The 72,089-nt window shown below is 44.9% G+C and overlaps 2 protein-coding genes and 2 pseudogenes across 6 annotated transcripts in view; 3 read left to right on the top strand and 1 right to left on the bottom strand.

Moving 5' to 3' along the window:
• Positions 1-980: 980 nt before the first annotated feature.
• Positions 981-31,406, bottom strand: WARS2 (tryptophanyl tRNA synthetase 2, mitochondrial). Of its 5 annotated transcripts, XM_085856036.1 has the most exons (10): positions 31,269-31,379; positions 23,668-24,165; positions 18,931-19,320; positions 18,191-18,263; positions 17,889-17,977; positions 17,592-17,662; positions 17,070-17,188; positions 16,679-16,803; positions 11,304-11,453; positions 981-1,573 (listed from the first exon to the last, which is right to left on the bottom strand). In XM_085856036.1, the coding sequence occupies exons 3-10, from the start codon at positions 19,300-19,302 to the stop codon at positions 1,400-1,402; spliced, it is 1,173 nt and encodes a 390-aa protein (XP_085712162.1). In that variant the 5' UTR covers positions 19,303-19,320; positions 23,668-24,165; positions 31,269-31,379; the 3' UTR covers positions 981-1,399. The 5 variants fall into 5 exon arrangements, 4 of the variants coding, with proteins under 4 accessions (XP_085712162.1, XP_085712161.1, XP_085712163.1 ...); XM_085856035.1 differs by lacking the exon at positions 23,668-24,165 and having other exon boundaries at positions 31,269-31,405; XR_015051514.1 differs by lacking the exons at positions 981-1,573; positions 23,668-24,165 and adding an exon at positions 12,506-12,638 and having other exon boundaries at positions 31,269-31,406.
• Positions 6,495-8,737, top strand: LOC147012205 (uncharacterized; annotated as a pseudogene).
• A 4,526-nt stretch (positions 31,407-35,932) lies between the features above and the next one.
• On the top strand, positions 35,933-37,209 carry LOC147012206 (uncharacterized; annotated as a pseudogene).
• Positions 37,210-61,492: 24,283 nt separating this feature from the next.
• LOC147012207 (galactoside alpha-(1,2)-fucosyltransferase 2-like) overlaps positions 61,493-72,089 on the top strand; it is a 50,704-nt gene continuing 40,107 nt past the window's right edge. Inside the window, exon 1 of the mRNA XM_085856044.1 lies at positions 61,493-61,513. The gene's annotated coding sequence lies outside the window, so the exon portion shown is untranslated. The remainder of the gene's footprint in view (positions 61,514-72,089) is intronic.

The following is a 72,089-nucleotide window of genomic DNA, read 5'->3' on the forward strand; positions in this document are numbered from 1 at the left end:
ATAAATTCAGTATTAATTCACTGTGATTCGATTGATGGTGCTCATAATGATGGAATAAGAACAAATACAATATTTTCATTCAGCGCATACTCAACCCCAATTGGTTACAAATTCAATTTGGAACCCAAAAATCTGGTTTCTCTAGCTTTGTCAGAAAAAAAAACCATTTGCAGAGTAACGTTTCGGATAACCAACCAAGATAATCGCATTATTTCTTTTAATGGAGAAATTAGATCCATCAGAATTCATCTACGTGAAGTATTCCAATAAATAAATACGATGGTTATTGTGAGGAAACACGAGTTGGGAAAATATAAAATAATTACAGGGGATGGGATGTTCCTTTCCCCATACTACAACGGTGAAGGTATGTATCTTGGTGGAGGATACTAAAAACCTAAGAGACAAAGGGGTGTAGGACATCAATTTAGAAAAAAAGGAGATGGGATAATTGATACTCTCATGGGTATAGGTTCAACTATTCTTAAACATAAAGACCGAATTGGTTCAACTGCTTCTGCTGTGGGAAATGTATTCCCACAGGTTATTAAGAATTGAGGTTAAATGAAAAGGCATTAAGAGGTTAAAATTAAATAACGACGCAAGTGGTTTTAAAAATTTAATTCACTAACTCGAGATGACGGAATCTCGCGACATGTGATGTACATGCAAATATAGATTACATTTTGAGTTAATTAGTTAATGATCTCATCACGTGGATGTACATAAAAAAAGGGCTTCATTAGTTTTTGTGCATGACATCATGAATCATTATGCCGAGTTACAAGACGATCCGTTGAGCCGCCTCGGAGTAGGAAAAAACCACAAGAGATCATGGACCCACTAACTGACTGACAGACATCGTTATGGCCTCAACTGCTCATCTGAACTCCTCGAAGACGAGCTAATTAACCCAGTGGCATTAGTAAATCCAAATTGACAGATACATTTTATACAAGGAAACAGACAAAGGAGACTACTTGGCCCATTGTGTAGTGCTTTATTCACACCCAACTAACGTCAATTTTCATTTCTCATCTTTACCCCATTATTGCCGTCCATTTAATCTAGCTTACCACAAACATGAAGGAACATTGTTCGGGGTACAAGCATATGCAGTGCATCAGAACAGTGCTTTTTAATGTTGAGCTTGTTGGGAATCAAACAAGTCAACTTTGTGGCAAGCACACAACCAACTGGGATAAACCAGCTGCTCCACTTTTGAAGCCTACCCCTCCACCCCTCCCCACCGTCCCACCACCCCTAAAATAAAAACAGCAGAAACTCATGAATACAAGATGTGGAAAATGTAGACGTTCAATTTATTCATAGACAATTTTTTTTATTTTGATGACTGCAACTGAATCATTTGTGGGAAAAATAAAAAGGAGTGAGACAGTCAAATCAAACAGGTTCGAGTTCGGATAAGCTCGGTGGTGGCGTTTGCGATATGCCTTGCTTGGTCCTCACCATCCTGAAGGGTCCGCTCGATTTCTGCAGGTTCTGCCAGCAGCTGGGCCATGCACTCACGTGGCCCACGCACACACTCGAGCACAGCCTCACACACCACTTCCTATAGGATGCGAGGATGTGACAACAAATCACTTCCAGTGGAAGGAGACAGGCCAAATTGTGTGCTTTTAAAGAAATTTTCCTTTGTTTGAAAAATTCTTGACAACTTTAGCTTTGACATTATGGCATAATGATCAATCCCAGCAATGCATTCACCTTACAATTTGAAGAAATGAGACTGTATTAGAAAGAATGTATAAATATTGATAAACAATAATAATACATTTATCTTGCTCCTACGCCTAATTGAACTCAGTTGAAGCTTCAAAAAACCCACCGAAGACCACCGAGGACAAAAACAGGAGCCCATACAAACCCTCTCCCAAAGCAAGAGCACTCCAATGGCCTCGGGGAAAACAATCAAAGGTAGATGCATGGGAGCACCATCCATGCAAATCCATGGCAGTACAGCTACCCTGACATTTACCACCTGCTGATAAATCAGCCTCTCAGTGCATTCCCACCAAGTTAGGGATCCTGTACTATCGGGCAGCCAACACCAACAACATGTTTTTGGCCTGTACCCTTTGGAGTGGTAGATCACTGAATGTCGATCAGCGGTCAGTAGATGGGAAAAATAGAACAGAAACCAAAGCCCCAGAACATGACACAACCACCCCTTTGCACTGAAACAAAACATGAGGATACAGTTTCTTCACAGTGAAGTGCAACGGGAAGGGGTAAACTAGTCTGTCAAAGTAACAAGAGGTGCCTCCACCCTTTTCAGTGGTAGACTGCCAACTAAGGCTCACGAGATCAACCCACCAGGGTTTGAAATCAGAGTTGTCCTTCTCCTCGGCAGACTGCCAGCCAAGACTGACGAGCTCTTCCTGGCCGGGTTTTAAAATCAGACTTGTCCTACTCTTAGGCAAACTGCCAATCAATGCCAAAGAGTGCCACCTACCAGGAGTAAGCCTTGTGCCAGATGCCAGCCTTTCACACCTCTGCATTTGGTTATAAATGGGTTGGCATGAGAAACCATGCAGTTGGAGGTTTATTGGAGGCTATCTGAGATGCAGACATTATGGGATATTTTGTGGATGAGGAGTTGCTCAGTTCTCCACCCCCGTGGGCAGAGAACTGTACCAGTCTTCTTTGTATCAGTCATTAGACAGGTACAAAGAAGAGAAGGTGGCATTACTAATTGAGATGTCAGTACCGAGCAATTTTGGCCTACACAAACAACGCAGTTGGAAATTATCCAGGGCTCAGTGATAATCTTGAAAAGAGTCCTTGGAACAAAACTTTGAGAACAAGAAAACTTCATAACTTGGTCCATGAATTGTGATTCCTAACTGAAATGGAGGTGTAGCAGGGAGGCTCTTTTGATAAAGTGCTGTGAGGAAGAAGGAAAACACCAACAGCAGAGTTGAAGGCCAAGATAGAGGGAGACTTCGACAAACAATGGCTGTGGGGAAGAACGGGGGCAGGAGAGGATACTTCAAGACCTGGGAGGACTCCGTTCCATCTTCTGAAACCACATATGGAGAAAACAACAAACGACATACATAGTATTCGTTAAATTCTCACTGGCACAACTGAACAGTCAGGGAACCCTCACAACACTATTGATTCATTAAGCACCTCTCGATCGATGTAGTTATTAACACCAATTTTCATCTGAACAAGTAAAAACATTTTCCAGGATTTCCCCAAAAATAATTATGTCGTACTGTATTGTAATCACATGAGTGTGTTCATGTATACTTTTTATGATTTTTTTTTTGGTAAATACATGTTATGGCCAGTTGTGCAACAAAACAATTATTACCCTGTGCACATGAAGTAAAAAGCAGGGTTAAGCAATTGGTTCATGTCCGTCCGTTCATCTTATTAGTTTATGATCGAGGAAAAACTTATTTAAATCGAATGTTATATTTTGAATACAAATTGGAACATGAATAGGAAGACAAGTTTGCTGTTTTACCGTACCTTGGCTCAGAATTAGTTGTGATTGCACATGCGCAGAGAGGAGTGAAATAATATTTTTACTCTGTCTGTCTGCCTGTCTGTCAGTCAAACAAAATTGAAAATCATTCCAAACAGGAAACTTACGATATTTAAGTACGTCATAAAGGACACAAACAACAGGTATGAATAACTAATGTAATGTGTTCGATAGGGTTATGTAATAGACTGTAAAATGGGGGTAAAACACGGAATTATTTTTTTTTATACACCTTTAAACCTCTTTAAGCCTATATTACCCTCGCCAGAGGAGAGGGTATTGCATTTGCATCCATTTGTCTCTGTCTGTCTGTCTGTCTCTGTTTGTTATATCCGCACAGAAAGTGAGCATGGTTTTTCTCTGTAACCGCTTGGCGGATCGACACAATTTTTTCACCAGGAGTGACGACTCATGCAGAATGTTTTAATGATAATTATGACGTCATAAGTCACGTGGTGTGGCAGCCATATTGGAAACAAGCTCGAATGAGCTGAAATCCTCATCCTCTTAATGATGACGTCATAAAAACGAATATGACGTCATTGTGATGTATCAGGTTTGCGAAAAATTATCTGTGCTAATGCCCGGCTTGATTCCCGCAAACAAAATTCAAACAGCTTGCCTAGTTTCGGAGATAATGGTATAGGCGATGTCCATTAGCGGCGATATTATGACGTCAACTTTTTTCTAGGAAGAATTTCCAAAATCGGAGATGGTTACTGCCTGCGCGTGGGCTTTCTGCATATACATGGCAAGTTTCACGAAGATCCGATGAAAACTCTGGGTTGTGAAACAAAAAATGTCAAAAAATAGGAATGACGTCATAAAAATTGATATGACGTCATAGTGATGCATCATATGTGTGGTAATTCATCTCTGCTAATGCCCTGTTCGATTCCCGGAAAAATAATTCAAAAAGCTTGCCTAGTTTGAGAATTTTTTAGGCGATTTCCATTCGCGGAAATATTTTGACGTCATAAATTTTTTTTGGAGGAATTTACAAAATCAGAGATGGTTACTGTCTGCGCAGGGTATTTTTACATATATATGCCAAGTTTCAGGAAGTTTTGATGAAAACTGTATGCTGTGAAACAGATGAAACAAAAAACAAAAAATGTCAAAAAATAGGAATGACGTCATAAAAATTGATATGATATCATAGTGATGCATCATATGTGTGGTAATTCATCTCTGCTAATGCTCTGTTCGATTCCCACAAACAGAATTCAAAAAGCTTGCCTAGTTTCAGAGATAATCTTTTAGGGGATTTCCATTCGCGGAGATATTTTGACGTCATAACTTCTTTTCTCGGAGGAATTTTCTAAATCGGAGATCGTTACTGTCTGCACAGGGTATTTTTACATATGCACGCCAAGTTTCAGGAAGTTTCGATAAAAACTGTAGGCTGTGAAACAAAAAAGTCCACAAGAACAACAACGTGAAGAAGACTTAGAGATCCTCCACGAGGATCTAAAAAGGAAAACCTTTGGACCTCTATCTCCGAAACGGCACCAAGGAAATAATTGAAACTTGGCACATGGCAAGTACTCCTCATGGGGAATGAGTGTGATTTTTTTATGACATCATCGGTGCCCTCATTTTGATGTCATAATTGCATATGTAGAACGCCACATCCGATCAGTATGAAATATTTTGAGGGTCATCTAGGGATAAAATGGTCCACAGAAAAAAAATTCATGATGACATCGGTCATGTGATTTGGCAGCCATAATGTTAAAAAAAAATTCTCTGAAGTGGCTGAACAGATCGAGGTGAAACTTTACACGTATGACCGCCTGTCCACGAGGAACAAAAGGTTCACACATATGATATCATAGGTCATATCGTTTGGCAGCCATATTGGATTTCCCCTAAGACATAAAAAATACACCACTCAAAAGAAGTCCTGGCGAGGGTCTGCAATCTCTGATTGCTCTTTTTTATTGTCTTGTTTTAATCAGCCATGTGAAATTTTAATTTCCCATTTCACAAGTGTGAGGGGAATCCCTTAGATCATTTGCAAGTAGTATTTTATTTTGCAGTCCACCATTTATTATTCATCTTGTCAAGATGATGTATGGGGTAGCACACGTACCATCGAGGTTTCTCATCTGGATTTGATTCTCTGTCTGATGATTGACTGTCGGATTTGTACTTCACATTCATGGCATTGCATCACAAAGTGTCCAGTCCATCGGATGGACGTTAAAGATGGGGAACCGTAAACTTGCCGTGAAAAGATTCCTTGCCATAAAATGAAATAAACTTGCCATAACTAAATTAATTTGTTCCATGAATGACAGGGGGGGAGGGGGGACACTGTTGCATAGCTGTGCTCCTTGGCAATAATGCTGTTACGGCTGTGGAAATTCGCAGAGCACCATATAGGTCCTTAGATCAGTTATGCCAATAAGTTTGTGTTCAGATAGATTTCCCCACCGTTGTCTAATGGGTTTTATTCATGTCACCCGGGCTATGATCTTTGAGGTAGCCGTTTTTCTTTTACTCTCGTTATTTTGGACCAACCACAACGCCAACCACCAACCACCTTCTCCACCACGCCAACCACGTTCTCCACCACGCCAACCACGTTCTCCACCACGCACACCACCAACCACCTTCTCCACCACGCCAACCACCAACCACCCTCTCCACAACCGCCTTCACAACAACGACATCTCCTCACCATTTCCTAATAGACATCTCCCCCAATAGACCAACACGAACAACATCGCCTCACCTTCATCTCCGAAGCGACGCCATCTTTGCGCCAGCCACGGCGAGTCCGCATCGAACGATATCGCTGCAGGCAGATGCGGGGGTTTGCTCGCTGCGCAAGTTGGTGATCTCGCGCACATCCGCTCTGTGCAAGCTTCGTCCGAGATTCGGATCAAGAGAGTGAGAGGAGCGGAGCCAGTGGGGGTCAGAGGTGAGAGTGCGAAGGCCAAACCTCGTCTCTCGGGCCCTATAAAAGGCCGAGCGGAGCGCCAGTCTGAAGTCAGTCGGTGGAGTGTCTGTCGGGGTCGGAATACCTCATCAAGGTATTCATCAGGAGTGAGCGTGTCCCAGACCACACAGGTCATCTCAGCTGCATCATTGGAATGTTCAATACCTTCGCAGCAGCGGGCCACCATCAGTACGCAAAGGGAGCAAGGCTGTATGTACAGCTGATGCATCAGCGACAGGAGAGTCCCATGTTCCAGGAAACTCTATCCAAGTTCACTTTGTACGGCAACCATGTCGTCAGGTTCTCAGACCATGAATGGTCCGGCACATGGACCGACATCACGATAGAAACCACACTCATGCGTGAGGCAAAATCCTCCGGTGTTCTCAACAGAGGCCGCTTTCGGAATGAGTCTTCTCATAAGTCTTGGGTTCAGACTATGAACCACTTCTCGTTCATTCACCAAGAGCTAGAAAGAAGCATGGTCAAATGTGGGGTACCTGTCCACACCGACGTTAAAAGAGCCCAAATGAAGAGAGATAACGATGCTGTCAACACTATAGTTGGGTGGTTGGAGGAAGTCGACCCTTTCGATGCCACACGGGACAAGAAGACTCTGGTGTCCTTCTCAACTGGGTTCAGCAGCACTCCCGAAGACCAAGTCAACGCTGATAAAGCAGAAGAAGTTGGCAGAGCCATACAGGCTAAGATGGATGGGAAAACTGTTGTGGTAACCAAACACAAGGTCAAATCACTTGCAAGCCTCAGATCTGGACCCAAACTCAATGGCGAGAAGCTGGTCATTGACTCACTGAAGCTATTCAACCGCCTCATTGTCATCAGTGAGCGTGAAGTCAAGACCAATGAAGCTCTGCGCTTTGAGTTGACGCCAAAACTGATGTCTCTGTTTGACAAAAATCAAAAGCTGCGACAGCCAGACAAGGCTGCCCTTGTCCCTGAAGGATACATGTACGATACATCAAATCTCGATTTGGAAGCAAGGTCCCTGAAGGCATGTGTAGCACCTGTCGAACAACCCCCCTGCACAAGCCTTGTGGTTGATGGTGGGTGGCTCCTGCACAATGTCAAGTGGGAGGCTAACCTTACTTGGAAGGATGTTGCCGAGAGCTACCTCCGGTTTGTGAAGTCTATGGGGAGCCATCGCCTCCGGATAACGGTGGTCTTTGACGGATATGGCAGCTCCACCAAGGACCATGACCACTTGAGACGAACAAAGAATGCATGCTGTGACATTCAAATTCGTCTGGATCTCAAAATCATCATTGCAAGAGAAAAGTTCCTCAATAACAAGAACAACAAAGCCCAGCTCGTTCTGCTCCTTGCTTAGACATTTAGTAGGAATGGAATCAGTGTACAGCAATGCTCCGATGATGCCGACACCTCCATCGTCCGCGCAGCTCCAGATGAGGCAAGAGAGTCCCCTGTCGAGGTGAGGGCTGAGGACACAGACGTCCTGGTTATGCTGATTCATCATGTTGCAGACCATCCGATCTTCCTCACGACAGCCAAAGAAACATCTTACGATGTCGGAAAGATCTGGGAGGCCCTCCCAGATATATACCGGAGGTATCTCATCTTCTTGCACAGCTTCTCTGGCTGCAATACAGTGTCTGCAATTTTTGGGTTTAGCAAACCAACTTTGCTAAGCAAGCTCTGCAAGACTGATGAAGCAGAGAGGGCAATGGACGTGTTTATGGACATCCGAGCTCAGAAAGGTGATATCATTAAAGCAGGCTGTGATCTTTTCATGCTCATGTTCCATGGGAAATCCTCCAAAGACTTGGAAGACTTGAGATTCGACATATTCAGCAAGCGAGCTGCTACTGTAAGCATAAAACCTGAGAAACTCCCACCGACAACAGGAGCTGCAGCACAGCACTCTCTCCGAGTGTCTCTCTCTCTCACAGCACTTTTACCTCCAGACTAGAGACTGGCTGATGCTGCAAAGTCCATCGTTGGATGCCCGGGACTATGGATGGCAACTCACTGAGCAAGGATATGCACCAGTCCCTTCTACAGACCCCATTGCACCAGACTACCTCCTGACGTTTGCCAGCTGCAACAGTGCGGGAGACTGCAGCTCACTCAGGAGCTGCTGTGAAAAGCAAGGAGTCAAGTGTATTTCTGCTTGCGGCATCTGTCATGGTAACTCTTGCCTGAACATAAACCAGCTGGATGACAAGAGGAGTGAGGAAGATACTGGGGAGTTTGATGAATAAGGTTGTAAAAGCTGACGAAGCAACATTTCCATTGAGCACAGTTCTGTTAAAAATGTCACGAAAATACATTTTATATGATCAAGGAGTGTTTTTTTTCTCAAAAATAATGGTTGGAATCAATTTAGCACCCCAAAAAAACCCCTAGTTTGACATCCCACAAGTCAATATTGGCAAAGTTAATTTTCCGATTTTTTCGTGCAGGCCCTCTGAGCACCTGAACTTTGATTTCCTCCCCATAATTTTCCACAAGGATTTGGGTTTGCACTAATTGATGGGTGTTAGTAGACACCGAGATGAATACGTTGGTGAATAAATTTTTTGGTAAGCAATTTTTTCACAGATGGTCAATACAATTTGCTAAAATTCCCTAACTATGTGGAGATGATGTGCTTGCAGTTGTGGGCAGCCACATGAGCACTATGACTGTTCTGAAGGTTCAGGTTTCTAAGCTTTTAAGAGGTAGTTTTCCAAGGAGACAAAGGAAACACAGTGATGGGAGAACCATTTGATTTGATGGATACTCCACATGGGGAATAAGTGTGATTTTTTTTGGACGATGTCATAATTGCATACATAGAATGCCACATCCAATTAGTATGAAAAATTTTGTGGGTCATGTTGGGATAAAATTTGTTGACAGAAAAAAAAATTGATGACATCGGTCACATGGTTCGGCAGCCATTTTGAATGTTTTTTTTTGTTTTTTTTTAATCCTCAAAATTCTTCTTCTCTGAAACGGCTGAACAGATCAAAGCGAAACTTTACAAGTAAGACCACCTATCCATGAGCAACAAAACGTTCCCACCTATGACATCATATGTCACATGGTTTGGCAGCTATCTTGGATTTACCCTAAAACCTCTAGAAATCTTCTCCAGAATGGCTGGACAGATTGAGGGGAAACTTCACACACATGTTCCCAGAGCCTTGAGGATGCCAGGGTGTTCACGAATAATTGGTAGATCACATGGTCTGGCAGCCATATTGGAGTGAATGAAAATCTTTACATATATATATATATATATATATATATATATATATATATATATATATATATATATATATATATATATTTCTCTTGAACCGCTTCATCGATCGATGTGAAACTTCACAATTATGATGTGGTAGTGATGTGGAATATAAGTTTAAAATTTCAACCTCAGCGGATGCATGGTCTGACCCTAACCGTAACAGCTCGGTCTGGCAGCCAGAATTATTTATTTTTTTAATCCAAGTTATTTTTGAGTTTTAAAATTTTTTGAATAAGCCTCACTTGGCTGTGCCTGGGTGAGTTTGAGGTTAGTGGAATAACACAGCTGAAACCTTAATCTTATGCAGGTACCTCCTGATTTCATCTTTGGTTTTTGCTTGTTTGGATCTATTGTACCTCCCATGTTTGCAGTCCTGTACCTATAGTATTTGTGTTCTTCCATTTGATTTGAATTGAATCTATTTAATCCCATTCTGAATTCATATGAATAATAATAAACGTCATGGGTCAGTGTCAAGTGTCTGATCAAAGCGGGGTTACATCAAAGCAGGATGTCTTGGTACCCGCTCATCACTGCCAGCAGTTACAAAGTGGCAGTTCTAGTTACGTCTATGATTAATTACGTAACACACCAGTACATAAACACCTCAAAAAACTACACAAACACCACATAAAACAAGTCCCGGCAAGGGTCTGCAATCTCTGATTGCTCTTTTTCTTGTTTAAATTGAATTATGTACGTGCACACTGTCGAACATAAATCGCCTTCATAATACTTACAAAAAAATACCATCAGAGATGGGGAATCCCCTGCCATTGAATGAAAAAGGTCATACATATTCCAGATAGTGAGGGAGGTGAATTGGAAACAAGACACCATTTGGTCATAATCTCAAAAAAGTTCCCCAGGGGTGAGGAATGTAGTAACCAAAAATAATTGAAATCAGATAAGCGGTTTACCATTTATTACAGAAAACATTTTTTTGAAGATGGCCGCCCTGGTCGGCCATCTTGGATTCGGCCACGCCCAAAATCAATAGGGTTCTTCCTTTTCAGGTGGTACATGTGTGACCCAAATTTCAAATCGATATGGCAAACAGTTTTTGAGTTATCGCACTCACAGCTATAAATGTTGACGCCCAGACGGACGGACGGACAGACGGACAGCCGGACGACCTGGGTGACAACAATATCCCCCTTCCGCCACACGGCGGGGGATAAAAACCATGATATATATCGATATATAGAATGAGAGGGCGTGGCATATGAGGTGCATAGTATTGGGATGACGAAGATGCTGATTGATACTGTGTTCTATGGTGATCAATAAAGCCTTCATCTAAATTGCGACTCAACGTCGTCTTATTACAATGTATAAGAGTGATGTATAAGACTGCCAGCAGCGCTAACTTCCAGATTTTTTTTTAACCAACTTTAAAAGCATTATTTTATTAAAATTGAAGTATATGCTTGAACACTGTCATGCTCTATGTCAAAAAACACGATGAACACTGTAAAAAAGTGTCATGTTCTTTGACCTCTCTGATATTTCATGATGTATTAACATCGCTGTGATTACAGTTGCACCATACAACAATAATTTACCTTGTACTGTGCTGTACTCAAACCCACGGTTTCTTTCTGGGCTTGCTCAAGAGTTAAGCCTCGGCAGGCTGCATGCAAACACAGTAGGTTGGAAATGCCAGGCCGCTTCTCAGAGTCATACCACATCTCTGGTATGGAGTCCGTAACAGCCTACAGAAGAAATACAGCAGATCAGTCATGCTAATTTTTGGAGAATTTTTTTCATCAACAAAGTTGGTCTTTTGAAGACAAATGGGGGCACAAAAATGCCAAAACACGTGGGTACATGGAGAGGTATTGCAGATCAGAGACAATTACAGGACAGTCGATCATTCATCCTGTCAATATCATGGTATGTACGTCAGTTTTCATTGCAAGAGTCTTTTTTTTGTTTGTTTGCTTTTTCTTGAACAAAAGAGAGCACGAGCCAACCACACTTTTTCATAGCTTTACAGTGCAATGACAGCAAGTTATTGGAGAGTTAACAATTTGCATTGACTCCAATTTAACGAAGAAATATAATTCAACGCGACATCAACACGAGTGAGAAGAGTAATAAATCGGTGAGAGGCAACATCAGATGCTTCTCACCCGAGTTATGGTCTGTAAAATTATTTTCAAAGAGCACATGACATTTGACCTGCTGAACCCAAAATTGAATCAGTTCATCTTTCTATTACAGTTCATACTTGTGCCAAGTTCGATCAAAATTTCTTCTGTGGTTCACAAATTGTCACGGTAAAAATATTTTCAATTAAAGGGCACATGATAATAGATAGACCTTTGACTTTTGAACCCAAAATCGAAAGTTTATCTTTGTCCTCCAATCTACACTATTACAGTACCTAGTGTGGTTGAAATAGCCTCAGTGGTTCACAAGTTATCTTAGTAACAAAATCAACTGATATGGGACAGATGAAAAGCTGGATGGACAACCCAAAAACATAATGCCTCCAGCCTTAGGCTACAGAGGCATAGAAATGGGATGAAGCAAACTCATACTGGCCAAATTTCGACAAGCAAAGGACCGTAGATATTCACTGCAGTGGATTGTTTACATCCAGTGCTCATTCTTAACAAATCATGTGTTGGTGCCTGAACAAAATAAATGTCAAAACTGCTCAAAACCACTAATTAGCTCAAAGGGTGAAAGACACCCATCCATGGACCTGGCGGTAATGGCACCTGGAGTTTGAACGAAAAATTTTCCTTTTGCGACTCACCTCCTGCCCACCTGCCACCTCTTCCTCTTATTCCAGTCGCACAGATATTCTGGGGCTAAACTGTGAACCACCTACAGAATACTCTGCTTCTTCTCAGCTGCTTGGTTTTCACAACCCCTGATTGTGCTTGTACCTGCACAAAGAAGGACCACAAGAGAGGTGTCAGGCTGAGAACCACACCAACTCAAAGTGCCACTTGAAGCCTCACAACATCCTGACATGGAATAATGTCACTGTTCCATGAGTTGTTGGATAAAAATACTGGAGCACCCTACCAAATGAACTCATCTGTGAACCCACCTGCATTCCTGGCTTCTCCTCAAATAGCTCAAACACACTATTCCCCCCCCCTCCCTCCTTTTTTATACATAGTTGAGGCTCGAGGAAGAGCTAGTACACTGAACAGATAAGGACATAACAGATAAAAACATGGTGCAAAACACACAAAAGGAACAGCAGTGACGCATGCAAAAGTAACAGTAGAGAGAGGGGGAAAACACCAACAGCAGAGTTGAAGGCCAAGATAAAGGGAGACTAGGACAAACAATTGGTGTGGGGAGGAATGGGGGCAGGAGAGGATGCATGGGGTGGACAAGATGGATACAGAAGGAAACTTCAAGGAGGGAAAAGTGGAAAATTGGAAGGAGAGTGACTGGGGTGGGGTTAATGAGCTTAGAAAGATCATGGCTTTGGATTGGAGATGATGTGAGATGGTGCTGACCAGCTGTCTTTCAGACCTGAAGGGAAGAATGATTGAAGAGGATGTGAAAGTTGATTCCACAGGTGGCAAAAAAAGGAGGAACAAATGAGTGGAGGTGAGCACCTTATTCTCACTTCCAAACCTCAACTTTAAACTAATATCCTTGTGGCTGCACCTGCCGGATTATCTGACCACCACCCCATGACCACTTGCCATTCCTTCCAGTAGTATTGGTTCACGAGTCAGTAAGTGACCACTATATTCGCTATGGGTGTGTCTGTCTGTCTGTCCCGAGCAGAGCTCCGTGTGTTTTGATCCAATCTTGATAAAATTAGGTTGCGAGGTTTGTATCATGATCTAGTTGTGTTTTCCGGAGAATGGGCATGCTGCGCCCATTATGGGCGGAGCCACGCCCAAAAAACGTGTTTTTAGGGGGTAGCCGGTTTCAAGTTACATCTTCTCCGAGGGGGCTTGTCAAATCTGGCAGGGGTTTCGGTATTTGGTTAGCCCAATGGCACCTGCATAGCCCCACGGAGCTCAATTTTTCATTTTCGTCCCAAGATCAAGGTCACAAGGTCACGAACTTAGAAAATGTCAAAAAAAAATCAATAAATTGGGCATCGAGCTCCTAGAGTTTTCAACTGTTTCGAATGAAAGTTGGTAGCAAGTAGTGCTCTTCGAGTACTACAACTTTCATCATTTACGTTTTTCCCGATTCCTGCCAGTTTGCCCGTGGCGTCCCCTCGAAGGTCAAAAAATAAAAAAGGTGAACCATGTACATTGCTCGTGAACCATCACAGTCTCCAGACTTGTCAGTATTTTAAATTGACCTCCCGTATCCTTTGGCATTATGACTCTGCAAACTGGGACAACCTTCGCCAAGTTTTTGCAGACTAACCCTGGTGAAACTCCTGTTTCCCTGCTGATCCTTCCACAGTTGCAGACCAAATTACTGAAATCATCCATCGAGGTATGTCTCTTCACATACCCCACTCATCCAAATAGCCTCATTACATCCATCAAATGGATGTTGTGAGGAACACCTCATCCATCAACCTCATCCAAAGAGCAACATCCAGAACAACTCGTCCATCAAATGGTTCTCCCATCACTGTGTCTCCTTGGAAAACTACCTCCTAAAAGCTTAGAAACCTTCACCTTCAGAACATAATCATAGTGCTCATGTGGCTGCCCACAACTGCAAGCACATCATCTCCGCAGCCAAAGCCACTTTTATCCGGCAGTCTTCTGACAAGCTCTCCTCTCTCTCCAGCAGCAGTCGTGCCTTCTGGTTCTTGGCCAAACGCATCTCCACAAACCACTGAATCATCTTTTCCTCCTTTCAACCCCAATGGTTCTGTCTCCAGTTATCCTAAATCCAAAGCCAACAACTTTGCCTCTCAATTTGCAGCCAAATGACTCATCGGCATAATGGTTCGTGTCCACTCTGAGTCTGAGAGGGCAATGAGTCAAACCCCGGTAGTCATATCAAAGACTTTTTAATGGTACGTGCTGTTTCCTTGCTTTATGCTCAACATTTTAAAAGGATAGAGCATGGCAAACAATGCTAAGAAGGCAATGGAAAGCCACCCAGTATAAACCTTGCCAAGAAACTTCAGCCGCACCGACGCTCTGTAACTCGAGTATGGTACACATTTTAGGTACTCTGGATGATTCCAACAGAACTCATACTTTTTCTAGATTCAACTCTTTCATGCCTGTTATCAAATTTTCCACTTGCAAAGTTTACCAGACCCTGCTCTTCTGTGTTACCAACAAAGTCAATGGTCCAGATGGCATTCCTGCTGCTGTCCTCAAATGGTGAACCCCCAATTTATCCAAGCTTTTCAAACTCTCCTGGTGTACCGGTATTTATCCAACATCCTGGAAGCATGACCATGTCTGCCCTGTCCCAAAGTAGGGTGACATGTCTGATCCTTCCAATTACCATCCAATCACCTTGACGTTTAATCACTTCAAATCTTGCTCTCTCTCCTTATTGATCACCAATATGGCTTCTGCAAAGCCACTGGTGACCTCATGGCCTATGTTGCCAACAAATGATCTTCAGCTCTTGAGCACTTCAGAGAAAGTAGAGTTGTTGCACTGGATATCATCAAAGCCTGAGAAAGGGTCTGGCAAAAAGGCTCCGAGTGAAGCTCCCAATGTATAGTGGTCAACCTCAGCTCTTCTGGTTTTAGAGCTTCCTCAATGGATGATCTACCTCTACCTGTGTTGATGGTGCCCTCCCTGACCCTATCCACATTAATTCTGGTGTCTCAATGTTCTGTCATCTCACACTCCTTTTCATCAATGACCTCACAGCTAATAACAACTCTGTCCATTCCTTTGATGATGACTCCATCCATTTTCCATGAGTTATAATCCTCAGATTCTCAGGATATCTCTTTCCAGTCCCTTGTTGCCGATCACCTCTCAACTGTTACCTCCATCATTCATGATCTCAGTCTCATCCTTCAATGAGGGTCCGAAAACTTTGTCTCCTACAATCAGTCCAAGACAAACCATTCTCACAATTGAACAAGATCAACACAGTCACCCTCCTATTCCCTTATCCAGCTCGCAATGCCAGCAGTCCACCTCCATCAATATGTTTGGTGTCACCATCTCCAGCAATCTCTTGTGGCAGAATCATATCCTTATTATTGCCAAATCTGCCCCCAAGAAAATTGGTTTTCTCTTCAGAGCTTACAATACTTTAATTCCTATCAGCTTCTCACCCTCTACATATCTGGCAATGGAATATTGCTCCAATATCTGAGGTAGCAGTCCTCCGTCAGTTACTGATATTCTGGATCACATCCAAGTCACGGCTGTCTGACTGATTAACGATCCCACTTTGAATAGCAATCTCCAATATTTGGCCCACCATCACGCAGTCTCTTCCCTGTGCCTCTTCTATCAGTCATTGATCTGTCAAACTCTTTGTTTCTGTCCATCCTCTTCTCAGTATCTGCAAAACTCATCTAACTTCTACTCTTCACCCTTTAAGTGTTACTCTCCCTTTCCTCTGTACCAATTACCATACACCCTTTCCCTACACTGCCTCTCTTTGGAAAAACCTGACTTTTATCAACATGCAACAATTCAAATCACGAATCAATCATCAATCTCATTTGATTATGACATTTTTCCCCATCTTCTTTCTTTGCTTTTTCACCCAGAGGGGCCCTCTCAGATTCCAGGATTACCCCTTCCCAAGTGCTGTTAATTTTAAAAAGAAAAGTACCATCACAGTCAAACTAACCCAAACGGGACTTCAGCGGTTTATAAAGAAGGCCCACCACCATCTTCTCAGAGAAGCTTGGGATGGACATGAAATGCTGTCTAGAAGTAGTAAACTGAGCTGTGACAATTTATAATATAGTACTTTATGTCCATTTAATGCCAAAGATATTTGTGAAAATAAAGCTTTGATCTTGATCAGGTTGATGCAAAGTATAGATCCATGCCTTGCGAATTTTTCTGGCAATAGTGTCATCACTGTCAGTAAGGAAGATCGTCCCTTTCGTGGAGGGGTCTGATTTGCTCATCTTCACTCTGGGATCACTGAGAGAGCGGATCCGAGGAAAAGATTCTGAGGGCAAAAAAGACAGTGGGATAGGGAGCCATTGGCAATTCAGCACAATACATAGCTGCTTTCTTTCATTCCCACCACCTCATAGTTTAAGCCTAGACCCATAACTTATCTCCACACCTAAAAGCCCAAATTTGTTAGCATCAATCTCCTAAAAATATTAATCCCTTTTCATAATCCTTTATGCCAAAGGAGAAGAGCTGAGGTTGACTGCCCCTTTATATTTTCATGACCCATTCACAGAACCAACCCCAACCAACAAGTACCCATGAGAGGCTGTGGAATAGGGAATGTGGGGCCATAATGGTGGTTGAAAGATTCTGCCAAATCCTGTGCCAGCTCCAGATGAGGGGCCTGATCTTCTCCAACTGGAACTTTGGTTGCCCTGTCGATCCATGGGATTGAAATAGTCATTATCACTGTCATACTTATGGCAAATTGCATTCTTTCACAAAGACTTTACAGGTGGAAATGTTATCACACATTAACACAGCAGAAGTGTACCTAAGCTCATGTCATCCAAGTATCTTTGTCATCCTATGCATCATTATATGCCCTGTGATAGGGAATGGCAATTTTCAAAACAAAAAACGCATCGAATTATCGAGTAATCAACCAAAAGTCACTCACTGTAATTCTTCAAATATAATCTTGTTTTAAGTTAAAAAAAAAAACAAGAATATTTGTCCGCACCTATTTGGGAAAAGAGAACCCTACAAAGCTTCTGGGCTTATCGAAGCCAAAGTTATGGTAAAGGAGCACAAGGTTTCTCTTTGTGGACCACTTACCTGTAAAGCAGAATGTCAGCTGCTTGTAAGACAGGGTAGGTTAATCGGCCAACGTTTCCTTTATCTGAAGTCTGAGTAAAACAAAGCGGCCCATTAGAGAAAGAGCATGCAATGCACAATGTTTATTGGAAAATAACAATATGTTGTTACACAATTCAAATGAAATAAAACTGTGGTTTGGTTTCAAACTATTTGAATACACCCATTTAATCATTGCAACCATTTCAACAAAGTGTTTTGATGAATGCTCATCACATTTCATTCATACATCAAGAAAAAAAGACCCAATCGACCCACCTTCCACTGGGGAAGGTGAGTAAGACGAGACGTCGGTGTGAGGCATGAAAGTATCCACGCCAGATCTGTGTGTCCTGGAACCTTGCACCACCAATAAGCCATCAACCGTGCAAAAGTAAGTTGGAAAAAAACAAATCAAGCAAAGGTTTCCATTTTATTTTCAATTCTCCCTTTAAAAGAAAACCACAAACAACCAACCTCACGTTAATTTTGCAGCCCTAAGACTGTTTCTATAAAATAATGTAAGCATTAAAAAAAATGCAGTTGAGAAAACTGTTTTCGGGTAGATATTGCAAATAAGTACCGGGTTGGCATTGTGTCCTTTCCTTCAAAATCAGAAGACGTGAATACGGTATTGGATAGTTTGTAGTTCAACTGAATGACAGACAAGGAAATAGCTTATCATGCAAAACTGAAAACAAAGGAAGTGAGAGAGAGAAAAATAAAGGGAAAATGTGTTTGCCAGAAACAACTTCCTCAAGAATCAAGAGGAAGTCAGAGTTTTGAGAGAATAGATAACTTAGTCCTGTGGTAGACAAGGTTGCAAGGACACAAAATGTAGGTTTAATGAACATTCAAGCTCTTTATTTTATTCAGTCAAAACCAATGAACATTCAAGCCGTTTATTCCTGGTACATGAAACACCCTGCAACCCATGCCTGCAGAAAATGGATTTTTTTTTAGAATGCCAGCCACATTTTCCATCCAATAATCATGTAACTTTGTTTAAAAATCCTCCATGGGTAGGAAGGTGTTCCTATGTTGGCACTGCAGGCAATGCAGAATCAGGAATGCAACCCATAATGCAGAACCAGTAATCAAACACAGAAGGCAGAAAGAAGCCCCAAAAACCCACAACCCTACAATCCTGCAGCCTGTCCCAAGAGCTTGCCAACAATGAACCAATGTTCTGCTAAAAGCTCATAATGGACTTCCCAGGATGGCTGCAAGCAACCTACCACCCAAGAACTAATACTCATCACATTCATCAGATATTCAAACGATTAAATATGCTCATGTGAAAAACACAAAACTGACACACCTGGGATTGCCGAAAGACGACAGATCGCTTGTCGAGCCCTGTGGCAAGCATCGCAGCTGCTGTGATAAAAACAGCTTTGCCGTTTCTGCAATTCTTTTGGATCTGGGGTGCCATTATAGTGGGCACAGTCAGAGCATGAAGATCAGCGATGAAGAAAAAGCACGATGCCTCATGATATCCCAATTTGATGTCCTCTTGGACTTTGTGCGACGATTCACTTTTCAATTGAAAAGCGTGAGGTATAGACTTTTTTGCTGGTGTTGTCGTCCCAGGAAAACGCTCTTCAAGAAGGCTTCCTGGATGCTGCAATCGAGACCAAGCCCTTAGGGCTCCAAGATAGTTGCCAAGATGAGGTATACCAGTTGGCTGCATTCCAGAAACTATACAGTGCTGTCATTAGGGGGACAATGAGGGAAAAAGGGTGGAATTTGCATTTACTGATGTGTCCTTCATTGGAAATGCTCACAAAACAGCTTGTACTGTTAAAAGCCCTGCAATATCTTTGGAATAAAAACAACTTTCACTCCTCTTTTTTATTTATCTCTTGACATAACTATTGGTTTGCATTATTGCCAAGGATCACAGCTATGCAACAGTACCCCCCAACCCCCGGGGTCATTCATGGAATAAATTTATTTCGTTATGGCAGGTTTATTTCATTTTATGGCAAGGAATCTCTTTATGGCAAGTTTACGGTCCTCCCCATCTTAACGTCCATCGGAAGGACTGGACACTTTGTGATGCAATGCCATGACTGTGAAGTACAAATCCGACAGTCAATCATCAGACTGAGAATCAAATCCGGACGAGAAATCTAGATGGTGCGTGTGCTACCCCATACATCATCTTGACAAGATGAATAATAAATGGTGGACTGCAAAATAAAATACTACTTGCAAATGATCTAAGGGATTCCCCTCACACTTGTGAAATGGGAAATTAAAATTTCACATGGCTGATTAAAACAAGAAAAGAAAAAGAGCAATCGGAGATTGCAGACCCTCGCCAGGACTTCTTTTGAGTGGTGTATTTTTTATAAGTTTTCGGGTAAATCCAATATGGCTGCCAAACCATGTGACCTATGACATCATATGTGTGAACCTTTTGTTCCTCGTGGACAGGCGGTCATACGTGTAAAGTTTCGCCTCGATGTGTTCAGCCACTTCAGAGAAGATTTTTTTTCAACAATATGGCTGCCGAATCACATGACCGATGTAATCATGATTTTTTTTTCTGTTGACTATTTTATCCCTCGATGACCCTCAAAAATTTTCATACTGATCGGATGTGGCGTTCTACATATGCAATTATGACATCAAAATGAGGGCACGGATGATGTCACAAAAAAAAAAAATCACACTCATTCCCCATGAGTACTTTCCATGTGCCAATTTTCAATTATTTCCTTGGTGCGGTTTCAGAGATACAGAGGTCCAAAGTTTTTCCGTTTTTCCAATATGGCTACCACACCATGTGACCTATGACATCACAATTATCATTAAAACACTCCACACGAGTCGTCGCACCAATGATGAAAATTTCATCTCAATCTGACAAGCGATTGCAGAGAAAAACACGAAAGTTCTGTGTGGACAAACAGAAAGACAAACAAACGGACCCAATTGCAATCCCCTCTCCTTTGGCGAAGGTAATAAAAAGATTTGGCAAAAAACTCATGGCAAATTTTGATTGAGATTAACCTACTATGCAGGGCGCGACATTATCAAATCCATGGCACCTAGTTTTAGCGTCGGGCACCCAAATTTTACAAGTGGTTGGGTTTTGGATTGCCTGGTTGGGGACCCTCAAAAAAAAAATCACATAATGAACATCAATTTTGACCCTAAATTTATGATTACACCGATTGCTTTTATTCTACATCTTTCATCGAACATGTATATTTTAAATAGTGGGCCTTTATAAAAATCGTTTAAAAATAGAAAGGATTGAGAACAACTCTTGAATTTTCTACCACAGTTTGCCTATGTATGTGTTTTTAAGTGACAAAAATTTAAAAGAGCTGTGTAACTGTCAACATGGTGAACACTTGGGGTAAAACCGGGGTAAATTTCAGTGTCGTTGCGTCTGGAGCAAAGTTCAGACATCTATAGCACCCAAGACTTTGCTCCAAAAGGTTTCAGTTTTCTTGTGTAAATGATCAAGTCACTCGATTATGTAAATCAGGCAACAAAATTCTTCATGGTGAATAAACTGACTGTTAGCAGCAATTTGAAAACTCCAATTTTTTGACTGCATGTTACAAATCACTACTTTTGAGAGTACTTATCTTAAAAAGTATATTAAGTAGAACATTTTTTTATGTCAGATTCTGAAAGCCTCACTAATATGCACCATTTTGTGAATTATTAGAACTCTGTTTGTAAAACTCTGGAATTTAGAGCCCTCCAAAAATGCTTCAGATACAAATCTGCAACTCGCGACTGCCAGAATTGAAACACCGCTAGGGTGTTTGTAGGGCCATATCTTGGACACTACTTGGAATTTTGAGCTATAACTTGGCAAACCTTCCTCATATATGTTAAGATAGCTTTGAGAATTTTTTCAGAAAAATCTGAGGGGCTCACCGCAACCGCCGGCTGAAATGACACGGAATGACTGAAAAGGTAAACTGTTCAGCCAGGTTGAGGTTATATTTTTTGTTGTATTTTTTTTTTTTCTGGGATCCCCCCAAAAAATCCAAATCACAAAAAAAAAAGTTTTGGCTGTCTCGGTTGAGCACCCAAAAATGTTTATGTGGAGCCCTGTATTATGCATACCTTAAGTACAATATCTAATTGGTATTCCCATCTCAAATCATAAGCACAGTGGTTAATGATCACTACGCATGTACGTACTGCATCAGTCCATGTATATCACTGAAGTAATGAAAGACAGAAACCTGAAATTACATGAAAGACAGAATGTCTGCATTTTAAACCCTGCTTTGTCTGATTCCTCTGTGCCACAATCTAATGACAAATTACTTTATTTTTGTTGGGATAATTTTTTTACGATTTTGCAGTAGGTGATAAATTTGCTAAATGTCAGGTATGAATGTCAGGCATCGACAATTTAGGGAAGTGGCAGCAATGAAGAATGCAACCCTTTCATCTCCTCTCCCTGTCAAGGCTGGAATGCTCCAAGGCAGTGTTCCGGGCCCAGCCCGATTCATGATCTTCATCAATGATGTCTCTGACTGGAAAATCCTCTTTATCTATTTGCTGATGACTCCACCATGTGCTGTGACATCCCTCATCTTTCAGACAGGCAAGTTGCAGCCTCTTCCCTCTCTTCAGACCCTCATAAAATCCCAAATTGGTCAAACACTTAGAATATGTCGTTCAATCATGACAAATCTCTATCTCAATCTCAATCTCTCTCTCTCACAGGACTGTTTAGCAAACCCTCCATTCGACTTTCTTAACAATCCTCTTGAGGAAGTTCAGTCGTTCAAACTCCTTGGTCTCACTATCAGCCATGATCTTTCTTGGGAAAACCACATTTCAAAGTTGGCCTCCAAAGCCAGCTGATGACTGGGCATCCTCGGTCGTGCAAAGTCCTTTCTTGGCACACCTGAACTCTTATCCACCGACAAGGACTTCATCCGCAGCTTGATGGAGTCCTGCTATCCCCTCTCCCCTGCCTCACATCTTGCTCAGCTTGACACTGTGGAAACATAGGCCTTCAAGAATATTGAAATCTCCCACAATGAAGCTGTCTATGGGCTGATTGCTTTGCCATTGCCACGTTTCGCCAGGTTTCTGCAAGGCACACACGGTCCACCATCAACTCCCTTCTCGTGAAGCTACATAACGCCAGGATCACTGGTCACCGCCATTCATTCATTCCTCTTTTTTCCCCCACCTGTGAAACCAACTTACACATCCTCTTCAATCTCATTCTTTCCTCCAGGTCTTCAAGACAGCGATTCATCACCATCTCAGATCATCCCCAATCCAAAACCATGATATTTTCTACCCTCATTAACCCCACCCCAATCCCTCCTCCATCCAAAATTCCAGTTTCCCCTCCTTGGAGTTTCCTTGTGTATCGATCTTGTCCACCCCATGCAGGTTGGTAGGAATTGAAAGTGGGGTTTTATTTTATTAATTGATTAGATGTGATTGAAACTCAGAAGTGAAGAGATACTGTTGTAGGCTGGGTATCAGCGGCGAGCACGACCGCGAGGTGGAGCAGTAGGGTCGACCACCGAACACCCGGAATCTAGATCGTACCTTTCGGAAAACTCCGAAAGATCGGGTCCCTTACAAAACCGTGAATCATCAATAAATCAAGCGCATGGGCACAGGGTTATTTGCCAAACTTCAAAATACCTAGAGGCCCACGTGGCGAACTACCGAGTATTCACACCCTCAACGGAGCTCGAACGGGACGAGCCGTAACCGTGCTCGACCCGTGCGTAACCCGAGCGGATTGTTAACGAGGTCCCGTCGGTCCAAACGTACATCTCCAGCAGCAACGGCCTTTTTAATCACCCAACACGCACCGTGTTAAACCAATGAAGGAAAGGACAAAGACGAGCTGAAACATTCAACAATAGAGGTATTTATTAACAGTAATTGTGGGAACGAGGGAAGCATGTAAGGGCAGAGTTATCACAACTAATAGAAATGAAAGTATGTACAAGGCAAAAAGAGCACTTAACAATTGCTACTTAAAGACAGGGTCCCAGGCACACACACACGCACACACAAATACCCCAAAAGAAAAATGGACCTTCCAGCCTCGTGCGGCCCTTGTCGATCCGATTCGGCGGGACTTGAACCCGCAGCTCGATGCCTCTGCAAACACCGGGTACGGAGGCAGCGCCAGGCTCCAGCACGCTTCCCCGGCACGTGACGAGACCAGAGCCAGCGACGAGATCAGACCAGACCAGCGGTGGGATGAGACCAAATGCCAGTGACGAGATCAGAGCAGATGCCGGCGACAGGACGAGATGTCAGCAGACGCTGGCAACAGGATGAGATGTGTGCAGACGCCGGTGACAGGACGAGATGTCCAGCGAACCAGAATACATGCTCGAGAAGACGGGGTGCAGATTATTTGTTCCCTGTTCATTCGTTGTCTTCTCGGGAGCGGTCGCTCGTGCGTGGCCTGCGCCTATTCGTCGACCATCGGGGAACTCAATCACATCTTCCTGATTGGGTGAGAGCGACGCCAGGTCCTCATGAACTCCGCCCACATACATGCTGACATGCACGTAGGCAATGGCGTCTGTGTAGGATGGTGGGAGGAAGTGAGGTGAAGGCGTGTTGTTGTAGTTTAAAAATCCTAACTATCAAAATAACTTCGCAGCGCATGAACATTTCATTACCCATTAAACAAGGGAAAGGGAGCTATCTATCCACATTTACTTTTTGAAATAACTGAACTGTGGGGACCTGAATGTCTGTGTGCACAAGGCTTCCAAATTCATAACAATACTACGTGCGGAATCCTTCTGTGAAGGAAAGCTCATGAGGTCACACAGCAAATTGATTGGAGTGATACCTTGCATATCGACTACAGTGACATCAGTCTGTGTGTCAATCCTTGCAAGTGGAATGTAAGTGAAACATTAACAAGGAATAACAAAGAAACGCAGGAGGAGGCCCTTCGGCCCATTTCACCTGCACCAAAATATTGCATTTTAAAAATCGATTGTGCTTTCCATTCAATACTTGTGTTGACGATACCAAGACAGGTCTGCAGGTTTTCAGAAGCAAAATGGGCCAAACCCATGAATGTTCAATCCATCATTACGCGAAAACCACGGCCAAGTCTCGCCGAATTTGAGGCGCTCGCGAGGACTTGGCCTCCAGTGGAACCAGTCCCCAGAAATACATATACTGCACATGAACTTGTATTCTCGGTCTTGGGAGAACTCAGGCACAGATTCATATGCGTTTATGTTTTCATTCTGGAAATCTTGGAACGTTCTCATCTGCATTCTGGTAGTTAAGAAATGTGATTAATATCATGTCCAATAACACAGTGCAGTGGCAACATTTGTTGGCTGGAATGTATACCATGCCATCGGGTATCTGTCATGAATGAACATACAAAATTAGTCACACAATCACAATGACACATACACTCAGACAATTAAAAATAATAATAATTATCAAGAAGCATCACAAACATTCTCAGTAAAAATTATCTGCAATCACACTCCCATCACCCTCCTTTAGTGTCGTACAGGCGTCGGCAACCTAAACCAGGCCGCGGGCCACTGGGCCACATTCGGGCCACCTCGCGGGCCGCACCCCCCCTCCCAACCCGAAAAAATAACAAACACACCTAAAATCAATGATAATAAATGTAATTGTAAATTGAACCTTAAGACCTTCAGCCATCTGAAACAACAACGAAAAAATATTGAAGACCAAGTTAAGTGGACTAGAAGCGAAAATAATTTATTGTGACGTACAGAGACTGTGATATATGTTGAAGAATCATATGTCCACATATGTTAAATTTGCCGTCGGTTCAGAAAAAATGTTTTGCGGGCCGCACCTAATGGAAATCCGGACAAGGCGCCGCAGGCCGCACGGGAGGAGCTCGTGGGCCGCAGGTTGCCGACCTCGGGTGTAGTAGATAGTAGAAAATCGTGCAAATTATGATACAAGCATCAAATTTGGCATTTCTGTTCTGCAGGGCTTTCTGATCAAATCTGCCTGATTGGACATTTGAAAATCCAAATTTTGAAAAATTTGAAATAAAAAAAAAAACCCAAAAAATTTGAAGTCACAACTGGCTGAAATTCTTGAAGCGCAAGTGAACATCCCAGACAGAGAACCAAGGGGAGATGCAGTCATCATTGATGGCTCAGCACTTATCAATGCCATACCTCCATGCACTTCAAAGATATTTGATGACTATGCAAAAGAAGACATCATCCCAAAGGTGGAATCCTATGGTGCCAGGTACGAGAGGGTGGACGTAGTGTTTGATGTGTACAAGAAGTCAAGTCTGAAGTCCGAGGCAAGGTCAAAAAGGGGGCAAGGAATCAGAAGAAGAGTGACAGGAACCAGTAAGACCCCAAGTAACTGGAGAAGCTTTCTTCGAGATGACAGCAACAAGACTGAGCTGTTTCACTTCCTTGCGGAAAAGATGTGTGAAGCACAGACGACAAACACAGTCATTGTCACAAAAGGAGAAGTTGCCATTAGCAACACAAGGAAGTCACTGGATGCTGTGTCTCCATGTTGTCATGAAGAAGCTGACACTCGAATATTTGTACACGCCAGGGATGCAACGACGGATGGTAGAAAGTCCATTATCATTAAGGCTTATGACACGGACGTACTCGTCATAGCAATATCTGTACTGCTATCCTTACAGGAACTAGGTCTTGAGAACATGTGGATTGCCTTTGGCCAAGGAGCCAATGCACGATAGATTCCAGTCCATGAGATAGTTTCTGCAATAGGGCCTGAGAAAGCTAAAGGGATTCCCATACTGGATGCGACGTCGTGTCTGCCTTCCGAGGTAAAGGGAAGAAAACTGCATGGCAGACTTGGAACATCTTTGATGATGTTTCTGAAACATTCACCAATCTCAGCCAGCATCCAACATTGATTCATGATGTTGACTTTTTTGAAGTTTTTATCTTACCAAAACGAAGTTTTGCAAGATATGTTAGTCAGCTTGTATGTTTTTTTTTTGGTTTTTTTTTTTTGTCTGTAATCACGTATAAAAAATTCTGCAGAGCACAGTTATCATCGGAAATTTTTGTAACTTCGCATATCAGAGGCCTATAGAGGTCCCTTTCAGTGCACAAAATTTTGAAGGTTAAGGTCAAAGGTCAAGGTCACTTTGGCGTAAATCAGGGGAGTCGACGAAACCCTTATTTTTTGAGTAATTTTGATCGGATCGTCTTCAAACTTCATGGGAATATAGTTCATGGTCTGGCACTCAGCTGATTATTTTTTGGTGGCGATTGGCCTTGACCTTCATATGTATTTTTTTTTTTTTTGGTCTGTAATCTTGTATAAATCACTCTGCAGAGCACAGTTATCATTGGAAATTTTTGTAACTTTGCATATCAGAGGCCTACAGGAGGTCCCTTTCAGTGCATGAAATTTTGAAGGTCAAGGTCAAAGGTCAAGGTCACTGTCGCAAATCAAGGGAGTCGACGAAACCCTTATTTTTTGAGTAATTTTGATCGGATCGTCTTCAAACTTCATGGGAATATAGTTCATGGTCTGGCGCTCAGCTGATTAATTTTTGGTGGCGATTGGCCTTGACCTTCATGGTTAGCACCTCAGGTCAAACATATTTGACCCCAAGGTCAAATTTTCAAGTTTTAGGAACCATATCGTGTAGTACCTCAAATTGAACACCTCGATGAGTGCTTTCTAGATATGTCAAGCTTGAGACATTACGACGTCATTTCGTGACGTTATGAGGCAAAAGCATATTTTTCATGGTTACTCTGTAGAACGATTCTCATCGGAATCTCTCGTTGGCAGATATTCCTCAAGGAGTCGCTCCTGGTGGATAGCAGCTCTGTTCACCTCAGTGTGACCTTAAAGAAGTCACACGTGGTCACCTTTTGGCAAGATACGGGTCACCCTGTGGGTGACATTGGTTTTTTTTTGTTTTTCAAATTTTTCAAAATTTGGATTTTCAAATGGCCAATCAGGCACATTTAATTAGAATCCCCTGGAGAAGAAATGTGCCAAATTTGATTCTTGTATCACCATTTGCACGATTCCTCTCAAAAATTGCTGTTATCTGCCCCACTACCTCACAAACTTCAGGAGTGAAATCTGTTGCTCTCCTAAGACTTTCAAATGTGATTGTCTGACAAAAGATGCACAATTTTAGTTACAATAACTTTTTCTTTTTTTTTTTTAACACAAACTTGTACATTGAAAAATTTAAAAAAAATTGAAATCTCTTGAATGTCTCATTCCCAAAACTTTTTGAAAACTCCCACAACACGGTAAATCAATCATGTCTTTATAACATGTTCATATGTCATATTGCATGGTCAAATGCCAGGGAGAAAAGGGATAACTCTTGTTTGCGCCTGGGGTGGAAATGGAGGGCGGAGGAAGGTGGGGGAGTTCGCCACATGGAAGCAGTGAGATAACCCCCCGTTAATGTTGGGAAGCAGAGTGGGGGGAGGGGGGAGGAGGTTGTGGGGCTATGCAAATGGCTATTGGAGGGATAACCCTTGTTGAAGCTGGGGAGCGGTGAGAGGCGAGAGGGTGGAGGGGGTTGGGGAGGCAACACACATGGAAACGGAGGGATAACCCTTGTTGAAACTGGGGAGCGGTGAGAGGCGAGAGGGTGGAGGGGTTGGGGAGGCAACACACATGGAAGCGGAGGGATAACCCTTGTTGAAACTGGGGAGTGGCCTGGGGCTAGAGTGGAGGGGGTCGGGGGTTAAGCAAATGAAAGTGGAGGGATAACCCTTGTTCATAGAGAATGCAAAGGGAGGGTAACCCATGTACATAGAATGTTGGGAGCAATAAGATGTGTAAACAGCAGGTCAGCACTGTAACTTACAAAAGGTTAAAAAATGATCTTTTCGCATGAAATCTCACTCGATTAGGCCCTTTATCATTCCCATCCGAGCACATCGCTCATGATGATGGAAAACTGGGCTCAAATCCTGTTTAATGTGCAAATCTGTCAATTTATGTTGACATCTTTGTCTCGTGTAAACACAATGTATCTGCAAACAACACCATTAGCCGAAAACATGCAGGAAACTAAAACTGTACTTTGACTTACAATCAGGCTTCTCCTTGGGGTGTGTGCGTTACCAATCAGCTCACTATCGCTTGCTAAGCTAGCTGTTCCTTATCACCCATTTTGTTGACGTGCTTGCTTGAGTGCTTAAGCCACTTGGCAGGTGCTCTGCAGTTTTCCTGCGACTCGTTACGATGTCCCGTGTGGTTGCTGACATCTCAATGCAAACATAGCACGTTTACCCAATTATTATCTATCTATAATTCCAGCAATCTCTGTGTGTCTGTCTGTCTGTTTGTCTGTCTGCGACCGCCATTTCTCGATGACCGCCTGTCCGATCTCATTGAAACTTGCCAGGAATATTGCCGGGGACCTGCGGATGTGCCTTTTCGAGGTTTGATATCGATCTGACTAGCGGTTCCCAAGTTACGGCCATTTATCTGACGACCAATGATAGGACATGGTGCTATGACATCACGAATGACGTCACAATTGTTTATTTAATTATTTTTTGCACGATTGACGTCACAATTCTTCTTCTTCTTCGTTTGGTATGATGTCACAATCGACGCTAGGGACCTGAGTATGTGCCGTTTCAAGGTTTGATATCAATCGGACAAGCGGTTCCCAAGTTATGGCCATTTATCTGTCAACCAATGACAGGACACGGTGCTATGACATCACGAATGACGTCAATTAGTTTTTTTATTTTTATTTTTGGCACGATTGACGTCACAATTCTATATCTTTGTTTGGTATGACGTCACAATTGCCACTGGGGACCTGATTATGTGCCTTTTCAAAGTTTGATATCGTTCTTCCTCATCCATTTCAGCTGTTTCCCAAGTGTTTCCCAAGGTTTGAAAGCTGTTTTATCCCAAGGTTTGAATTAATTAATTAATCCCAAGGTTTGATTATTATTTAATTATTAATTTATTTAATTATTTAATCCCAAGGTTTGATTATTATTCAAATTATTAATTAATCCCAAGGATTGAATTTTTCCAAGGGAAACAGCTGTTTCCCAAGGGTTTGAAAGCTGTTTTTTTCCCCAAGGTTGGAATTAATCGTTGTGCTTGGTAGACATTTGTGAATACATTTACAGAGAGAGGGGTGAGAGAGGAGGGGGAGAGAGGAGAGGGGAGAGAGGGGCGAGAGAGGGGGTGAGAGGGGGGGAAGAGAGGGGAGAGAGGAGGGGGAGAGACAGGGGTGAGGGGGCAAGAGAAGGGAGAGAGGAGGGGGAGAGAGAAGGGCGAGAGGAGGGGGAGAGGGGGCAAGAGAGGGGAGGGAGAGAGGAGGAGGGACAGAGGAGGGGAGAGAGAAGGGCAAGAGAGGGGGTGAGAGGGGGGCAAGAGAAGGGAGAGAGGAGGGGGAGAGAGGAGGGGGAGAGAGGAGGGGGGAGAGAGGAGGGGGAGAGAGGAGGGGGAGAGAGAAGGGTGAGAGGGGGGCAAGAGAGGGGAGGGAGAGAGGAGGGGGGACAGAGGAGGGGGACAGAGGAGGGGGGACAGAGGAGGGGGACAGAGGAGGGGGAGAGAGAGGAGGGGGAGAGAGAGGAGGGGGAGAGAGGAGGGGGAGAGAGGAGGGGGAGAGAGGAGGGGGAGAGAGGAGGGGGAGAGAGGAGGGGGAGAGAGGAGGGGGAGAGAGGAGGGGGAGAGAGGAGGGGGAGAGAGGAGGGGGGAGAGAGAGTATTCATCACAATTCTTCTTCTTCGTTTGATATGATGTCACAATTGATGCTGGGGACCTGATACTGCAGGCACGAAGCTGCACATACTGGCCTGCACTAGTTATATTAATACGCTAAGCCATATTTTGTGGACGTTTGTCCGCCGAAACTGCACGACGAATTGATGCCGGTTTCGGCATGCGGGTGCTCTGTGGTCTCATGAACAGCATGGGCTATGTGAGATTGCGCCAGACAGACAGGTTTGGGAATTTTTGGCGATTTTCTAATTTTTACATTCGTTTGCATGGCGATGTGTGACGTCACCGCTGAGACGTAATGACGCCATGACATCCTCGGTCATTCGCTGACGTCATCACGTATGTCGTCGACAGACAGTCACCGCTGAGAGGTGTAATTCCACTCAGAGAAAACAGCGTCTGCGATGTAAAACCCTCTTCTACACATCGTCGACCGAGAATTAACAGGGTCCAACTACACTTTTTTAAAGTTTGAGAAAAATGAAATCAAAAATTCAAAGTGGAATTGCCGCTATCTCATAACATTTTATTTTCATATCGTGTGCTACATAACAGGTACATATAAAGGTTACATAAAATAATCTTACTTAGTTTCCTCTGTTGCCCTTCTACATAGACTTCTTCTAAATTTGAATGAAATGTCAGATAGACCCTGTTAATTCTCGGTCGACGACATGCTGACTACCTCAGAAGGTGAATTTGACACCAAATAATGTAACAAGAAACATTGTATTTCAAGAAATTCTATGTCACATTGTGAACACCAGATATATTGACGTCCAAACGAACCCTCACTAAAGAAACTTCACGCGGGTTTGGCTCGTGGATATTATCAGGACAGGAACTTTATTTACAAAGTCCCGTTCACGATAAACAATACACGAAAATACAATCGGTTCAACACAAGTCCAGCATTAAAAACGAAATCACCTTTCCGACGTGAAAACTGGGCGCAGCCATATTCGTATATCCAGAAGGGAAGTCATGAATCGAGTGTTCCTGTCATTAACAGCCCGTTCCAAATCCAAAAATGAAAATGACGACAAACCGTCGACATGAAGCAAAGTTTTCGGGAAAATATATACTCAATTTATTCACAAACGTAACTCACTTGAAGAAAAACCATCGAAGGTACTGCTTCCTACACACATCATGGCCGACATACACCGACAAATCGACGTCAGAAAAAAAAAATCCAACTCGGCCTTCACGGTTTAAAAGGATGGAGCACGGACGAGCAAGGCTGGCAAAAACCACACAGTTAAGCCCGAGCTAAGAAACTGTTTCGGCAATTGCTGTTTAATGGGTTGGTGATATTGTGATGAAAATTAATGGATGAACGTGGTGTTTTTGTGAGGTAGAAAAAATATATAATAATCTATAATTCCAGCAGTGTGTGTGTGTGTGTGTGTGTGTGTGTGTGTGTGTGTGTGTGTGCGTGCGTGCGTGCGTGCGTGCGTGCGTGCGTGTGCGTGCGTGCGTGCGTGTGCGTGCGTGCGTGCGTGCGTGCGTGCATGCGTGCGTGCGAGTCTGCTGTTTCTCGACAACCACTGGTTCGATGTAATTGAAACTTGCTGGGGACCTGTGGATGTGCCTTTTCAAGATTTGATATTAATCGGACAAGCGGTTCCCAAGTTACGGCCATTTATTTGCCAACCAATGACAGGACACGGTGGTATGACGTCACGAGTGTCGTCACAATTCTTTTTTCCCCCACGTACGGCCACGCACGTACGGGCACGCACCTCCGGGCATGCACCTACCAATGACAGGACACGGTGCTATGACGTCACTATTGACGTCACAATTTTTTTTTGTTTGTTTTTTTGCACGACTGACGTCACAATTCTTCTTCTTCTTCGTTTGATATGACGTCACAATTGATGCTGGGGACCTGAGTATGTGCCTTTTCAAGGTTTGATATTATTCTTCTTCATCCCTTTCAGCTGTTTCCCAAGAGTTTCCCAAGTTATGGCCATTTATTTACCAAACCAATGACAGGACACGGTGCCATGACGTCACAATTGACGTGACAATTATCAATTAATTTTTTTGCACGTACGCCCCGCACATATGGCCACGCACATACAGGCACGCACCTACGGGCATGCGAGAGCGAAAGAACGGCTTGTGTGGTTGTTGTTTCTGGCACGCGGTTTGAAAGTTTTTCTATTTTTTTTGCACGTACGGCCACGCACGTACGGGCACGCGAGAGCGAGGAACGGCCTGTGTGGTTGTTGTTTCTGGCACGCGGTTTGAAAGTTTGTTTTATTTTTTTGCACGTACGGGCACGCGAGAGCGAAGTAACAGCCTGTTGTTCCCAAGTTATGGCCATTTATTTACCAAACCAATGACAGGACACGGTGCTATGACATCACGATTGACGTCACAATGCTTCTTTTTTTTTTGCACGTACGGCCATGCGAGAGCGAAGGAACGGCCTGTGTGGTTGTTGTTTCTGGCATGCGGTTTGACAATTTTTTTGTTTGTTTGTTTGTTTTTTGCACGTAAGGACACGTACGAGTAATAATAATAACGAAACGATGACAACTCGTACACAAACGATTGTTCCGTTTTTGCTGTCAATTATGTTTATTGAGGTCGTTTTGTGTTGTCTGTAGACTGCTGCTGTTAACCTCACTGATGTCCATTATATCGACGGAATCATCGATTTCTACTCCACCACGAGATGGCAGATGGTCCACGTGAGACTGACGTCAATGCCGCAAAGGGTTAACGGGAATCTCCAGCAGAGCACCAGGTCCAAAACACCAATCTTGTTGAGGTTGAAATCAACTTTAATATCACTCATCACACAACGTGCCCGACTGGGCCAATAACCATCCTCGCCCGGAATGGCCCTGCTCGGTAAACCTGTGCCCACGCCGATGCGGAGGATAGGACAACATAATGGCGTAACCACTTGTTTTTTTCTCTCATCTTTTTCTTTCGTTTTCACGCTTATCCATCTACTATCATTCTCGGTGTTATGTATAACGTAAGTAGGTGACAGTAACTGGCAACAAATACCGGGGAAGAGGACGTAAGCTTAAACAAAAATACTTAAATGGTCACGAAACATGTGGGAGGTCACAGAAATCATGCACTAATAGTCAGGTATGCTGAGACCATCACCGGTTAGACTGCCCTCCGGTCTCGGGGATTATTCTGACCCATGACAGTATTTATGCGAGCATTGTGACCACAATATGGTTCTAAGCATACAAAATATAATCCTTGAAGTGCTTGGGCTGGTAGCGCAGACGGATGGAGTGTCTTCGTGTACATCCAGTTGGGGACACCGTTGGATGATCCTCACAGGTGTCACGGATGGTCTCAATAGATTGGGAGCGATCAGATCCATGGGTGTTAAGTTTTGGCGATGTACCCCAACCAGGATCTAGTACTTGGCTGATAGGTGTTGGCAAGGATTCAGCACTGTTGGCAGGTGAAGACAACTCATAGGGGATGAATGGGTGATCTGGTGGTTTTGTTGCTGGTTGAAGGAAAACGTCCTCAGTATGCAGTGATAGTCTGGGATCCAAGGTCCAAAAAGGGCCTTAAAAATGAAGTTACCTGTCACGGAAAGATATACTTTGCAGGCCACTTTTTTTGCAAGTTCAGACCCTTAGGGAACAGAATCCAGAGGCCTGCTCTGCCCGAGGAATTGCAAAATTGGAAAAAAAATTGCATTTTTTACCACTACTACCCTCAAATCGAAACTCGCCTATCGTGAAAAAATGAAAAATGCAGAATGATAAAGTAAGGGTAATTTTAAAGGAAATAGTACTAAACTTGGCACCTTAATAGAACATAACATCCTGAAAATTGCCACTATACTTTTGACATAAAATTTCCAAGATGGCCACCATTTTTTTCCAAGATAGGACAATATGTTTGACCATGGATATCAATCTTCCATTATACGTTGAGTATTATTCAAATTGTTTCATTGCTTTGTGTTTGTTATAAAACCATTGCATGGTTTACACTATTAGGGAGTGCAATACAATGTATTGGGGCTTGTTTCTTGTGTCAAATCTGTTATCCTCCCAATGTTGACCCGAACGATTTAGCACATATATTAAAAAGGTATTGCGAAGTTTTGAGTTTCTCGTATGTCTGTGACCCTCAGATAAATAATTTGGAAATATACATAAAGACGGCCCTTATCTTCTAAAATACTAATTTTTTTCTCAATAAAAATACCCATAGTTAAAAGAAAATTCATAGAATATTTGACATGTCAAATGATTAAATTATTTTATTTTATTTGAAAATCATGTACACAACTAATATCAGGCTGGATATTTAAGATAACATTTTCATTGTCTTGTTTAAATAAAGTAATAAAAATATAACAAAATGCATTTTGAAACAATGAATACTCCCTCTCTTCCAAATTGGCATACGAGCAGACGACAACATTGAAGCAGATCTCCACAACAAAAGGTACATATGTTGTTATAGTATGCATGAAACCGCATTGGAATGTTGCATAATATATGTGCAAGTGACCATGTTATCAATTAAACAAAACATACCCATAATAGTAGAGCAGCTAAGGCAGTGGTATGTGCATTTTGTGTTAAAAGCATGAAACTTGGCACACTTACACATTGACCCATACCTTTAAAAATTAGATATAGAACCCACTTGCCATGGACCAATTAGAGACCTGGTTACATGTAAAAGTTTTAGGCGGAATAGCATTTATACATTAAATGATAAGATTAATCAATTTTATTTTAAAATACTTCTGCCTAAAATATTATGTCAGCTAATTAACTATTCTGAATGCAATATTTAAATAATGCCAAAAACATTAGGATTTTGGGTTACCATGGCAACAGAATTAGAAGCATTTTAATAGTCTACTTACCGTTCTTATACAAATATAACCCTCCCATTATTTTTCCTAAGTTACATATTAATAACATATGTGAAAATGAAATTTTTGTTTTAGTCCGTTTGATGATGCTACTAATAATTATTTGTTGACATGCAAGTAGCACAGGAAGTGCACCTGCTCCGGTGGTAAATAACCAGAAGGTAATCACTGTAGCCACCTTTAAATAACTGTTTGGCAATCAATTTTCAGAAGAAGGTGAGTAATGCTACATTCATATCACAGATTATATACTTCTGCACTCATTATGATAAAAAATACAATCAAAACATGTAAAGAAACGATATAATGGCAAATGAAACCTATCATCAATTTGGAAATCCCCCCACTCAAATTTTTGACCAATGCACTACTTTCTGCAAGACATGTTATACATGTTATATATATATATATATATATATATATATATATATTGTGAACCTGAGATGAACTATGCCCCAAATGCTAATTTATTTAAATACATATCAAGTCAATGAGATTAATAAAACAAATGGTAAATCTCAACATTCATCTAGTTCTCTACAATGTCAGGTCACTTAGTGCAAGGGAGCAGTCCTTATTTAGATGTGCATACTTGTTCTTGCTTTAGAATAAATTGTCTTATTACAAGTGGCTGTACATGTAATGTTTTTGAGATACAATGATATTCTTGTATTATTCTAGACTGCAACCTTTAGTACATATTTGTTTCTTCCACAGATTATCTGGCATGGTGGAGTAGACTGAATAAATCATGGAACCAGAACACACAAGGGAGAAAAGATCCCGATCTGACAGATTATTCCAGATGTCTAATTTATCAGCATGTATCAGAAACTGTGCCGCTCCAACAATTAACGCCACTGGGTTATCCAGCACTTCTTAACGCTGTCACTAAACGAATGGATGAAGTAGCTTTTAGATTGGAACGAGACATTATAGAATCCTCAGAACAAAGCTAATCTTCTGAATTACATTGGAGAATCCTGGTTGAACAATCATGCACGTATTCCGGCGAATTGTATGATGATCCTTGGAGGGCTATTCCGAGATCCAGGTAAAACGGTTCAGCTGACCACTAATGAGGCAACTCAACTCGATGAAATTTCTTGTCAGATACATGAAGAAGCTGATACAAGAATGTTTGCTCATATAGCCTCTTCTGTCCAGCACATGGGATACAAGAGAATAGTAGTACAAGCAACTGATACGGATGTAGTGATCATGTGCATTTACTACAGCACATGCATTCCTGATCTTGAAGAACTGTGGGTCCAAAAGATGGACACCATCCCAACACATGAGATTGCAGCATCATTGGCAAGGGCTTGTAACATGGAAGCCGAACAAATATGTTCTGTTATCCTCAGTGCCTACATCTTGAGTGGCGTTGATACAGTCAGCTATCCATTCCAAAGAGGAAAGAAGCAGGCTTTCAAATGTGCTGTAGACAATCCAGAAAAGCTTCTTCCACTCGCTCAGTATGGCAAACCTGGTGAGAACTTTATCCTTGATGTATCGACTGATGTCATTGAAGCTACTAGATTCTTCTTTCTGGCCTTCTATACACAATCTGATTTACTGGGTAGTCTGGATGTCCTTCGTGCACACATTTTCGCTACCAAAAAATGTGACCTCAGATGACTGCCTCCTACAGAGGATGCATTTTACCTTCACTTGCTACGAAGTCTTCACCAAATGGCTATGTATAAGAGTGCTCACATTTCGAAACCAGTACAACCAATAGCAACTGCATTCGGCAGAGAAATCAGGAATGGCAAACTGGTGCCAATAATGATGACAAAGGATCCAAAGCCAAGAGCTGTACAGGAAAAGTTCTGTAAATGCAAGAAGAGCAACTGTCTTCGGAGATGCCTGTGCGCTCGAGCCTACTCGAAATGTGTTTTTGCTTGCCTTTGAATGGGCGACCCACTGAAATGTGGATGCGTTGAAGCAAACCTCTTGATTCCTGATGAGAACTAAATAATGAACTAGTCAGTGGAATATTCATTTTCATTGATGAGTGCAACATGATACATGTCAAATTTTGCAAGATTTGTAAAAAGATGTAATTTTCCTGTGTCATCATGTGAAACGATTTGTATTTATTATATTTGAGATAGTCACAACATAAAAGACTCAAAAAGAACTCATGTTGTGCATTTATATCGAATATGTGGTGAGAACAGACATTTAGTCAGAAATTGACAGACATTTTGAAAAAAATGGTAGCCATATTGAATTTTTCATTAAATTTAATAGTGTGTTTTCTTGTCCAACTTTCAAAGGTCAAATAGTACATATCTCAAGCAAGTAACACAATTCTGAAAATGTTTCTTTACGGACCAAATTATCATCAGTCATGCAAAATGGCAGCCATCTTCGATAGATACAGCCACAATACATTGGGTTTTTTACGCCAACAAAAGAGTAAACCAAGCAATGGTTTCGTAACAAACACAAAACACTTGAATAATTGCAATAATACTCAGAATATAATGAACATAGATATCTATGGGAAAATATGGCATCCATCTTGGAAAATGGCGGCCATCTTAGAAATATGGCGGCCATTTTGAAAACTTTTCGTCAAATTTATAGTGAAGACTTTAAAGGATGTTATGTTCTATTAATGTGCCAAGTTTAGTACTATTTTAATTAAAATTACCCAAACTTTATCCTTCTGCATTTTTCAATTTTTCACGAGAGGCGAATTTTTATTTGAGGGTAGTAGTGGTAAAAAATGCATTTTTTTTTTTCAATTTTGCAATTCCTCCGGCAGAGCAGGCCTCTGGATTCTGTTTCCTAAGGGTCTGAACTTGCAAAAAAGTGGCCTGCAAAGTATATCTTTCCGTGACGGGTCATCTCAAATTTTGGTGCCCTAGATCCCAGACAATGAACCACCATGCACCTGATTGCGAGGGAGTGGAAGCGTATCCTTCCAGTAGTCCGGGACTTTGGCGCATTCAGATTTTTTGACCCGATAAGCTGCACTCCTCAATTGGGACCCCACAAACTTATGTATGTTGCACCAGGGTCAATCTGTGGCAGAGACGAGGTAGCGGTTTCTTGCACATGACTTGTTGCGGTCGGAGTACAAATAGACCAAATCGCTGACTTCCACTGATACATTGGCCTCGAAAGACCCCATGGGTGCCTTAGACTTCTCACTATGGGGGTGGTTTATGGAGCGAAGGTGGTGTTGAGCTTGTATCATTTGTAGGTCAAAGAAAGGCATTTGCAGATTGGTGAACTGATTCCACTGGCATAACATCTCTCGGGCTGAGAGGCCCCATGCACGAATTCTTGAGTTCATACTGGCAGTGGCCAGTGCGAGGGTTAGTGGGGTTACTGGTCCTCCCATCGGCTCCTGTCGTAGGAGTTCGTCTTCACATTCACGAACTGCCTTCTCGGCAATGGGATTTTTATTGGGATTTTTAATATGACCAATTTCAATGCACAACCGATGGTGCTTAAGAAGCTCATCGTGGACCAAACGTGCGAAGCTGGGGGCCGGATCGGTGTGGATGACAGCAGGTGGTCCATCCAATGGCCGGAGCTCTATGCATAAGCGGATGAAGTTATCGCGGAGATTGATGTGTTGTTCGTTCTCCACAATACATGATGTAGTGTAGGAAGTGGTACATTCTCGCAATATAATAATTATTATTCAACTGGATATTTATAATTAATTATAATTAGCTGGTGATTGCATTTGATAATATCTGCTGCGAAAGATACACCAACAGCACCCGGGGAGGGGGGGGTCTCCAGTGGACTGTTTGATAATGGTGTGAGGTGCGCTGTACAATGCAGCATACTTGTGGCACTTCGAGGTTACTTGGTCGATTGCTCTGTCCAATTCAAGAGCATAAAAATAGCGGTGCATCACGGAACTGAGTTGATGGCGACTCAGATGATCCAGTTGAATGTGTCACGCTGTAACTACACCATTGACCAACTGACGTGGGACAATGATGCACTCACATGCCGAGGACAAGTCTTGTCCCGACGGACTACAACTGGACCATCATTGGAAACTGAAGCGACCTGGAGGTATCGTTTGACGTCCTTGATGTTGGCTGCTTTCTTTGATGGGCGGGTTCCCTGAACCAGATTGGCATGAGTCCGCCTTCGGTCTGCACACTCTGCCTGGACTGCCTTCCAAGCAGTTCTGTTGGTAAAGTGCAGTTTGGTACGGCCGGAAATGATGGCCTGGGCTGACACATGCAGGACTATGGCCTCCTCCTCACGTCTTATGAAGGTATAAATTTGACAGGAGGTGTCAGTACAGTCTGGTGCATTGCGGCTGGCAAAATCAGATGGAGCACAAAACTTTGATTGTTCGTCAGGAGTGATCATATTGTCAGGGTCGAGGGTCGCAGTCGTAGTGTGTCCTGAGGGTGATGTGAGTGTGCGTTTTACTTTGGGGGAGCTGGTCTCGGTATAACTATCTGGGTGTTCTTTGGTGTACTCGGGTATGTACACAGGGTGGATTTGGCAAAACTGCTCCTGTCGTTTGAGAACTCGTGGTTCCTTGGTTAAATTGGGGATCCAAACCTTCCTGCTGATGCTACGGATGATACTGGGAGGGGGCCAGAACTCACTTTGTCACAGTGACCTTGCACTAGGGGCATCCGTGTGAGGTTCGAGTGCGAACACTGAGTCACTACTCGACATGTCATTTGGGAGGACCATTTCGATAAACTCTCTGGGCCACAGAGTAGTTGTGTGGAGTGGGGCAAGTGGTACATGAGCTCGGCGTACTGCATGGCGATCAAGGCTCCTTCCATGAGACCCATGCACGCATGTGGTGCCATCACCCACGATAACTTGGTGCTTCACATGGCGGATTGAGATGTCATTAGACTCCATGAAAGGTGTTCCTGCCAGTACCTCCACGTCAAGATTTTCGACGACCAGGCACTCAAACTGAAATTCTCTTCCGTCATGTGTCAGTGCCAGTCTGGTCTCACCAAAAATTTGAAGAGGGGACGATCCATCAGCCTGACTAGCGGCCTTCGCACTCTTCTGAAGCTTGGCTCCTAAATTTCTTCTAGTTGTCTCACGAATCAGGTTTCCCGTGGCACCGCTGTCAATGGTGACTCGGGATGTGGGGTGACCGTGGAAGGTGTTGAGATATGGAGACTGGCGAATCTGGACACGTCGGGTAGTGGTCATGTCAGGTCAGGTTCGATCTGTGACCTGCTACAGGTACCATGTAAAGCTGTACTAACCTGTTCCATGGTCGGGTTGTCGGCGACTAAACCATCTCCCCCACCAGGTTTTCTGGTGAGGGGGGTGTTTGGATATGGACACCCAGCAGGATTAAAAACAAAACCTGTCAAAGGATGGAGGAGCTCCTTGTGAGCCAACGGCCATCCATATCTAGTGCCCAACTGTGTCTGCGGACGTCCTCCTGTAGTTGGGTTACTTCTTATTAGGAGGTTGGTGGCAGGATTTGCACTCCGGCCACCGTAAAACCCTTCATTCCGCAAAACGCAAAAACGCAAAAAAATCTGATAACCCACTCCGTGGGAGTACCTCCTGCACAGCTTCCCTTCGCAGGGCAGCTCACCGGATGACGGGATTGGGGCAAAGCCTTCGGGACCCCCAATCTTTGATGATAGGAGGGAAACCACGGGGTAACATCCCTGGGTCAGATTGCGGGAGAGTGTGTCGGAATGGTGCTGAGGTGTCGTCCACCAGACGGCGGTCTCCTTGGGTTAACCTGAGGCGGTCCCTTCGGGTGGGTGCCTGGAATGTTCTATCCCTAAGAGAGGATGATCACCTGTCTCTGTTATCATCTGAGCTCAAGCGTTTGGACATCGGGATTGCAGCCCTCTCTGAGGTTCGGAGACCGGATTGCGGCGAGATAATGGTGGGTGGTTACACCTACTATTGATCTGGTCGCTCTGATGGTTAACATACCCAAGGAGTTGCTGTAGCTGTGTCCAATAAGCTGACCCCAATGATAATTGAGGTAACACCGGTCAACGAGCGTATTATGAGATTAAGGATTCGTCACTCCTTAGGTGTCATTTCCCTGGTCTCTGTTTATGCTCCGACTGAGGCGAGCGATCTCACCGTGAAGGATGCATTCTGCGCCACACTCGAGTCTGTGGTTGATCAGTGCCCAAGACGAGATACACTTCCAGTCTTGGGGGATTTCAATGCATCGACTGGAACTGATAGGGATGGTTATGAGGTGTGTGTTGGTCCCCATGGGTCAGGAACTATGAACCAGAATAGCACTAAGTTCCTTGACTTTGCAAGAAGTCATGGACTTAGGGTGGCTGGTTCATGGTTTCAGCTGGACTTGGTATTCCAACGCTGGCGGTGTGGCAAAGGAGATTGACCATGTCCTAATTGACGGTCGTTGGAGGATGATCCAGAACTGCAGGGTCTACCGGAGTGCTCAGTTCCTCAATACTGATCACAGGCTTGTTGTAGCAACTCTAAAGCTGCACCTTAAATCCTGGAGAATGGTACCATCCCAGCCTAGGCTGGATGTTGCCAAGCTCAGGGATGAGAGAGTAGCTGAGGAGTTTGCGAACAGGCTGAGTGAACACTTGGGGGGTCTGGGTGCTTTGGGGTGTCCTGAAGAGTTGTGGAGCGCCTTCAAGACCACCGTCCGTGATGTTGCCGGTGGATGCCTTGGAGCTCACCGCAGGGCAAAGAAGAATTTTGTCTCTCAAGGGACACTGGATACCATTGACCAGAGTCGCAGGGCCAGGCTGAATGGCAGAGCTGAGCTGTTCAGGGAGCTGAGGCGTAAAACTGTACGTGCACTGAGGGTGGACAAGGAGGCCTATGTGCGAGGAATCTGTGAGGGGGTAGAGCATCACCTGTGGACAGGTGATTCTCGTCCCGCTTACAGGGGAATTCGCGCATTACGTTCATCCAAGCCCATCCCTCGGAGCACTGCAGTTCGAGCAGAGAGTGGTAGGCTCTTGACAGAGGAGTCTGAAGTGAAGGCCCGCTGGGCCGGTTACTTTGAGCGGTTGTACCAGGCTGATCCCCCAGCTGTCGAGTTGGACGTCAAGGGTGTTACAATCCCGGTTGCTGACCCTCGAATCAACTGTGGTCCACCTTCGCTTGTGGAAACACGGGCTGCGGTGAACCAGTTGAAACGGGAAAAAGCTCCAGGGATCTGTGGCATCCATGCTGAACTTCTCAAGGCTGGTGGAAGTGCTGCACTCGTGTCGTTGCATGCAGTTTTGTGCTCTGCCTGGAACACAGGCATCATCCCAATTGACTGGAAGAGGGGCCTTGTTGTCCCTCTCTGGAAAGGGAAGGGTGATCGCCAAGACTGCAACAACTACCGAGGGGTGACGCTGCTCTCAGTGCCGGGCAAGGTCTTTGCTCGGATAATTCTTGATATAATAGGGTTCGCCACCATCTGCTTGAGCACCAGCGTCCAGAGCAGTCAGGCTTTACACCAAAGAGGTCAACGATTGACCGTATCCTTGCACTTCGTGTCCTCACCGAACGCAGATGAGAGTTTCGGCAGGGGTTGCTTGCAGCCTATGTTGATCTCTGTAAAGCGTTCGATTCAGTGAATCGGGATGTCCTCTGGAGGATTCTTGGTCTTCGTGGGGTGCCACCAAAACTGATCGATCTGATGTCTGAACTCTACTCTGGTACTGAGAGTGCTGTGAAGTGTGGTGGTACCATCTCTGACTTATTTCCAGTTGTTACTGGAGTTCGTCAGGGATGTGTACTTGCCCCCACACTTTTCAGCACTTGTATGGACTGGATTTTAGGGAGGATGTCGGAGAGATCAAGTTGCGGTGCATCGTTTGGCAATGTCAAGATCTCGGACCTTGATTTTGCAGATGATGCAGTCATCTTTGCGGAGACTTTAGACATCCTCTTGGGGGCCCTCGAGGTGTGAATGAGGAGTCGGAGCCATTGGGATTACGGGTTTCTTGGGTCAAAACTAAGATCCAGGCTTTCGGTGACATATTGGATGCTGCTGTCCTGTCTGTGTCTGTTTGTGGTGAGGATGTTGAGGTCGTGGAGAGATTCACTTACCTTGGCAGTGATATTCATGTCTCTGCTGGTTGCGAGTCAGAGGTCAATAGACGTCTGGGTCGGGCCTGGGGAGTCATGGATTCACTGGATCATGGGGTGTGGCGCTGCCGGTACCTGTGCGGGAGGACGAAAGTCCGAGTCTTCAGGTCCTTGGTACTTCCAGTCTTGCTCTATGGGTGCGAGACTTGGACTCTGACCAAGGATCTGAGACGGAGACTTAATTCCTTTGGTACCAGGTCTCTTCGGAGAATCCTTGGCTATCGCTGGTCGGATTTTGTGTCCAACGAGCAGTTGCTGAGAGAGACTCGGATGAGATTTGTTACCTGCATAGTCCGTGAGCGTCAGTTGCGGCTGTATGGACATGTGGCTCGTTTTCCTGATGCTGATCCTGCTCACCAGATTCTATCAGCGAGGGAGTCTCATGAGTGGAGGAGGCCAGTGGGCTGACCACGTGCCTCATGGTTGCAGCAGGTTGACCATCATCTCAAGGAGATGGGGATGGGCCTAGCATCTGCCTGGGGGGTGGCCAGACGGAGGCCCCTGGAGTACCGGCGGAAAGTGGACGCAGCGACGCGCTGTTCTGGCACATGCTCCCATACTTGACCTGGTAGTGGCCGGTTCTGTAAAATCTGTGTTACTAACCACCTTGTCCGCATGAGCACATGTTATATCTCCAGGCTCGTCATCTGACTCTTCAGTTATGTCAGCCACTTGGCGTGCTCTTGCAATGTAGCGATGATCTTGTTCGAGGAGGAAAGGACATTCACTGAGGAAATGACTGTAATCGGTATGACGTACTTGCTTGCAGAGGGGACAGGAATTTGTAAGGTTGTTGCAACGAGTCCCAAAAAGGACTTGACGGGGTTTTGACAATGGGAATGATGCCGGGCAGGAGGCTTGTAATGGAGACGTTACAGTACGCAATGACTTTGTATCTTCAGCAGTGTGGAGCTCATCTCATAGTGAGTCAAGCGCCTGGGATATCTCTGGCTTTATGGAGACTATGGTGCGGGACCTGAGCTCGGTTCCATAGCGTTGTTTGACGAGTCTGAGGAGTCCACTGTGAACAAGACAAAGCCATGTGAGCACAAGAAAGTTCTCCAGCGAGGGGGATAACTCCTCATCTTCAGTGATAGTGGGATATAGTGGGAGAGTGGGAGATGTGGGAGATGCCGCAATGGTTATATAGTTATAGTGGGAGATGGTTATAGTGGGAGATGCCGCAATCTCGGTGAAGCAAGGTATCTTCCACAAACACCATCAGGCGTTGGTACAAGTCTTCATGGCGCTCCTCGGGGTTATGGCGTATCACTGCAAAGTCAATGAAGTGTGCACCCGTCAACTGGAATACAAAATGTTGTCGAATCGACTGCCATACGTTGGCTACGGAAGTGGAGTTTCGGGCTATGGTGTTATGGGATATCACAGGGCAGTAGTTTGCAATCTGACCCAGCATAAGTTCCAGTATGGTGACTTTCTGTTGGGCAGTGTGACGCTGCTCAACGGGGACACTCTCACCATCGTCCAAAAGTCCACAAAGAGGGAACACTCTGCTCTTCTTCTCCCAGGTGACGCCCTCAGTGAGGAAGGGAGCAAAGTTGGGATTGAGCGATAAAATATAAAGAAAATTGTGTCTCCAACATTCAAATGAGTTCACCGTTTCACTCTTGCTGAGTGACCACTGCTTTGGTGCACAGTGTGTGGTAGCCATTTTGGTGGCGGGTACGTTGCACAGACGATGTTTATGACACAGCTATAGAACGAGCTGGTTGGCCGCTCACCTTCTTGTGAGGTGCGATTGGGGTTCAAAGATGGCTCTCGTAACAGTGACGTTCTGCCGATCGCCGTCTCCAAGATGAAGAGTGCGTGGCATCGTATCCCGACACTGCCACCATACCACAAAGGTTACTGGGAATCCCCAGCGGAGCACCATGGCCAAAACACCAATCTTGATGAGGTTGAAATCAACTTTAATATCACTGATCACACAACGTGCCCGACTGGGCTAAAAACCATCCTCGCCCGGAATTGCCCCTGCTCGGTAACCCCGTGCCCACACAGATGCAGAGGATAGAACAACATAATGGCTCAGCTTCGAGCAAACCTGGCAGCCTGGTATAGTCAATCACTGGGATAGAAAAATAACTGTGTGATGATCTTTATCGGATTTCACCAAATTATTCTGCAAAATGGTTTACTCTTCCATGCCTAACTGTACTATCAAGCTGAAACAAGGTTTATGGATCAGTTTTCAGGTCAGGTATGGGAGCATGTGCCAGAACAGCGTGTCGCTGCGTCCACTTTCCGCCGGTACTCCAGGGGCCTCCGTAGAGCAAGACTGGAAGTACCAAGGACCTGAAGACTCGGACTTTCGTCCTCCCGCACAGGTACCGGCAGCGCCACACCCCATGATTCAGTGAATCCATGACACCCCAGGCCCGACCCAGACGTCTATTGACCTCCGGCTCACAACCTGCGGAGACATGAATATCACTGCCAAGGGAAGTGAATCTATCCACGACCTCAACATCCTCACCACAAACAGACACAGACAGGACAGCAGCATCCAAGATGTCACCGAAAGCCTGGATCTTAGTTTTGACCCAAGAAATCCGTAATCCCAACGGCTCTGACTCCTCATTCAGCACCTCGAGGGCCCCCAAGAGGATGTCTAAAGTCTCCGCAAAGATGACTGCATCATCTGCAAAATCAAGGTCCGAGATCTTGACATTGCCAAACGATGCACCGCAACTTGATCTCTCCGACATCCTCCCAAAAATCCAGTCCATACAAGTGCTGAAAAGTGTGGGGGCAAGTACACATCCCTGACGAACTCCAGTCACAACTGAAAATAAGTCAGAGATGGTACCACCACACTTCACAGCACTCTCAGTACCAGAGTAGAGTTCAGACATCAGATCGATCAGTTTCGGTGGCACCCCACGAAGACCAAGAATCCTCCAGAGGACATCCCGATTCACTGAATCGAACGCTTTACAGAGATCAACATAGGCTGCAAGCAGCCCCTGCCGAAACTCTCGTCTGCGTTCGGTGAGGACACGAAGTGCAAGGATACGGTCAATCATTGACCTCTTTGGTGTAAAGCCTGACTGCTCTGGACGCTGGTGCTCAAGCAGATGGTGGCGAACCCTATCAAGAATTATCCGAGCAAAGACCTTGCCCGGCACTGAGAGCAGCGTCACCCCTCGGTAGTTGTTGCGGTCTTGGCGATCACCCTTTCCTTTCCAGAGATGGACAACAAGGCCCCTCTTCCAGTCAGTTGGGATGATGCCTGTGTTCCAGGCAGAGCACAAAACTGCATGCAACGACACGAGTGCAGCATTTCCACCAGCCTTGAGAAGTTCAGCATGGATGCCACAGATCCCTGGAGCTTTTCCCCGTTTCAACTGGTTCACCGCAGCCCGTGTTTCCACAAGCGATGGTGGACCACAGTTGATTCGAGGGTCAGAAACAAGGATTGTAACACCCTTGACGTCCAACTCGACAGCTGGGGGATCAGCCTGGTACAACCGCTCAAAGTAACCGGCCCAGCGGGCCTTCACTTCAGACTCCTCTGTCAAGAGCCTACCACTCTCTGCTCGAACTGCAGTGCTCCGAGGGATGGGCTTGGATGAACGTAATGCGCGAATTCCCCTGTAAGCGGGATGAGAATCACCTGTCCACAGGTGATGCTCTACCCCCTCACAGATTCCTCGCACATAGGCATCCTTGTCCACCCTCAGTGCACGTACAGTTTTACGCCTCAGCTCCCTGAACAGCTCAGCTCTGCCATTCAGCCTGGCCCTGTGACTCTGGTCAATGGTATCCAGTGTCCCTTGAGAGACAAAATTCTTCTTTGCCCTGCGGTGAACTCCAAGGCATCCACCGGCAACATCAAGGACGGTGGTCTTGAAGGTGCTCCACAACTCTTCAGGACCCCCCAAAGCACCCAGACCCCCCAAGTGTCCACTCAGCCTGTTCGCAAACTCCTCAGCTACTCTCTCATCCCTGAGCTTGGCAACATCCAGCCTAGGCTGGGATGGTACCATTCTCCAGGATTTAAGGTGCAGCTTTAGAGTTGCTACAACAAGCCTGTGGTCAGTATTGAGCAACTGAGCACTCCGGTAGACCCTGCAGTTCTGGATCATCCTCCAACGACCGTCAATGAGGACATGGTCAATCTCCTTTGCCACACCGCCAGCGTTGGAATACCAAGTCCAGCGATGAGCTTGCGGGCGCTGAAACCATGAACCAGCCACCCTAAGTCCATGACTTCTTGCAAAGTCAAGGAACTTAGTGCTATTCTGGTTCATAGTTCCTGACCCATGGGGACCAACACACACCTCATAACCATCCCTATCAGTTCCAGTCGATGCATTGAAATCCCCCAAGACTAGAAGTGTGTCTCGTCTGGGGCACTGATCAACCACAGACTCGAGTGTGGCGTAGAATGTGTCCTTCACGGTGAGATCACTCGCCTCAGTCGGAGCATAAATAGAGACCAGGGAAATGACACCTAAGGAGTGGCGAATCCTTAATCTCATAATACGCTCGTTGACCGGTGTTACCTCAATGATCATTGGGGTCAGCTTATTTGACACAGCTACAGCAACTCCTTGGGTATGGTAACCATCAGAGCGACCAGACCAATAGTAGGTGTAACCACCCACCATTATCTCGCCGCAATCCGGTCTCCGAACCTCAGAGAGAGCTGCAATCCCGATGTCCAAACGCTTGAGCTCAGATGATAACAGAGACAGGTGATCATCCTCTCTTAGGGATAGGACATTCCAGGCACCCACCCGAAGGGACCGCCTCAGGTTAACCCAAGGAGACCGCCGTCTGGTGGACGACACCTCAGCACCACACTGACACACTCTCCCGCAATCTGACCCAGGGATGTTACCCCGTGGTTTCCCTCCTATCAAAGATTGGGGGTCCCGAAGGCTTTTCCCCAATCCTGTCATCCGGTGAGCTGCCCTGCGAAGGGAAGCTGCACAGGAGGTACTCCCACGGAGTGGGTTTTCAGATTTTTTGCGTTTTTGCGTTTTGCGGAATGAAGGGTTTTACGGTGGCTGGAGTGCAAATCCTGCCACCAACCTCCTAATAAGAAGTAACCCAACTGCAGGAGGATGTCCGCAGACACAGTTGGGCACTAGATATGGATGGCCGTTGGCTCACAAGGAGCTCCTCCACCCTTTGACAGGTTTTGTTTTTAATCCTGCTGGGTGTCCATATCCAAACACCCTCCTCACCAGAAAACCTGGTGGGGGAGACGGTTTAGTCGCCGACAACCCGACCATGGAACAGGTTAGTACAGGTTTACATGGTACCTGTAGCAGGTCACAGATCGAACCTGACCTGACTAAGGTCGATCGAACCTGACCTGACTAATCAGTTTTCACAAGTATTTATTCTACTAATAGACTTCACTCACCAGAAATGACATGGGAATGATCTGTTCGGGAGTGGTTTCTGTAACCTGGAAGTGATTTTACCACACTTCGGTAGTTGCTATCATGAGATTATAAAAATAAACTGGAGGGGGAGCACTCGGGAGAGTGCAAAACCTCCGCCGCCAATACTGTTGAGTCACTCAAGTGAACCTTATATCTTATTCATTAAATATGTCAACAGTGCTGACAGAGTTATAGTTCTTTTCTCCAACATTTTTTTGGGGAGGGGGGTTGGAAATCACTTAAAACATGTAAAAATGCCAAATAAAATCGAAATTTTGTTTAAAAAAGTTGCAAAAAAATTTTTCTCTTACAATTTCTTTGGGGGGGGTTGGAAATCACTTAAAACATGTAGAAATGTAAAAAAAAATTCCCTTTTTTGGGGGGGCTGTAACAATTTTTTGGGGGTGTTGGAAATAACTTAAAACGAAAAAAGGCAAAAAGAAAAAAAAATTTTCTCAATTTTTTTTTTGAGGGGGGTTGGAAATCACTTAAAACATGTAAAAATGCAAAAAAAAAAATTTCTTCTCTAACAATTTTTTTTGGGGGGGTAACAATTTTTTTGGGGGGGTTGGAAATCACTTAAAACATGTAGAAATGCAAAAAAAAAAATTCCTCTTTTTTGGGGGGGTAACAATTTTTTGGGGGGGGGTTTGGAAATCACTTAAAACATGTAGAAATGTAAAATAAATAAAAATTTTCTCTAACAATTTCTTTTTGGGGAGGGGGGACCAAGTCCAAAATTTAATGGCATGATCCTTGGACCATACCTAACCCCCCCACCAAGTTTCGTCGAAATCCGTCGAGGAGTTTTTCCGTAATACTGTTCACAAACAAACAAACAAGCAGTCATAGACTGGTACTTACGAAATCGTCAACTTGACCACTGACCTTGTCTAATAAAAGCTGTCTCGAGAGAAGGTAGCGACGCAAACCAGAAGTTTCTATGACGATTCTGTACCAAACCACCAAAAATCGAATGTGTTGGATGTTTGACCTCACTGTGACCTTGACCTTTGACCGATTTTGACCAAAATCTAATCAACGCTAGCCACCACTCTCCTGAATCACGTGGTGTAATTTGACATTGGTAGCTTCTTCCGTTCTCGAGTTCTCGTACCTACAAACAAACAAACAAACAAGCAGTCATAGACTGGTACTTACGAAATCATCAACTTGACCTCTGACCTTGTCTCATAAAAGCTGTCTCTCGAGAAGGTAGCGACGCAAACCAGAAGTTTCTACGATGATTCTGTACCAAACCATCAAAAATCGAATGTTTTGGATGTTTGACCTCACTGTGACCTTGACCTTTGACCGATTTTGACCAAAATCTAATCAGTGCGAGCCATCACCCTCCTGAATCACGTGGTGTAATTTGACATTGGTAGCTTCTTCCGTTCTCGAGTTATCTGTACCAAACCATCAAAAATCGAATATTTGACCTCACTGTGACCTTGACCTTTGACCGATTTTGACCAAAATATAATCAGCGCGAGCCATTACCCTCCTGAATCACGTGGTGTAATTTGACATTGGTTGCTTCTTCCGTTCTCGAGTTCTCGTACCTACAAACAAACAAACAAACAAGCAGTCATAGACTGGTACTTACGAAATCGTCAACTTGACCTCTGACCTTGTCTAATAAAAGATGTCTCTAGAGAAGGTAGCGACGCAAACCAGAAGTTTCTACTTTGATTCTGTATCAAACCATCAAAAATCGTAACGTCGACCGAAGCAAAAATCTCCATTTCTCCACGCAATTATATTATACCTTAACGTAACTCAACGACGCGTCTGCTCGAGCGCACTGCATCATGGGACGACCCGTGACGCGTCGAGTGAAATATTTTTTATACAATCTTAAAACGTCTCCAAAACATCCGATTTTTACCAGAATTTTGACAACCATCCTAAGCGATCGCAAAAAACCGAAGACAAAATTAAAATCAAAGTTAAAACGAACTCGTAACGTCGAGCGAAGCAAAAATACTCCATTTCTCCACGTGAATTTACAGAATTATCTTTGACCTCAATGTGACCTTGACCTTTGACCGATTTTGACCAAAATCTAATCAGCACTAGCCATCACCCTCCTGAATCACGTGGAGTAATTTGACATTGGTAGCTTCTTCCGTTCTCGAGTTATCTGTACCAAACCATCAAAAATCGAATATTTGACCTTGCTGTGACCTTGACCTTTGACCGATTTTGACCAAAATCTAATCAGCACTAGCAATCACCCTCCTTAATCACGTGGTGTAATTTGACATTGGTAGCTTCTTCCGTTCTCGAGTTATCGTGCCTACAAACAAACAAACAAACAAACAGAAACGGAAGTCATCAATATACTTACGAAATCTTTAGATTTCGTAAGTAACAAACAAACAGAAAGGTGTGAAAACAGTAACCTCCATCCATCTTCGAAGATGGCGGAGGTTAACTAGAACAGCACACGGAACAGCGGATACCTCTGCCAGGCTGAACAATTTACGTTTGGGATCCCACAAATAGGTTGGATCTCGATTCGGACCTGAACTGAAATATAATTGGCTTGTTCTTGTCACCTACCCAACTCATGCACCAAGTTTTGCCTTAATCCACCAAAACCTTTTGAGATATCATGTTATGTATCGTTTTGGTCCCATCTCTCAATGGTGAAGAATCACTTTAAAAATTCTAGTATCGTATCTGGATCTTCACCAGAATCGAATCAAATCGTCCTTGTTGCACACCCAACCAACCACCAAATTTCCTCTCCGAATCTGTCAACAACCTTTTGGGATATCCTACACACAAAGAACAAGATGTTGTGCCAGGGGCATACCTGGAGTATTTGGCACATGGGGCGGTTATTTTGGCACCCCCCCCCCCACCCCGAGAAGAATAATTTTAAAAATTAAATTCACAGAAAACATTTATAATGTTTGCAAGTAAAATTTCAAGCGGATTGCATTACTGCACCTGTGGTGAGCAAATTGGAAATAAGAAAGATGCATGACATTAAAATTTCAGCAAACAGGTGATACTGCTTGGGCATTGAGATAACAAAAACACATCTTCAACCACAGAGAAAACATCAGCAGCAAGAATTTTCAAAAAGGTAACAAAATCCAGTGTCAAGGCTCAACATATTCTTCAAAGATGAATAGAAAAAAACATTCACTGCATCTGCTTTTGATCCTTACTTTCGGTAAATTGGTCAATGACCTGATCAAAATTCACTTTCGTTGCATATTCATACTCAATTGAAAGCAAAGCCAGGTTTATCAATCTTGTCTGACTCATGCTTGAGCGAAGGAAATTTTTTTTATCGGTTTCAATTTGGAAAAACTTCTTTCACATGAAGCAATAGACACACAGAGACTCAAAAAGAATCTCAAGCACAGTGACAAGCTTGGCAGGGATTCACAAAAATCCCATTTTACAATAAACTCGAAAAACTGCAATGCTGTCCACTTCTTTGCTTCCTCAAGGCTGATTTTGGCAGCTTCCAAATGATCCAAAGTCGTACAATTCCCACACTGATATCTTCAGCAGAGAGTTCATCAAAAGTTTTAGTCAATTTTGGAACACACTTCCAAAGTTCTTTTTCTGTTGCAACAACCAAAGAGTTTGGCTGAAGAGCAGCAAAGTTTAACAGAATGTGATCCATTGCCTTTGAACGAATCTCCAATTCTTGATGAAAGCGATCAAGGCATTTAAACATAGCCCTTTTCACTTCCTCTGGCAATGTGAACTTGGACTCAAGATTATTTTGGTAAGTGTCACAATTAAATTAATTTTATTACTGAGTTACTGTCATTAGTATTAGGTCAATAATAAAATTATAATGTCACTTGCAACTAAAACCATTATTATATCATCGTACTGATATTTCAACTCTCCCTAATGGCACACCCTCCTGGCTGTCACCCGGGCAGACTGCCCTCCCTGCACCCCCCTAAGTACGCAAGTGTGTCGTGCAGAGCACAATACTTCCAAAATCCCTAAAATAAATTTGACCATAAAAATAATTGGTGGTTGAATTCAGTGACCTGATGTGCAAATCCTATTCAAATTTCAAGTCAATCAGATGAAAATTGAGTATTTTAGAAATCTCACTAAGTTGTTGACCTTTGGCCCATGTTGACCCTTTGACCTCAAAAACAATACACTTCTTGCTTATGACGAACTCGACCAGATGGTGAAGTTTCATGAAGATTGGTTTAAAATTGTGACATGTAGGCTGTACATGGAAGAGGATGATGAGAGGAAGATGATATATAAATTGGCTCGTGACAGGCTAGGGGATGGTAGGGACATGGGGGGGGGGGGCACGCTGATTAAGGATGGTGGCGGGAGGCTAGTGACAGAGACAGGAGCAGTGGTGAAGGTGTATGTGGGAAGGGTGTTTCAAAGAGCTTTTGAATGGGGAAAGAAGCAACGACAAGCTGGAGTGACTGTGTTATGTGGAGGGGAAAGTGGAGTTGGTGGGGATCACAGGGGAGGAAGTGTGGATGGCATTGAATAGGATGAAGATGGCAAGAGTGCCAGACATTGATGAAGTGTGTACAGAGATGATAATTGCAACAGAAGAAGTTGGAGTCAGTTGGACGAAAAGGCTGTTGAACATATGTATGAGAGTGGGTTCATTTCTGGAGGAGTGGAGGATAGGGTTAATTGTCCCGATGTGGAAGGGGGAGGGTGATGTTCAAAATCTGGGGAAGTACAGCGGCATATGCTCCTAAATCATATAATGAAGGTGCTGGAGATGATTCTGGACAGGAACATAAGGCAGAGGGTGGAGATGGAGATTGGAGAAGTGCAGCAGGAGTTTAGAAAGGGTACGGGAATGACGGATGGGATGTTCACGCTGAGACAGCCGATGGAGAAGGGGTTGGAGGTGCAAGGTGAGATGGCATTGGGGTTTGTAGACCTTGAGAAGGCCTACAACACTGTCCCGAGAGAGATGGTGATTGTGACACTGAGATGGATGGGAGTGCCAGAAGCAGAAGTTAGATTGGTGGAAGGGATGCGCAAGGGAACGAAGGGAAGAGTTTTGCTTTGTCCTGGGATGTCTGAGGAGTTCAGTGTGAACATCGGTTTGAGGTAGGAAAGCGCTCTCAGCCAACTCATGTTTATCAGGGTGATGGAGCTGGTACGCAGGAACGTAAGCTTTAGGGGTAGTATGGGGAGGATGCTATATGCAGATGATCTGGCTGTTGTGGTGAAGAGTGTGGAAGGAGATTCAGGAAGTACTGAGGGAGTGGAAAGAGGCATTTGAGAAGCATGGACTGAAGATGAGTATGAAGAAGACTGAGGTGATGTGGGTCGGGCAGCAGGAAAAAGAAATGAATATTGGGTTAGAGGGGAAGGAGATCAGGCAGGGACATAGGTTTAAGTGTCTGGGAGGAACAGTGACCAGGGATGGTAAGCCTGAGACAGAGGTGCAGAGGAGGATTCAGGTGGTACGAATGCATGGAGGAGGATGGAGGGATTAATGGCAGACAAAAAGCTATCAAGAAAATTAAAAGGGTAGGTTCTGATGTCATGTGTAAAGCTGGCCCCCCTTTAGAGCCTGGATACTGTGGCACTGACAGATAGACAACAACAGAGGCAACAGGTTTGGCAGAACAACTGTGTTAGGAGGATTGTAGGAGTGAAGAGGGTGGATAAAAGGATGGATGAACTGAGACAAGAGATTGATGTGCAGATTAGTTAGACGGGGAGATTGGTGAAATGACGGCTGAGATGGGCTGGACACTTGGTGCAGATGGGGGGGGAGAGAAAACAGCAAAGAGAGCAGATAGGTTGAGGAGCAAGGTAGGAAGAAAAGAGGTAGACCACAGTTGAGATGGGAGGATTGTGTGAAGAGGGATATCCATAAGGTAGGGGTGTTTTGAGATGGAAAGATTTGGGTGAGAATAGAGGGGGTTGGGGGAGTATCGTGATCAAGGCAGGGCAGAAGCGTGCTGCCAACGGACCTCACCCCTTATAAATGGAAGAGGAGGAGGAGAAGAAAGCTGTTGACAGACAGAAAAACAGACAGAATAACGCACAAGACCAACCAATGGACTTGAAAATTCTTTGATTTTCACAATTAACTAACAGGGGTAAAACATAGTGTCCATCCAGCTTCAGTGTACGGAGGTAACAAGCAGACTGTTGATGTGTTTTTCCTTTGATATGAACTGTTTTCCTTTTATTTTTAATGGCCAACTCCGCATGCCAGATAAAACCATCCCTCTTTCATTCCCCCCTCCCCTTTCGTTAGTTTGTGTATATTTCTGTACCTCGCACAAAGGCTGATTCGACTCTGAAATGAGGAAAATTCAATATAAATAGACATTAGATCATCATTTTGGCTGATTTGGGCCTATACTGTTTTGCCATTGTTCAATTGAATAAACATGGTCGCCGCCTAACCGAACCCTGCCGGTGACAGTAAGCCAATTCACAAGCCCAGGCGGTCTCCTATCCAGAGGTGTAGTGCAGGTCTGTGGACTGGATCGAGGGTCGAGCACGTGCAGGGAAGTCACCAGACGCCATCTTGAAATTCCCATAACATCAGCAATGCGCATGGGGCGCACATGTTCTCATGTTGTGTTAGCATTCATTCATATGTAAAACGCCAGCTTTGTGAATTGATAGTCTGCACAAACAGACACTTCTGTGGATGTGGAAAGACATTCCACATGTAAGTCTTTGTTGTTGTTTTATTAATTTTGAAAATAGAGTGGCATATAAGGTTTAAAATGACCTAACTTTGATGGAACTTTGCCATCACCGTGGCCTGCGTCGGTCTCACCATTGAGCCCTCATACAGATCTTCGTAAACATAACCCAAATCATCATTTATAAAGTTTCCTAAACCAGGCCTTAGGTCAGGTTTGTTTTCCAGGCAGATAATGCAAGTTGTTTCAAGGCAACTGCCTCACCGCATGATTCAGTGTACCATGGATGGATGGGATGAATCTGTGCAGAGGAGGTAATCGGTACGAGGTAATCTGGAAGTGTGAATTGGTGTAACTAGGTAATATTGGAGGACACATTGATGACATTTCTTGTCATCAGTCTTTAAGTTGCCAACACCATATTTAATGGACGTACAGCATATGCTTTTTATTTGTTTCAGCTTTCCATTCCATCATCCTGCTGTCTTGCAGCAATGGTCTGTCAAAATGGAACAAGACAAGTGGAAACCATCAAATACATCTATCCTTTGCTCAGAGTGCTTGGACGAATCTTCTTTGGCAGAACAGGTCAGATCACAAGGCTCAGAGACCATGTTGTGTCCACAATATTTGATTTTCCAGCACATGTACAGAAGGTAATTTTCTTTTAATCGTTATTAAATTTAAATCATGATGTGCCAAAATGAGTGATATGATGGAATCGTCATAAATTTCATTTTGGTGATACACTTTTTTTTATTGTTCAACAATGAACACTTCTATTTATCATTCAAATGGTATTTACTTCCTTCCTATCCGCACAATTAATTTATAATAAAAACTTAACTATGTATGTGGTTTATTTCTATTTTTTTGTATACATAGTTGAGGATTGTGAAAGAGCGAGTGCACTAAATGAATCAGGACACAACAGGACAAAAGGAACAGGAGAGAGAGAGAGAGAGAGAGAGAGAGAGAGAGAGAGAGAGAGAGAGAGAGAGAGAGAGAGAGAGAGAGAGAGAGAGAGGAGGGAAACATCGACGGCAGTGTTGAAGAGAGTGCATGGTGTGGACAAGATGGGCATAGAAGGAAACTCAAAGGCTTGTGAATGGCCATCAGGGAAACACAGATGTAAACAAGAATTTGAAATTAATTTAAACATTTCATTTCATCATTGTATCTTCCGGTGTAAGAAGAATTGAAAGCCACCCATGGTGTGACATCACTCATATGAGACAAATTAAGATAATCAACCTGTAGAGGGACCCAAGACACCAGGACTTACCACTCCAGGGAACTTACCACTTTCCTGGGATGGTTTTGGTGCAGTCATTCCCTTAAAAGGCAAGGTCAATGCCAATCATTACTTAATGGTACTGAGTGAGCACCTTCACCCCATGTTGTAGCATTTCTTTCCTGCCGGGAGGGGTGTCTTCCAGGAGACAATTCCCCCATCCACAGAGCACATGTGGTCGCCAAATGGTTTGATAAGCATGACACTGATGCTATGCATATTTCATGGCCTTCTCAGTCACCAGATCTGATCTCAATAAAGCATTTATGGGATATTCTAGAACGACATATTCTGGTTAAGTGACTTTACATTGGCGTTTCCATGTTTATGTTCACTACATGCACGTGAAACAAGAGAAGCAAAAGCAAACCTCTTATGTGCTATGATGCTTGATGGGATAGCCATTCACAGGCATATAAATTGGGATTGGGAGAAGATGCACGTCCATGTTGATGTCGGAACTGGCATCAGTGATGACTCCACTCCTGTTGCTATAGAAGCACTTGTTCTGATGGTTGTGTCATTGAACAACAGATGGAAAATTCCAGTGGGATATTTCCTTATTTATGGGATGTCTGGAGAGGAAAGGACCAATCTGTTTAAGCAGTGTCTTTGCAATCCGAGTGCCAATGGAGAGCAGGTTGCATCACTCACGTGTGATGGTCCATCTTGCCATTCCACAATGTTCAAGAGTCTAGTCTGAGTGCAAATATGAAAGTTTCAGAATTAGAGCATTCATTTCCTCATCCCAGAAAGCCATCACAGTGTCAATGTTCTTCTTGATGTGTGCTCCATGTTGAAGCTGCTACGGAGCACTCTGGCAGCAAAAGGAGTTTTGATCATTGGGTCTGGAAAGGAGATAAAATGGTCAAACATTGAGGAACTCCATCAGCTACAAGCAGGAGAGGGGCTAAAAGCTGCAAACACTGCCTTCTGCATCCTCGGTTGCCCCCCTCTCCCCCAGCACCACAGAGCCTTTTCTCCTCATCCGGCCCCTCCCCGAGCTATTCTGCAATCCACCACACTCTTTCAACAACTCTCCTTACCTCCCACCCTCCTCCAGTGTCCTACCTTCCCCCTCCCCTCCCATCCCCTGCACCCGAAGCCTCCTCCCTTCCCTTTTCATTAACAGTGTGGACCTCAAATATCCGGGGCCTTCGCTCAAACCTTACAGATCTTTCCATAGAGGTTGCCACTGACAAACCAGACATAATCTGGCTGAACAGAAACTTTCCTCCATCAAGACGTCTCTGACTCCCAAGTATCTCTCCCTGGTTACTCCCTCCTCTGGTATGACAGACCTGAGCCTCGTCCTGGTGGAGGAGTTGCTCTCTTCATCAAAGATTCCATTCCTCACTCTCCATGCACTGCTCTCACTCCCCCACACCCCCAGGAATACCTCTGGCTACGGCTTCCCCTCCACTCCCGCCTCATGTTTATATGTGTACTGTACCGTCCACCTAACAGTAATGACTCCATCTACACCTCATTATCCGAAAACATGGACCAACTTCTATCTTCTCATCCAAACTCTCTCTTCCTCATGTGTGGTGACTTCAATTGTCATCATGCCAGTTGGCTTGGTGTGGGAACCTCTCTCACCTGTCATGGCACTTCCGCAAAAGATTTCCGCGACTCATTGGGATTGACTCAATCCGTCAACTTCCCGACGCGGATTTCAACCAATGGTACTCCATCTCTTCTCGATCTGATTTTGACAAATTTCCCTGAAAATATCTGCTGTACTTCCTCCACTCCAATCGGTTCTTCTGACCATGTGCTTGTTAAAGCGGACATCTCTCTGGCTGTTATCAGAGAACCAACTCACCACCGTCGAGTCTGGCATTTCACTCAAGCCGAGTGGCAGGGTCTCCAAGTAGCCATCAAACTTATAGACTGGTCTGCCATCACTACTTTCTCCAACATCAACTCATACTGGGAATTCTTTCAAAGAAACTTGCTCTCCCTCATGCATAGATTTATCCCCTCTCGTCTTCAGTTGTCCCAACATTCCTCCCGCCCATGGATCACTGAAGCTTGTGGCGAGGCAGTTGTCGTGAAATAACTTGCCTCTGCCTCATGGAAAGCAAACCCAACTTAGGGTAATCTCAGTTCCTTCCATAAAGCTCGGAACAAGTGTGTATCTACCCTCAGGAGAGCCAGAAAACAACATCTTTCTAATCTCAAGTCTGAACACTCAAACCTCTCACCCTCCTCCAAATCCTGGTGGCATCTAATCAAATCTGCTACTGGTGTATGTTCCCCCTCCATCCTTTCCCTTACCTCAAATGGCCACACAGCTGACACCACACATGAAAAGGCTGATTGCCTAAACTCGGTGTTTGCATCAAAATCTTATGTCCAAAACCCATCTCATTCTGTACCCACCTTATTCAGTCGCACCCAACTGTCCCGGGACTCTGTCCTTTTCTTCTGACAAGGTGGAGAGTTTGCTGTCAAACCTCGACTCAGATTCTGCAACCGGTTCAGACGGCATCAGACAACATGTCCTAAAAACCTGCTCCGCTGCTCTTGCTCACCCTCTCTCTGTTCTATTCACCCTCTCATTTGCTCAAGGTCATCTGCCATCTGCTTGGAAATCAGCAAACATTACTGCCCTGCATAAAAAGGTGCAAAAACAGATCCCTGCAACTACAGACCAATCAGCCTTCTCCCAATCATCCACAAGGTTATGGAATCCATCATCGCTTCAGACATTAAATCCTTCTTCTTCTCCAATGGCTTGATTTCCGATCATCAATTTGGTGTAAGATCAGGACACTCTACCCTGGGTATGCTGTTTCTGCTCTCCAAGAATGGATGGAGGTCCTCAATGCTGGACATGAAATCAGAGCCATATCCCTAGACATATCGCGTGCTTTTGACACGGTCTGGCACCCTGCCCTGCTCACCAAACTCTCTTCCTATGGTATCCAAGGCCATCACCACTCATGGCTCGCAGACTTCATCTCCTGTCACAGTTAACATGTGGCCCTAAATGGAGTTCTTTCATCCCCTCTTCATGTCCAGGCTGGAGTTCCTCAAGGCAGCGTTCTGGGAGCTGTTCTTTTTCTGGTTTTCATCAATGATCTCTCGGACTCTCTGGAAAATTCTCTTTATCTCTTTGCTGATGACTCCACCCTCTGCCGTACCATCTGTCATCCCTCAGACTGGCAAGCAGCAGCTTCTTCGCTCACTGCAGATCTGAATAAAATCACAAACTGGTCCAACACGAGGAACATGTCTTTCAATCCTGACAAATCTCACACACTCACTACGTCTCTCCGAAAGGACCATTTGGACCCTCCCCCCCCCCCCATGTACTTTCTCAACAATCCTCTGGAAGAAGTCCTTTCTTTCAAGCTTCTGGGTCTCACAGTCTGCCATGATCTTTCCTGGGAAAGCCACATTTCCAACAATGGCCTCCAAAATCAGTCGCCGACTGGGAATCCTCCATTGTGCAAATTCCTTCCTCGGCCCACCTGAGCTCCTGACCACATACAAAGCTTTTGGCCACAGCCTGATGGAGTGCTGCTCTCCTCTCTGTGCTGGTGCTCCAGCCTCTCACCGCAGGCAGGTCAGTGGTCTTTCTGTCTTCTGCCATCTCCTCTCCGGTCTCGCCCCCCCCCCCTTCTCTCTGCGATTTGTCCCCACCATATTTCCGCAGGATGTTCAAGGTCCGCCAACAACCCCCTTCTGGTAAAACTACCAAAATCACGAATCACTGCTCACCTTCACTCTTACTCTTTCATTCCTCTTTTCCCCACCTTTGGAATAAACTCCCTCACTCTGTTCAATCCTATTCTTCCCTCCAGGCCTTCAAAGCAGCTGCCCACCACCACCTATCACCCGTTCACCCCCTATCCAAAACCATGATCTTTTCTACCCCCTTTAATCCACCCCAAGCCCACATCCTTCAAATTGCCTGCTTTCCTTCCTGAAAGTCCCTGTAATGTCCATCTTGTATTCCCCATGTTCCCCACCGTTTTGTCCTTCCCACTCTCACCCCTCTTGTCTCATGCCCCCCTTGATGTGCGTTGTGTGTTCACTCTCATACGAGCCTCGACAAGGTATACAAAAAAAAAGAAGCTGAAGTCAGTGCACTTTGAGTGACAGAAGCAGAAAATGAAGGTAAATTTAGCAGCCAAAACCCTCAGTAGTAGGCTGGAGGCAAGAACACACCCTACTGTGAATTTCCCTCCTAACAGGTGTGTGTGAGATTTGTCTGATAAGGGGAAAAGAACTGAAGGGCAGCTCGTCTGAAATACTGGGGGAACTGGTTTGGAAGAAATATATTTCTTGTAAAATTGAATTTGTAAGGGCATTGACGCTTGTTGGGGAAAAAGGGTTGAAGCTGAAAATAATTGTCCGATTTTTGTCTGTTGATCGCAAAGTGCACTGTGATGGATATGTTGAAAAACGACAATTATTTTGAGCATAATGGGGTTATGATATCGATGTGGATGGGTTGCTGCATCACTGGCTAGTTTGGTTGCTGGTTTGATTGTGACAGTTTTGTAGTTGGATGATGTCTAAAATTGATTGGAAATTGATATTGTGGTACCTTGTTTGCTGGTGAGTACAAAAGGAGTGGAAAGATATAAAATTGTAAAAACTGTGCAGATGTGGCAGAGAGCACCACATGTTAGAGCATGCAGGTCACTCATTATGTGCAGGCAGATCATGAAGATAAGTGTGTGCGTGCAGGTAGATGCCGGCAGGTGAGGATGCCATGCCAAAACCATGGCAACTGGTGACAAGACTGGAGTTTAGACCTCAGTGCAAGGACGAAACAAGGTGGCTTGCCATTGCATTCCTGGTGGTGATCAGGAAAGGATAAAATGGTATGTGTCGGTTCGTGCTGACTACTTTCAAAATTTGGAGTTGTATTAGAGGTGTATATGGACACTCAAAAAAGTGTCAGTCGATTTAATGAATCCAAGAAACAGATCGTTTCATCTCAGTCTGTGGAATATAAATTCATTGATTTGATTACATTGTACTGATGATACAGGGTGAGTTAAAATGGATAACTTTTAACTCTTTCTCCTGTGTTTGGTTTGTTGAGCACTGAAAGTTGTCATTTGGGTGGAGAAAGGTTGTGCCCTCCATGTGAGGCGTTTACGTAGGGGCGTAAACGACGACTGGATTGGGGCATTATTTCACCCCCCCTCTCACCCACCCACCCCCCCATCTCTCGCCCCCTCCTCTCTCCCCCTCTCTCGTTCCAGTACCCTCTCTCGTGGGTGAGGCGTGCCAGTATGTGCAGCTTCGTTCCTTCGCTCTCGTAAACGACGACTGGATTGGGGCATTTTTTCAATGAGATCGGACCAACCGTATCATAAATGGCCAGAACTTGGGAAACACCTGGGAAACATACTCAGGTCCCCAGCGTCAATTGTAACGTCATATCAAACGAAGAAGAATTGTGATGCCCCCTTTCTCTCGCCACCCCCTCGCTCCCCCCTAGTCTCGCCCCTCCTCTCGCCCCCTTCTCTCTCACCCCTCTCTCTCGCCCCCACTCCCACCCCCTCTCACACCCCCTCTCACACCTCCCCTCTCACACCCCCTCTCCCGTCCCCCTCTCTCGCCCCTCTCTCTCGTCCCCACTCCCACCCCCTTCTCTCTCTCCCCCTCTCTTGCCCCCTCTCTCCCCCCTAGTCTCACCCTTCCTCTCTCCCCCCTCCTCTCTCGCCCCTCTCTCTCGCCCCCACTCTCATCCCCCCCTCTCCCATCTCCCTCTCTCGCAGATATTAGTCGACAGATAAATGGCCGTAACTTGGGAACCGCTCGTCCGATTAATATCAAACCTCGAAAAGGCACATCCGCGGGTCCCAGCAATATTCCTGGCAAGTTTCAATCAGATCGGACCGTCAATCGTGCAAATAAATAAATAAATAATAATTGTGACGTCATTCGTGACGTCATAGCACCGTGTCTTGTCATTGGTCGACAGATAAATGGCCGTAACTTGGAAACTGCTTATCCGATTAATATCAAACCTTGAAAAGGCACATCTGCGGGTCCCCAGCAATATTCCTGGCAAGTTTCAATCAGATCGGACCGTCAATAGTGAAAAAAAAATATAAAAATAAAAAATAAATAAATAAACATTGATTGTGACGTAGATGTGTGTGGTCAGGAAAGGTGTCATTCCAGCCGTGTGCATGGATGGGTGTGCAAATGGAGATGGTTGAGAATTTGGCAGATTTCAAAACAATTCCTGATATAAAGTGTTGATGGGAGCCTCACAATGGAAATATGGGAGAGGATATGACAGAACGGATCGGGCCCCGACACTGCACGGCATGCTGTGATGCTTTGGGAGAGAATGTGAATCATGCAAATTACGTACAGAATGTGTTTGGGATGGAATTTAAAATCGCAACTACTGACGTTTGGATGTTCAGAGAGGAGATTGGATTAGAGGTAGAATTTGCACAACAACAATGCGATTTGACGTACCAATCCATGAATATAACACCGCATATTACATTAATTGTTAGAGAACATTGTACTTTACGGTACTTCTACATATCGACGGTCCCCTGTGCCAGTGCGCATGCGCAGCCTGACCCGGAGCCAGGGATGTTGTGGGCGTTTCAACCTGTTCAATACTTGTTTGATTATTGTCGTTCCACGCTAATAAAGTGGTCGAACAAATTGAACTCTGTTCTTATTTATAATCAAACAACTTGATGCAGTCGAGTAAGGATCGTCGGTGCTGAGGAGGACACGACTGGGTGAAAACGGACCACGAGAACGTCGACAGTGAGTTTGGATTTCTCGGGTTCTGTACCCAATCTTCGCCCCCAGGACACTGTACACACGTGTGCATCACCGAAAATAGAACGTTTACTCCAGAATAGCTGTTCCTATGGCGCCGGTGGAAGCAGAGTGCCCGATCGAGGGTTGTGACTATATGGCTACACACGCAGAGGCGGCAGTGGTGGCGGCCATGTTGAGTATACACGGCACTGTGCACGTCGCCGCCCCGAGGGCGGCGAGCTCGAATGCCAAGATGGAGAAACTCAAGCGTCCCTCCATAGCACTGGCCGGAACGGGCGAGGCCTGGTCGTACTTCATAACCCGCTGGGGCGAATACAAAACAGGTACTAAGCTTGTCGGACCCGACATAGTCGCGCAGCTACTGGAGTGCTGTGAGGAGGAGCTGAGAAAGGACCTCACTCGCGCGGCGGGTCGGAGCCTCGTGGGCAGCGATGAAGAAGACGTCCTCGCCGCCATGAAGGCGCTCGCCGTCCGGACGGAGAACACGATGGTAGCTCGAGTGGCCCTGTCTAACATGCGGCAGGGACACGAGGAGCCCGTCCGGTCGTTCCACGCCCGCATCAAGGGCAGGCGGACACGTGCAAGTATGAAATGAAGTGCACCAAGGCGGGGTGCGATCAGGTCAACGACTTCACCGAAGAGATATTGCGCAACGTGGTTGCCCGTGGCATCGCGGACCAAGCAATACAACTTGACCTACTCGGTGAGAAGAACCAGGACATGCCATTAAAGGACATGATAGAGTATATCGAGGCCAAAGAGTCTGGAAAACGCTCGGCATCGCGCCTGCTTGACACTCAGAGCACGGACGCGATCAGTAGTTCGTATCGGCGGGGAAAGCGACAGGACGTCCGCGCCAAAGTAGGAGCCAGGCCGGAAAAACGGAAGGCCAAGCCCGAAGGAGTATGCATCTACTGCGGCGAGGTGGGCCACGGCAAAACGCCTCAATGGCGCGCCAGACGCGCCGAGTGCCCCGGATACGGTAAAAGTGCCGGAAGTGTGACCGCCAGAATCACCTCGACAAGGCGTGCCTGGGCGGCCGATCGGCAAGACCCCCATCTAAGGAGACCGACGGGATGTACGACGAGCAGACGGCAGCCTTCGTCGAGCTATGCACGGTCACCATGGCCAGCACAGAGGACGAAATGCGCGCGCTTCCCCTCGCTCACCACCTGTACGATGATATGTGCGATAAGTGGATGAAACGCATATCCGACCCGCAGCCATACGTCAACCTCACTCTCACCAACAAGCGCGAGGATTACAAAGCGCTGGGTTTTAACCTCCTGAAACACACCCGCGCGGTAACCCTACCCGCTATGGCAGACACGGGGTGCCAGAGCTGCCTGATCGGCATTAAAGTCGTCCAACAAATGGGCCTGAGTACCGAGGACCTCATACCTGTATCCATGACCATGAAGGCCGCAAACAACAGAGGAATTCGTATCCTCGGAGCCGTGGTGGTCAGATTCGCCGGTAACAGTGACGACGCTCGGAGATTGGAGACGCGCCAAATCGCGTATGTGACGGACTCTTCAGACCGCATATTCCTCTCCCGCGCGGCCTGCATGGACCTGGGAATGATCTCGGACAGATTCCCGACACTCGGAGAGGTGAATCTGACGACCTCGGAATTGTGCGACTGCCCGCGACGCGCGGAGCCGCCGACCAAGCCGACCGCACTCCCCATGCCAGCGACCGAGGCCAACAGAGAGGCACTACAGTCACATTTACTCAGGATGTATGCTCAGAGCACATTCAACACGTGCCCACACCAGCCACTACCGAGAATGACCGGCCCGCCACTACGTCTTATGCTCAGTGAGAACGCGACACCGGTTGCCCATCACACTCCCATCTCCGTGGCCATACATTGGCAAGATGAGGTAAAAGCAGGCCTCGACCAGGACGTTCGGCTCGGCGTGTTGGAGGAAGTACCCGTCGGCACGCCGGTGACATGGTGTCACCGCATGGTAATTTGCGCGAAAAAGAATGGCAAGCCGCGACGCACCGTCGACTTTCAGGCCTTGAACAAGCATGCGTTCCGCGAGACCCACCACACCCAATCCCCGTTCCACCAGGCGAGACGCGTACCTAACGGGAAGCGCAAGACAGTATTCGACGCATGGAACGGTTACCATAGCGTCCGCCTACACGAGGACGACCGCCACAAGACGACCTTCATCACTCCATGGGGGCGCTACCGGTACCTATCTGCCCCACAAGGGTATATGGCATCGGGGGACGGTTACTCACGACGATATGATGAGATCGTCGCGGACATTGGTAACAAGACCAAGTGCGTAGATGACACGCTCCTATGGTCAGACACGATTGAGGGGAGCTACTTCCAGGCGGTCCAATGGCTGGATATATGCGGCCGGAATGGAATCATCCTCAACCCGGAGAAGTTTGTCTTCAGCGCACCCACGGTGGATTTTGCGGGCTTCACCATCACCATGACCGACGTGCGACCGTGCAGCCGCTACCTGGAAGCAATCCACGATTTCCCACAACCGCGTAACATCACCGACGTCAGATCGTGGTTCGGGCTTGTCAACCAGGTGGCATACGCCTTTAGTATGGCCGAACGAATGCAGCCATTCCGGAAGCTCCTGAAAAGTGGAGAACGCTTCCAGTGGTCCATGGAGTTAGAGGACATATTCCGCGAGTCGAAAGACGTGATCGTACAAGAAATCGAACACGGTGTCCGCATATTTGACAAAACTAAGCCAACATGCATCGCCACGGACTGGTCGAAGGAGGGAATCGGATTCTGGTTGCTTCAAAAGCACTGCCGATGCGTGCCAGTTAGACCATTCTGCTGCACTGATGGATGGAAAATAACCCTGGTCGGCAGCAGATTTACACACGCGGCAGAATCCAGATACGCGCCCATAGAGGGCGAGGCTCTCGCAGTCGCGGACGCCTTGGACAAAGCGCGCTACTTCGTACTGGGCTGCGAGAACCTGATCGTTGCGGTAGACCACAAACCACTGCTGAAACTCCTTTCGGACAGAGCACTTGACGACATACCCAACCCCCGCCTCAGGAACCTCAAGGAGAAGACGCTGCGTTATCGCTTCCGCATCATACATATCCCGGGAATGAAGAACAAGGCGGCAGATGCCATGTCGCGCAGGCCAGTTGGCACCACGCGACCTCCACTCATGAACCTTCCAGATGACAATGCCACCATAGCGACCCACCTCCAACCAAGCACGCACACCGACGTCCTGTCCCTCCTACGCCAAACTGAGCCGGAGTATGACGACGACGTCGAGGACAACCTGGCATGGTGTGCCGCAGGCCTCGAATCATTGCGATCAGTAACATGGGATCGCGTCAGGGAAGCCACCAGCAGCGATGGCGATATGCACATATTGGAGGGAATGACAATGAACGGCATCCCCGACTCAAAAATCGAGATGCCAGAGACAATTAGCGACTATCACCAGTACCGCGAGAACATTACATCGACAGATGGAGTGATCCTATACAAGGACCGAGTAGTCATACCACCCTCACTCCGCGGCGATGTGCTGAGCGCCCTACACGCTGCCCACCAGGGCGTATCAATGATGACCGCCCACGCAGAATCCTCTGTATTCTGGCCAGGCATGTCGGCCGACATCAGCGCCACTCGGAAAAACTGCGAACACTGCCACCGGATGGCACCATCACAGCCTGGAGCGCCACCAACTCCACCTATTCCGGTCGTTTACCCCTTTCAGGCAGTGTGCTCGGACTTCTTTGTACACAGGGGTGCACACTACCTTGTGACAGTGGACAGATACTCGAACTGGCCGATCATCTCAAAGTCGACGGGTGGCGCCGCCGGACTCATAAACCACTTACGTCGCGCCTTCGTGACGTACGGGACACCAGAAGAGCTCGTGTCGGATGGGGGACCGGAGTTCACCTCCACCGAGACCAGGTCATTCCTGCACAGATGGGGCGTACACCACCGCTTGTCATCGGTGGCCTTCCCTCACAGCAACTGTCGCGCGGAGATTGGAGTTAAGACAATGAAACGACTTATCACGGACAACACCAGCCCGCAGGGAGAACTTGACACTGACGCTGTGCAGAGAGCGATACTACAATATCGTAACACGCCTGACCCTGACACGAAGATCTCCCCGGCAATGTGTGTCTTCGGCCGCCCGATACGCGATTTCATCCCAATTATCCCCGGGAAGTACAGACCGCACGACACTTGGCATGAGACCCTGAAAGCGAGGGAGGAGGCCCTCCGCAAACGTCATATCCGCACAGCCGACACCTGGGCAGAACACACCAAACGCCTTCCGCCACTTGCTGTAGGGGACCAAGTCCGCGTACAGAACCAGACAGGATTCCACCCAAAAAATGGGACAAGACAGGCAGTATCGTGGAGGTACGCCAACACGACCAATACGTGATCAAGATCGATGGCTCGGGCAGAGTCACACTTCGGAACAGGAAATTCCTGCGCAAGTTTAGCCCAGTTCGCAATGACCAGCTGCCACCCCAGTCTATCTATGATGATCTAGCAACCCGAATCACTGTACCTGCACCCGTTGTAACACCGCAACTGCCTGACCTCGACAGCGAACCCGTGACATCTGCGACGCCAACGGGGCCCACGCCGGCACTGACGTCAGTATGCACACCCCGGCGCAAGACGACACCCGTTTTAGACACGCCAGCAGCACCAGGACGAGGCACACCGAGGCGCGCGATCCTTCAGACGCCACCATCGGCCCCTGAAACCCCGAGAGCCCCATCCCCACTGGGGCCCGATGTGACACCACCAGCACCAGCGATAGGCCAACGCCGATCCACCAGAGCGACCAGCGTGCCTGCCTGGCACAAGGACTACTCCATGGAATAGTCACACGATGGGCGATATAAACTTTTGTTCATTCATTAAACTTAATATTTTCTCAGCCTTTATCTATTAACATAATAAAGACTCGGAGGGAGATAGAGAACATTGTACTTTACGGTAATTCTACATATCGACGGTCCCCTGGGCCAGTGCGCATGCGCAGCCTGACCCGGAGCCAGGGATGTTGTGGGTGTTTCAACCTGTTCAATACTTGTTTGATTATTGTCGTTCCACGCTAATAAAGTGGTCGAACAAATTGAACTCTGTTCTTATTTAATTGTCACAAAAAGGACCCAAAGCAAAGGAGATTGGAACAATAATCTCGTAAGCAAAGGGTTTGCCAGGACAAGTGTTTGCGTCGGGTGCGAGGCAGAGATTTGTGGCATAAGGGAGTCATCGGGGAACATTCGGCCGTCTTCTCCTGGGGTCAAGGCAGATTGTGATCTTGCTCTGCTGAGTGTAATTACTGACTTTGAACACATCATAGACCGGTTTGCATCAGTGAAAGTTCGGAAAGTGCAGTTGTAATTTTCATGTGGTGCCATAATTTGTTAATTGAAAGATTAACGAGCTTGGGTTGTATGTTTGAGCTGATATTATGGTAAAGTTATTTAATAGATGGGTGTCAGATGTTTGGACAGAGGCGCAATTTCAGTGCTTGCCAGAGGCGTTATTAGTACAGTATGTGGATAATTTGCTGATTTGGTTGACATCAGGGGATGATTGCAGGAGAAACATCTTAACCCCTTTGGGGACACTGGCTGTCAAAGGCAATGGAGTACCAGAAACCAAATTACAGCTGTGCAGGACCCAAGTAACATATTGAGGGACATGTGTTGTGAGGTGATGGCTTGTGGGCTATTTTGAATGTTCAAAGGTATTATATGTAATAGGGAAATAAATTATTTTTATTTCATTTTATCTTGGAAATGGCTGGCAGTGGGGCCATGGGTGCCTGATCTGTGTGCGAATCTAGCAGCCATGAGCACTTGACATTCAGGTCCCCATAGCTCAATTATTTCATTAAGTAAAGGTGGATGGATATCTCCCTTTGCCCTATGTCTAATGGGAATTAAGTGTACGTGTGCTGTGAGTGGTTTTGTAGTTGGTTTCTTGTATTCACCAACAACGACCTTGTATTTTTCCTTGTAAAAAAAAAATGTATTGGAAATACATGCTCAAGGGATAACGAGGTGAGAAGGAGTTGACAACTGCATTGATATTGTTACAGATGCAGCCTGGATAACTCCGAAAGGCTGACATGTCTATCAAAATTCCACTGACACCGTCTACAACACTCGTCTTTGGCTGGATCTTCACGCCCAGTGTTGGTTTATCGTACTTGTGAGATGATTTTAACAGATGGGGAACTGTGCCATCAGCTGCGTAATGGATATTAATTGGCCGAGTAAACTAGAATTACACGCCACGCTCTATCATCTATCAGACCAATTAACCACTTGGGCCAATTGCCCCAGGAGCGCTATCTCAGATCAAAACCAAGCAGGATAAGTCAAGACACAATACCAGCTCTTTCCTGGATTTATTGCAACAAGCAGAAATTGGCACGAGAAATGGCAGTTGGGAAATGAAATGGGGGAAATGGCGGGAAAACTCAGGAAAGGCAATGCAAACAATTTCACACTATTTACAAGCATGCATACCTCCTCTTCTACCCTACGCGATATACCCACCATCAGATACCTTAGAACAATTACTTAGCACTTTTAAACAAAAGATACCAGACACCCAAAATGATAGATTGTAGAAAGAGAGGTAAAAAAAATAGTAGTGGTCAGAAAGAACAGTTTGGGCTCATTAGCATGCCCCAGATGCACCTTTCACAATCTGGCTGGGATTGTGGCTGCCCAATTGTTCTGGGTCCCGGCTTGACCAAAATCTTCATCACCCATGATGTACCAAAGTGTGTCGACCACATCAAAAATCTGCGCTCATTAAGGCGGTCTACTTGGGTGGTTTTGTCCCCCCAAAATAGGTATTTGTTCTCTTTTCTGAAACTACACACACTATTTTGATGAGCCTTGACCACAACCTTCACCACCCATGATGTAGCAAAGTGTATTGACCGCATCAAAATCTGCGCTTATTAACAGGGTATGGGGGGGGAGGGGAGTTAATCCCCCAAAATAGGTATTTTCTCTCTTCTCCGAAACTACATACATGACTTTGATGAAACTTTACCTCAACCTTCATCACCCATGATGTACCAAAGTTAGGGGGTCTGTGGGCAGTTTGAGTGACTGTTGCTTCTGACCAGGTGAGCTTCAGGACATGCCGTCCTATTTTTGTTATTCTTCGACCCTTTTTTGGCCTTTGCTCTATTATTTATATATTTTTATCAGCAACCACTTGTGCGATTGACATAAAACTTTCAGTGTAGGAGCGACCCTGCATGGAGAATATTTTAATGATACTTTTGATGTCATAGATCACATGATATTGCAGCCATCTTGGATTAAACACAAAAAATTATAACATTATAATTTCTGAAAATTTTGAAACTTGGCACATCTCATTCTACTCCCAATGAGGAATAACGGTTTGTAAGGATGACATCATCATTGAAGTGGAAGACCAGCCATAAATGTTTTAATAACAATCCTTGTTTACCATTGAGAGAGAGTGTGAATGTCCAGGCCATAACATTTTTACCAATGGAGCTTTTGTCATCAAATCTTCAACAAACCTTGTGAATAAAATGTACACTTGTGAATAATATATGAATAATATGTGAATAAATTGAAATTGTGAAAATGTGAGTAAAATGTACAAAAGAACACAAATTAATAGAAAGTACAATTATTTTTAACTGTCGTTTTCATCAAGTTTAGTTTGAGTACAAAGCAGGCATGGACTGGCTTTGTATTTTGAGATGCTTTCTAGTTTCTATTAGAATTCACTTTCGAGATGTTTTCCAATAAATAAATACAACAATGGTAATTGTAAGGAAGCACGAGTTAAAGAAATATAAAATAATTTCTGAAGACTCTGCTGGGGATGGGATGGTCCTTTCATCACCGGATTATAGGAGAGGTGAAGGTATGTATCTTGGTAGAGATTACTATAAACCGAAAAGGCAACTGGGTGTGGGTCATCAATTTATAAATAGAGGAGATGCGGTAATTGATAATTAATCTAATCACTAAACAGTGGAAGGGGCTAAAGGGATCTAAATTGTTGCAGATTCTTAAAAGGACTAAAAAGGTATAAGTCTAAAAGGTTCATAGGGATTTAAAGGTTAGTATGGGGACTAAAGGTCTATGGAATCTAAGGGGACAAAAGGATACATTCCAATAGTAGTTGGAGTATAAGCCGTCTAAAGAGTCGAAAGGATCTAAGCCACTAAGGGGTCTAGACGGGCCAAAGGGTGAATAGGTGGTCTGAAGGGTTCTAATGTGTTGAAAGGGTGTTAAAAGGTCGAAAGAGGTATAAAAAGTCTAAAGGTCAAAAGGGTCGACAGGTGTAAGGGGTCTATGGAGTTTATGGGGGTTTAAAGGGTCATAAGGGGTCTGGAGGTCTAAAGTGTATGTTCCAAATGTAGTTAGGTTCTAAAGGGTGTAAATCAAGAGAACATTAATGACATTAAGATGTTCAAATCTAATAAGGGGAGGTGAAATTAAATTATGATTCAGATCAGAGGTTAAATTAAGAGGTTGAAATTAAATAATAATGAAACGGTTTTTTATTTAATTCGCAATCTCATGAGATGATGGAATCTCGCAAAAAGTGATGGACAT

Source organism: Eptatretus burgeri, chromosome 15 (assembly GCF_056783735.1).
Source record: "Eptatretus burgeri isolate ZD-2024b chromosome 15, Ebu_testis_v1, whole genome shotgun sequence".
Taxonomy (NCBI): domain Eukaryota; kingdom Metazoa; phylum Chordata; class Myxini; order Myxiniformes; family Myxinidae; genus Eptatretus; species Eptatretus burgeri.

Bases quoted from the DNA above. Each gene is read 5' to 3' on its own strand.
- WARS2 (XM_085856035.1), bottom strand. From the start codon at position 31,298: ATGGCTGCGCCCAGTTTTCACGTCGGAAAG. The intron at 19,321-31,268 runs GTGATTTCGTTT...CCCTAATGACAG, and splicing joins CCAGTTTTCACGTCGGAAAG to CACTGTATAGTTTCTGGAAT. The intron at 1,574-11,303 runs GTAAATTATTGT...CGCATCCTATAG, and splicing joins TGAGTACAGCACAGTACAAG to GAAGTGGTGTGTGAGGCTGT.